This window comes from Sphaeramia orbicularis, chromosome 21, assembly GCF_902148855.1.
Source record: "Sphaeramia orbicularis chromosome 21, fSphaOr1.1, whole genome shotgun sequence".
In the NCBI taxonomy this organism is placed as follows: domain Eukaryota; kingdom Metazoa; phylum Chordata; class Actinopteri; order Kurtiformes; family Apogonidae; genus Sphaeramia; species Sphaeramia orbicularis.
The window spans coordinates 23,067,421-23,138,364 of record NC_043977.1 but is presented as its reverse complement, the minus strand read 5'-3'; the positions used below and the strand labels follow the sequence as shown (position 1 = coordinate 23,138,364).

Here is a 70,944-nt window from a genome sequence, read left to right as displayed (position 1 = left end):
GATGTGTTATTCACTTGTATTTATTACAACAGTAAACTCTATTTCATTACTGTCATATTATGAGCATAATGACTTAATGACATAATAACATTTACTTCAATGAGTCCTATTTGTGAACAAGCCAACAGTAGAGTTGAACCTAACAAGTCATGTAGTTTTCTCATGAATCCAAGTGAATAACAAGTTTTATTGCAGTGCCATATATTAGCTAATGTACTACTATAATAAACCACAGTAACGTTGTCCAGCGGTCCAGGTCCACGTTAAAGGGATCAGCTCTGTGAGTCACACTCATTACTGAGAGCTTCATTCAGTCACCGTTAGAACAGACCAGTAATGGATTTTAGAGGTAGTTTCTAAGCTAAGAGTTGACAGATTAATTTGCTGATATTACCATTGCACCAAAAATAAATAAATAAATAAACCAGCCCTGTTGGAAATGTACCATTTTTGACTTTATTAGAATCTAGACAACTGTTGAATTGAACATCTAAGCCAAAGTAATAAATACCTACACAATACATTAGACTTGAACATTAAAATGGATTTGATTACAAGTGCAAATTTAATCTTTTCGGCTATTATTTTCCTTAAAAGTCAGCAATTCCAGTTGACATACATGATATTTACAATTAGCCACTATCAGAGCCAACTTCTACTGAGACGATATATTGTAAAATGTCCTATTAATCAGCAAAACCGATTGATTGGTCTGTATTTGCTGTTGTATAGTACTGACTTTGACTTTTTTATGTGACAAAAATAACACTGTGTGATCAAATACATAAAAAAAAAAAAACCTCATTTCCACTCCTGAACCGACTATGAATGAAAAAGCTGCTAAGACACTAAATGGGTTTGTAATTGGGTGCTTCTATGAAACTGGTCCCTAAAAACAGGACATAGGGGCTAAAAATTCAAACAAGATGTAGACTAATGTTATGAAGCAAGTTTGGAAGCACTTTAGGTCTATTTAAAAAATAAATAATTACTGAGATAAAAGAGAAACTATTTTTCAGATAAAACACATTTTTATAATATTTTAATGCAAACATCTGCATGTAACACGGTAAAAAAGACACAAAAATTATGCGCTACTATTTTTCCGAATTTCTCATTATTCTCTCACAGATACATTTTGGTAATTGAGCTAATTATGCAAGGCAGAGTGTTTCACAAAAATGGCCACTGTTGCAAAATCATTCACAATTTATATGTGTTTAAATGGGCAGGTTCCGCATGTAACGTGAGTGGACACGATGAGTTACACACGAAACCTGGAATGAGACTGCCGATTCATGAAAAACCCACATGTCTGGATTAGAAAAACCACTAGGATCATTAAATTTAACACAGTGTCTTTATTTATAGCAATATATCAGACCATTTCAAGCCATGTTTTCCAGATCAAATGCACTGACACCTATAGGTAGCTTTTCCTGTCCCAGTTTTGGTCCTATTTTTGGCCCCAATATGTTATTAAAAATTCACTAATTTTGGGACGTCTCAGTGCAGGGGTATAATTTTTTTTTGCATTTATCTGAGGTCATCATTAAGTACATGCTGGGGGGAAATATGTCTAAATTTCTCTTTTATTATTGGGTCTAAAAAGCTGCCAGGTACCAAAATGAACCCAGTTCCATAGAAGCACTCAATTGTGAAAACAGAAATTCACACTCAAGTCCAAGTATATATTATGATGTTTATTAAAAGGCAAAATTACACTGGGACTAACTCAAGCAAAATGTAATAGACAATGGAACATATGAGAGCTGCACTCACATTCATTATGTATGAGTGGGTAAAATAAGGTGATACCACACCCCTGCCCCAGTGAACGGAAATAAAAGGAACCAGTAGAATGAACACAGTCACATCAAATAAACAACACAGGCAAGATGAAATGATAAATACATCCAAAGACTCATTCTAGGATAACATACCCATCTTAATAATCATCATCTATTAGTAGTATTTAACCGACTGTTCCAGTTGAAGAGGACGCATTTTCATGAGCAGGATTGTTGGTTATTTTTACTCTATCCTCTTGTCACACTGCAGCAGCGTTCGTGCCGCTGTTTCTAAAACTGTCAGGCATTTTCATGAGCCGAGCCCAGGATATTTTCAGGGATGATTAGGTCTGCAGGTTACCTCTCCCCAGTGTTGCAGAGCTTCATCCTGCTGAAGATTAAGCCCTTTCAGATACGATTACATGTGATTTTGTGCTCTCAGTGGTGCCACTTAGTCTCTCCACCTAGCATTATTTACAAGCGTATGACACTGTTTCTCTCTCCAGAAGTGTTTGCTCTGCTGCTCAGTGTGCAATATGTTGTCGCTGCAGCATAGTAAACCGCACTAATCATACTGTTCATACATCAGCTCCTCTAAAATATCTATTAACATTGTCTCCTCATGGGACCAGTCAGCTAATTTGAGCTGCTCAGACAATCAGCAGTGTATAAAGGAAGTCCACCGGCTCAGAAACATTGTTCTCCAGGGAAGCTCGACTCTAAACAGATGCTGTTCCTCTAAAGCGACTGAAACATGATAAAGCACAATATGGTCAGCGCTCCACAGGTTTGTGTCCTTTTCAGCCAGAGCAGACGCTGAGCATATTACAGATCAGAAAGACAGGCCCTGCTGGCGGTGTGAGTCCAGACCACCTGCCCCGAAACACTGGAAAACAGAGCTGTAGGAGCAGAGTGTCACGAGTAGCATGCACAGTAATGCACTGAAACAACAGTTTTCACAAAGAAAAAGGTTTGAGAGCAGGAAAGTGTCAGTGCTCAAAGAACCTCAGAGGTCCAAAACAATAAAAAACACTCAGAGTATTGTGCATTTCCATAACCTTGACCATGACTTTATGCAATAGCACAAAGATGTAAGATTTAATAGAAGGATTCAGACGCTTAAAAGTAAAAGTCCTATGGGATTAAGTAAAAATACTGAATTATAGGCAGACTTGAAAAAAATCATACTTCAGTTTTAGCAGCAAAATGACACAATAAAGCATTTTTTAGTAAAAGTCCTGGTTTATTTTATTTGATTAGTTAGTTAGTAATAGAGACCATGTAGACAAATGTACAATTTTGCCCATAAAGTTAAAATATTTTTACCTTTTCTCATGAAACGATTGTGACATTGTGATTTATTTTTTGTAGATAAAGTGTAACTGGGACTCAGTATGTAATCATTGCACCTGGTAAATTAAATTACTGATGTGTATAAATAGGAATAAAAAGCAAAATGTGTCTGGAAACACAATTATTCCATCTTCATGGGAGACAGAAAGACAAGATGTGTTGCACCACATTTAGCTACAACCTTATTTCCCAAGGCAAGGATGAATACAAAACATTCACATATCCGAAGTACCAAATCAAATTTGTCTGAGGCAGATATTACTTCTCACTTCCAGACATTTTCCTAACAGTTCTAATTCTGTAGTCTTAATTCCCCTCATGTCCTGTGAAAATCATGTACACTCGTGGCCAAAGATTTTAGGAGTGCCTCAAGTTTTGCTTTGGCAAAATATTCCGCCTGAATGTGTTTGTTTTTTTTCATTTCCACATGCCTCTGAGATACATTGAAAAACAATTAAAAGTATGATATAGAGTTCAAAGAAATGTAATACCAGACAAGTGGTGCCAGACACAACAAACCCCATATGTATTGTATTGTAGCTTATTTTGGCATCAGTCCAGCTAACATCATCATGTCTATGCGTGTGCTGATGTCAGCATAGACATAGACAGCATAGACAAATTTCGGCCATTATGAGTAAATGGGGGAAAAAAAGAAAGATTTTAAAAATTCATAAAAAAATTTTTTAGCTTTGACTTACTTTTCCCAAAATTTAATCACATCTATTCTGGGTCACTGGCAATCTATAAACCCAATTTGGTATGAATTCAACCTACAATTTTGCTGCTAAAGTGTTAACTAGAAAAGCACTCGGAGAGCGCAGACCTCTGCCAAGGCAGATAAGTGCCCCCCCTGATCACCACCAAAATTTAATCATTTGTTCCTTGTGCCAGTATCAGCATTTCCTGAAATTTTCATCCAAATCCGTCCATAACTTTTTGAGTTATCTTGCACACAGACAGAAAGACAGACAGACAGACAGCCCAACGCCGGCAAAAACATAACCTCCTTGTGGAGGTAACAAAAAAACAATGAAACAAACTAAATCAAAAACAATACCCATTGCCTCCCCTTTCCAGGGGCGGGGTAATAAATCACATTAAAGCAAAGAGTCCTATTGTGTTATTCCCAAAACCTTTGGCCATGAGTGTATTTCCATATTTGTTGCATTTGATAAACTTTAGGATTTGATGTTCCATTGTGACTACAGAAACATCTCCCACTCGTACTACAACTATACTCCCTGTATGTAGTTATTAAAATGAGCTCAGTGTTCTACATCTGCAGCAGTGAAATTAATCCAAAAATATCATAATTAAAAGTAAAACACAGTCCAACGACATTTTACCAAATAATGATACTGTAAATTTGTGTCTATTCATATTTTGTCAATTTTTTTTTTCTACTTGGCTCCATTCGTATGTTACTTTGTAAAATTGTGTGTGTGTATATATATATATATATATATATATATATATATATATATATATATATATATATATATATATATATATATATATATATATATATATATATATATATGTATACACAGGGTGGGGAAATAAAATTTACAATATTTTGAGGCAGGGATTGAAAGACAGTGTATGACCAATTAGTTTATTGAAAGTCATGAGAATTTATTTGCCACAAGAAAATTTACATAATAGAAAATGTTTTTATTCTATGTGTCCTCCTTCTTTCTCAATAACTGCCTTCACACGCTTCCTGAAACTTGCGCAAGTGTTCCTCAAATATTTGGGTGACAACTTCTCCCATTCTTCTTTAATAGTATCTTCCAGACTTTCTCCTAGTAGTTTTGCTCATAGTCATTCTCTTCTTTCCATTATAAACAGTCTTTATGGACACTCCAACTATTTTTGAAATCTCCTTTGGTGTGATGAGTGCATTCAGCAAATCACACACTCTTTGACGTTGGCTTTCCTGATTACTCATATGGGCAAAAGTTTCTGAAAAGGTATGGATAATAGTGTTAGGTATGATTATGACATCAATATATGTTTGGTTTCAAAACAATTGACGTAGTGCCTGCTGAGAAAAAACAACTAAATGTTAATTGTAAATTTTGCTTCCCCACCCTGTATATTCTATTTTCTTATGTCATTGTTAGTTTTTGTAACTTTATATTTACTCTATTATTATTTTCTGTAGCACTGGTGTTTTGTTCATATTGTTGCACTGACTGGAGTAGCACTCCTAGTTTGTTGTACACACAATGACAATAAAGGCTATTCTATTCTATTCTATTCTATTCTATTCTATTCTATTCTATTCTATTCTATTCTATTCTATTCTATTCTATTCTAGTCTAATCTAGTCTAATCTTTTCTATTCTATTCTATTCTATTCTATTCTATTCTATTCTATTCTATTCTATTCTATTCTCCTAATATTTGCACATTTTTTACATTTTTAAATACGTAACTTTCACTTGTACGTTGGTATTATCACAGTGTAGTATTAGTACTTTTACTTGGATAACAGACCTGAATACTTGCCCTGAATGCCGTTCCCGCTGCAGCTGAAGTGGACGTAACAGCGTCAGAGTCAGTGATGCTTTGTTCGTCACATCATTTCAGTTCAATGTGATGTGAAAGTCGATGGCCTTTGACCTTTGGCCTGTTGTGAATGGGACCAAATTTGATTATGTAAAAGTGAATTATGAAACCTCTCTGTCAAGTCATCAAAGCCTTTCCCTTTCTAGAGAAGCAGAGGAGTCTGTTAAGGTACAGTTATGTAAGGGTGAAAAAAACACTGTCGCTGTTTTATGATTAAAAGAACAGCATGTGATGTTCTGCATTTGACACAGGATGCTCACACAGGAAGATTTACATGCATTTACAGGCATTAGTGGCCTTTCACAGACATTTATAAATCAGTGTAATGCATAATACCTATGTTTGCATTTACTATATTTATATGGTTTCTTTCACTGGTTATGGTTATTAGTGCTGGTACTGACATTTCAATAATAGTATGGACTGATAAAAAGCTGGAGCAGGCACTATTATGTTAAAGAGAAATATGCCTTTTAGTATTTAAAGACTAGTATTAACCTTATGTATGTGTGTGAGAGGTAAAGGAATTTATTTGGCTTTGTTTGCAATTAAAACACTTCATCTTATGTTCATTTAATCAGCTGAAAACAGAAATAAAAGTGTTTCTTAATGGAAATAATATTAAAAAGTATGCTTATGTTTAAAAAATAAAACTTCAGAGATGTCAGTAGGATTATTTTATAATTCTGGAGATATAAACCTGACTATATGTCCATACCAATCACATCATGGGTCTACTCTTTTCACCCAGTTCTGTATATTTTGAACCTTTTATGTTTTGTTAATTCCGTCTCTAAGTACAATTCTTTGTCGCTGAAAGGCATTTAGCTGAATCCTGTTATTTTCTACATGCATTCCTCTTTTATTTTGTCAAAACATGTCAATACTGCTAAGTACTTCAAGCATTAACTGAATCATCCTGTCATCATCACCCTGTTGCCAAAATAGCCATTTGACAATGACTCATTCATCAGGCTCTAAAAGCTGGTATTCAGACTGTTGTTTGGTGAAACAGTGTTCTGAAGAGACACACAGAGATAAACTACCACTAAAGCCTTTTAATTACTTTCACATTCATTTGTCATTTGATGTAATACCCTGTCGTTACTTATAAAAGCAGGTGATTCCCAAAGAGACAACTTTGTAGTAAAGAAAAGACTAAATTAATGGCTGCTGCACAATATATATGTGATATATATATGGTGTGTGTGTGTGTGTGTGTCTATACAACTGCAGGAACATCATTAAGTATTATACAATGTAAACTTTAATATAAACTTTTATATTTATAGTTTGACTGCTGTGATAGTTTTTTTACTGCTGTAACATGGTATATTTCCCTGTGCAAGATTAATGATGGATTATCTTATCTTATCTTATACCCCTTTTGAAGTTTAATCACCTTTACAATGGTTTATTTTTCATTTCAATGTTATGCTATGATCTGGTTTGGTTATATCATAGCGTAACCTGTGTAATATTTGAGAAAACTTAATAACAATACCACTGCTCTACATCTGGTCTTGGTCTTGGTCTTATCCTGCCTTCCTGTGCTATGGTAATTATGGTGAATACTAGTTACAAACTCAAAAATGGCACATGAACTTATTTTCCACTAGCGAACTGGAAAATAAATGCTGTAAAAATGAAAATAAATACATTTTGTCAGCCATTTTTTATTTTGCTATGACACCAAAGGCACTTGAACACAATGCACTCATGATTTAAATTCACAAGTGGAAAGGATCATCTTCCCGATAGCATGTGAAGGCAGCATTAGGTTTGATCTTGATCTCGGTCTTAGGTTTCATCTTGGTCTTAGGTTTGATCTTAGTTTTGGTCTTAGGTTTCATGTTGGTCTTGGTCTTAAGGCGAAGACACACCAACCTGATTGCTGATCATCACCACAAAGGTAGCCCAACTGATCAGTCGGTTCCCGTCTCCCCAGCGCGGTCCAAAAAGTGTGAAGAACACACCAAATCTGACTTCAGCATACGTTCTGCGCTTGTGTGAGATGTAAAACCAGAAAATGACGGAACATCTCTCTAGACCAAAACACAGAGCTCCCTGTCATCAGTCTATGTTGTCAGCGGAGAGTGTTGAGTAGTCAAGAAAGGTTGTTGTTGTTGTACTTGTTGAACACATGGGTAGTAATAAGAAGATACTGGTGTTGTCAGCTCTCGAGCTTCTTCTTGTGGAAGAAGAAAGATGTCACAGGTGAAAACTAAGGAGAAGTCACACTATGCTAACAGCGGTCCCTTCATGGAATGAATGAATTCCATTGAAAACACTGACTGGCACTCATTCAGATACAATACAAACAGTTAATGGCCTATTATACAAGACAATGATAGTGTGAAGTACCTTGGCATAGCTGTATTCCTATGTAAACTTCTCGTTCACCGATTCACTAGTCAAGGACTATCCCTCCACCAATCAGATTGGTCCAGCTGAACAACGGGTAGTGGCCGATTATACACGTTGAATCGGACTGGCGATGGCATTAACAATGGCCGATCGCACAGAACACACCAACCAGACTAATGTCACCGACCTCACCAGACTGTCCGACAACGTAAGACCACCGAAAATCGGGTTGGTGTGTCTTCGTCTTTAGGTTTGATCTTGGTCTTAGGTTTGGTTTGATCTTGGTCTTGGTCTTAGGTTTGATCTTGGTCTTGGTCTTAGGTTTGGTTTGATCTTGGTCTTAGGTTTGATCTTGGTCTTAGGTTTGATCTTGGTCTTAGGTTTGGTCTTGGTCTTAGGTTTGATCTTAGTCTTAGGTTTGGTCTTGGTCTTAGGTTTGATCTTAGTCTTAGGTTTGGTCTTGGTCTTACCTCAGCCTCGCCCTGCTTTTGTCTTGATCTCAGTCATTCTGAGTCATTTCTCAGTTTCAATACTCTCTGGTTTCAGTCATGACTTGGTCTCAGTCTTGATATAACTGGTATTTCTACTTGGCTGCTGAAGCTTTGGGGGTAGTTTTGGTTGTGATGCCTTCATTGTTTTGTTTAAAGGTAAAAAATTGAAGCTATAATGAAATTATTTAAACTGTTTCAGGTCAACATGTGATCAGCTGATTTACTGACTTACTTCCATGGTGTATTGTTCCATCTGATATTGAATTTATATCATATTTCCTACATGTGTAGAATAATCTGTTACTTGTTTGTCAGTGTTGGTGAATAAATACAATGCATGTAATGAAAGTACAAACTAAATGGTGAGAAACAGTATGTAGTGGAATCTGAAGTATTGGTGAATACAAAGTGGACATATGAATATAATTTTTTTTAGAAAACAGTATATATGTACACTACACTTGTAGCTATACTTATTTGTGCTTTAAAACCAAAACATTCCCATCTTTAATTGAGTTATGTTGAGCAACTTTTGATAAGAGTTGAAATACATGATCTCCTCCTTATGTGTATCATGCTGTGCACATAAAGCTCAATAAATTATTAATCCATGTTTATTTATTTGATGTCATATTCATTTTATTTAATAAATAATTAGGTGAAAGTAATTTCTGGGATAAAGATATGGGATAGAAAGTAATTCACCCAACTTCCCTATATGAACTACATTATTCTGTTTAGATATATTTTATGATTTTGCACTTTGTTTGTACTTATCTAGTTTTATTTTCACAAGTGTTTGATTATTTGCTACTTTCCTTACATGGGCTCATATGTGAATGTCCACAGTTATTAAACTCAGCTCAATGAAAAGGAGCCTGAATGGGATACCAGGGCTGCAACTAATGATCAGTGATAGTGTTGATTAATCAGCTAATTATATTTTCAATTAACTGAGTAATTGGTTTGTCTATAAAATGTCAGAAAATGGTAAAAAAAAAAAAAAAAAAAAAAAAAAAAAGCATTTCCTGAGGCTTAATGTAATATATTTAAATGTCTTATGTGGTCACAACCCAAAAATATTCAGTTAAATGCCACAGAGGAGGAAAAAACCTAAAAAAAAAAAAAAAAAATCATATGTAAGTAGATGGAATCTGAGAATTTTTATATTTTATTCCTTTACAAATTACTCAAATATAAAATGAAAATAGTTATTGATTAGCAAGTAACTGATAATCGATTAACTGTTGCAGTTCTAGTACTAGGGTAAGTTATGCTTATTTCAATAAATTGCAAGAATATGAATAAACTCTACTGTTTATTCATATTGTTATAAATTGATGCTTTTGGTGCTAAAGTAGTCAAATCTAATAAGTGACATGACTTTGAAACAGTTTTTCAGTACTAACCTGTTATATTATTGAAAATAACCTTCTCCACTCTGGTTCTAATATCATTAATCAAACATGACTAGTTCACCGAGCAAATACTCCTCTGAAATGTATTTTTATATCAGTGTGACCCAGATTTGCCCATTGCAACATCTTTATGCAGATTTTGTTATTTTTCCAGACTGAGATCACAGGCAGAAATAAAGTCACAGTTCAGACTGTCTGCAGCTGCGGTTATAACATCACACCGTCTTGTGCCCATGCATTGTAAAGAGCATCTCCTACGTATGTTCTGACCTTCCTGTTTGAATAGCGAGCGGTGATAGCAGCCGCCCATACATCACTGTCACAGCACAGACTGTTCCAGCCACATCCAGGTAATCTATTTGTCCCGGTAAAATATGGTGTAATTTGCTGCAGGTTTCTTGCAAGCCCAGCAAAACAGCAGCAATTTGAGCTGCACCGTATGCTTATGTGGTGGCAGAGCTTCAGTACATTCAGTCTGTGTATCTGTGGTTCATTTTGTGCTTGAATATCCACCGTATAGTCCTTCCTGATGTAATAATCAAAATTGAAGGTTTTTCAGGTGCTGTTTGCCTCATTTTAACCCTGTAAAGCCTGAACCATTAAATCATTGACAGAAAATTCCAGTTCTGTAAAACTGGACCTTTATTACTCCTCAGATCAGCTGAAACACTCAGTTTATTTAAATCCAGGTTAAAGACCCACCTGTTCTCAGCTGCATTTGAATAGAGTTTTTATTCATCAGTTCAGATCGGCACTGTTCCTTTTAAGCTAAAAGTTTTTATCTGTTTTATCTGTTTGTCTGTTCTATTTGTTTATCTATTTATCTGATATTTTTGTTTGTTTGTTTTTCTCATGCCTATATGTTTTATTGCTTCTGCTGTAGTACTTTTAATGTTTTATGTAAAGCACTTTGAATTGTCTTGTACATGAAATGTGCTATAAAAATAAACCTGCCTTGCCTTGCCTTCTAAACAACCCCCAATTTTTTTTTTTTTTTTTCAAATATCAATTTCCATGTGTGGGTTTCAATTTTGGGTCATATTTGATGCATCGGGTCTCAATGCTCAAATATTATTATTTTTGAATAAACAAAAACATAATATAACACAAACATGTCTCACAAATTGGTAATTCCTTTTCAAAACTGGCAAAATTCCGCCTTCTTCCTCATTAATGACAATCATGTAGTGTCACTGGAAAGGCCTCTGGTGAACAAATTCCTCTGCCCTGGTGGATTATCTGTGTATTGCATGTACCTAATTGTATACATCAGGTTTTTCAAGAAAAAAAATATCACACTCATCATGTAGAGGGCTTCAAAACTCACGTATCAAATATGATACATTTGGTGTTATAGGGTTAAACAGCTCCATCATACAGAAGCAACTCCAAAAATCCATGTCAGGATAAAATTTTCTTGTAATTTTACACATTTAATGCCATATACAAGTCTACGATACCTAGCTACAACTTTAGAATACTAGTTCTCACCCTGTCACCATTCTGTGATTATATAACATTATATAACTTCATGATTTGCAGCTTTTCTCAAGGATGAAGTACAGCCTTTAACATTAATGTAGTGCATTCGTGTGATAAGGTAGTGATAAGTGCCTTTTTTTAGCCATTCATCTTAGATAAAAAGTTTAATCTGACTTAACAGCCCTCAGAGTTTTCAGTCAGATCATGGGAGCCAACACTGCCATCCACATAATGGGTCTTTTTATTGGTTGCGGTGGGTCAGCAGTGCATTAGCAAAGCATTTCCTTATGTAACATCCTCTGTAAGCCACAGAAATACTCAGCATATCTTCAGCTTAATGGCTTAAAAAGAGTGTGAGAGAGTGAAGAAATGGTTTGAATAAACACAAGTAAGTTTTGAGGCTCTGCTATAGTTTCCAGACCAAATCAATATCTCATTGTTTATGTTGTCTGATCCAAACAAAGTGATAAGCTCGGATACAAAGGCTGGACTCAGGCGCTGTAAAACATACTGTATAAACAGCCAGACATACGTCCGTCCTCAGGAGCCCCATCTCTGGACATGTTTGGGAAACAAGCAAATCAATCAGTGTCAATTAGAGCTGTGTTCAAAGTAAACCACATCCTGGGAGTCAGCTACTCCTTATGCACTTAACAGCAGGCAATGCAATTATGCTGCAAAACCATCTGAAGTGCCCAGGGTCAGAGTGGATGTACTGGTGCATATGAAAGGCCCTTACAGCCTCTTATCTATACCGCTCTCAGGTATCCTCCTGAGCAGAGACTTCCACTGAGCACAAGAGAGGAGCGCTGCTTTCAAAGACCACTGTTCTATGTCTTTTATGTTATGATTCAGTCGCAGTCGGACACCAAAGTTTAGGACGCCACGCTACATAACTGCACTGATCCTCCTGCCTCCCTCTGTGGTTCATACTCTCATTGTGCTGAGGTGGGGGCAGCAAAAGCTATAACAGTCTTTATTGATTTCTGAAGGACAGTCAGTACTCTGCCCAGTCACTTCCTCCCCACTGTTACAGCAGCCACCTCCTCTAAAGCTGCACTTTAACAGCCTGAGCCGTGGGAGCATAATCACATTTGACGTGCAGTGTGAATTACAGAAGCAGGCTGCAGAGATTTTCTCCCACACTGCCATCAAGATGCTATATTTGATTCTTGGTTTGCATACGCACGGCACACACTTGCATCAGAGGGAATGTCAAGAATATTCATGTTCAAAACAAGAAATAAAAAAAAGAAAAGGAGGGGAAAAAAAGAAAGGGAAAGCTCCCAGCTCCCAGATCATGTCTGGTACAAACATAAGGCAGGCCATTGAATACTTAACTGTATATATTATCATAATATAATGAGATGAAACATAAAAACCTTTGTCTAGTGTGTAGTTGTGTCGTTCCTGTCTGCTGATTTTTGCTTCTTGTTGTCAGGTCCCTATAGTAAAAGGGATAAATAAGAAAACACAGTCATAAATAAACAACTTTGAAAGGGATTTTTTAGCAGAAATATATAATCTGGCTGTTATATTAAACTTAAAGTGTATTATTGAATTGTGTTATTATAATATCACCACCTTCCTAAAACAAAACAAACAAAAATGTCTTATTTACCTAAATCACCAAATACTCAATATCTGGTAAAGTTTGTTTGTTAGTTTGTTTCCTGGAAAATCTGAAAAAATGACTGGAAGGTGACGACATACAGGAATGTTTAATCAGTTCTTTTCTCTATACATTAAAATAGAAATGATATTTTTCACAGTTTCTCTTCATCATTCTTTCTTTTCGTGATATTTAGTTGAGTTAGTTTTTTTTTGGCACAGCATTACAGAGTGTTACATCCTGCGTAAACATCAATGATCTCATATTTTGCGTGCATGCTGGGATGCTTTTGTGCATCTGCTCTTTGTGATCCCCGCCGGTTTCTGTGGTAACGTGATTTTGAAAATAGCTCCCCTCTCCAACGGCCCACTGCTGTCGCAACTTCTCCAGGCAGCAGTAGCAGTAACAGCAGCAGCAGTAGCCCACTCTTGATGCATGACTCATTCATTGCTCATTATCATCCCACTCTCATTTCATCCTTGCCAGGCTCCCCCTGCTTGGATATCTGATGGAGATGGCTGTGGGAGTGGGGGCGGGGTGGTGGCTACTATAAAGCCTGCGTCTTCATGCTGTGATTGGCTGGTGGGATCTATTTAATCTGCTGTGACTACTACAGGGTCCGCCCCCGTTCTCCTCCCCCTCAGTCAGCATCCACACACACAGTACTGTGTCTGTGTTCCAGAGAGAATATCAGCTCTGCGCCGGGAGGAGAGGATTAGCGCCAACACTCAGCTCATCTGCATACACGTTTTCTGAGAACCACATGAGCATCCACCTCTTTTGTATAAAAACTGGCACTCCTATCACAGAGGCTGCACTCCATCTACTGTCACTCCTGTGAGAGGATTTACTAAGGACTACTGTTACATCCTTTTTCATCATACTCAGTGATTTTCAGACTCTTCTTATAGTGTGAATTTTTTTAAAATTTCAATTGTGACGTCTCTAATACTGGCACAATGCAAGTGACAGTATCTGAAGTGGACTTGCCCTGAGCATCAAGGAGTTTTTCTTTAATCGTTTTGGACTTTTCAGTTGGGTTTGTGTCTTCATCTGGCTTTGGGAGACTGCAGCAGAAGCAGCAGCAGAAGCAGAATGCCATCTAGAGAGTCCTACGAGGTTTGCAAGGAAGAGAAGTCCCTGGTGCAAAAGGCCAAGCGTGAGGCCAATCAGGAGGATATTTTGGCGGCGGCTCTGGGGATGAGGATGGGGCCACAGAAACCTCCAGCCACTTTCTGGCAACCGCTGAAACTATTTGCCTATTCACAGCTCACCTCACTGGTCCGCAGAGCCACACTGAAAGAAAGCGACCGGACATCAAAATCTGAGAAAGTCCACAACTTTAAGGTGAGTTTTGCCTGAAGGACTGGTGCTAAGTGTTGTGATCTGTACAATGTTGTTTAATTTCATCATGTGTGGCCGGGGGGGGGGGGGGGGGGGGGGGGTTTCCTCTGTGAGTGATGGGAGAAGAGAGAGTGTTCCTGAGGGGGAGAAGGGGATAAAACACAGAGCTGTTTTGGTCTGGCCAGTGAGCCTTTATCAAAAGAAAATCTGTTGGGTGGTCTGTGGACCTCTGTGGTTAGTTTGAGCACCAGATGGACAGATTAGGCTGATGGAGAGGGGAAACAGTGGAGGAGTGTTTCCCTGTTTGGCTCAGCCTCACTCTCCTAGTTTGTCTAGTTAATGGGATGGGGAGCAGGAAGAAAATAATTACCTTCAAAGGATCTCAAACTGCTGATGCTCACCATCTCTTTTTGGCGGCTTTGTTCTCAAAAATTGCTGAATATTGCATATCGACATTTTAAAGGTGCAGTTTCTGTTTTAAAGCCATTTTATCCATTTTATTTGGATTCGTGATTAAAACAGTATAAATACATGTCCAAATATTACTCATAAGGCAGTGTAACAACATCCTGGAATGCGTTGAATTTGTTAATGCAAACTGATCAGATGTTGACACTTTAATTACTGTTTTTACCATCTGATAACTTTCTGGAAGACATTAGTAGTGATTTTACAACATCACCGTTTATGCAGAGCGATACTCTTCAGAAAATTACAGTTCTTTTTTAACCTAACAGCCTCTTCTATCAGGAAACATGGGGAGCTGTGGCTGGCTCTCATTCCCAGAGGCCTCCCTGATTGGCTGGGCTGTTGTTACCTGGTGCAGCATGGGGTTTTCCTTTCTGCACAAGCAAAGGCGACTCTGTAGTGTTTCTACAGTAAATTTCCCTGACAACTCACAAGTGTGAAGTGAAGTGTCAAAACCTAGTGTGCGATGATGGCAAAGCCTCAGCAGGTCGTAGTCACAGCTGCATCCACCTCAGTGGTGTCAGTTTGAAGGTGTGTTAAAACAACAATCCACCTCCACACACATAATCCTCCCCTTCTGCCTCATTTAAGATGGCAACACCTATGGGTGTCCGGGCCAACGAAAGAGGAGGATGAGGCGTCTCTGGAGTAAATACCTGCAGCTTCCCACTGCTCTGTCTTTTCCTTGTCACTGCACTTCATGGCTAATATCTGTCACTGTCCTCTTCTGTGTTTTAGGTTCATACCTTTCGGGGGCCTCACTGGTGTGAACACTGCGCCAGCTTCATGTGGGGACTCATGGCCCAGGGGGTCAAATGTGCAGGTACACCTTAACTCTTACATAAACTGCCTGATCATTTCACAGCATTTTCCATTTATAATCACTGGGTACAAAGTGAGCATTACAGTTTATAGGTTAGTTGGTTTTCAGTGCATCTGGTGATGGATTATTGAGTATTAGTGTGAATGAAATCCCTCCAACGGTTTGTGTGCCAGCTTAGTTGTATAATAAAATGAAACGAGGGCCCTGTTATCGTGATGTAACACATACTTAAGGTGATGTTACAACACTTTGCTCTACTTTTCTCCGGAAAAATTGGTTCAAACAAGCAGAAAAATAATATATGCCCTTATTTCAGTAACATGGTTATGGGTTCTAAACGAATGAAGAGTAATGAGTATCTATATTTTCATGCATCTGACAAAGAAGGCTGTTCTTTCTCTATGATTTTGTAAATTAATTCAGTCATTATGTCCTATATTTAAAGTTTTAATAATTTTAGTCTCTGTTGTATTCCTTAATTAAACATACCCACATCAAATCAGACCTATTGTTGCAATCTCCCAACAATAACAGCATGATAATTTTTATTTTCTCTTCAGATTACTGTTTAACTGTAGCTTTTATGAGAATTTGTTTCACATCACCTAACAGTGTTATGATATATTGTGATGTGTGTCTTTGATATTTTATAGATGAAACAAAGTGTGCCACACAGCTTTGCTATTAAATATTAATGTGCTGGTTTTAAAAGCTGACAACAATAGAAGAAGCCACATATGTTCACAGCCATTCCTTTTAGATTTTTTTTTTTTTTTTTTTTTTTTTGCCATTCCTTCACATTCGACCACAGCTACTAGAATCTAGGGCAGTAAAGTCTCACAAGATGATCAAATTTGCATACGAAAAAATGTTCTCCCACCCCCTTTTTTATTGTATGTGTGAACTGTTTTTGGCCGAGTGCCAGAAAGCCAGCCTCTGCTAGTGCTTGTTGTGCCACATTTCCTCATCAGAGTACGCCCCCCAGCCTCATCCCATCATGCCCATGAAGGAAAACAAAGCTGGCATGTCTCTTTAATGAGGAGCAGAGCTCGGAGCGTGGGGAAAGAGCTCTGTTTCCACACACATTAAAATTCAGCGGCTTCAACCAAAGAGCTAGGTCATGCAGCTCAACCCCTATTTAACTTAAATGCTCGGCAGAAAACCTAAAACCATTTTACAAATAAGACTGGTCCTATATTTTTCAAGTTCCAGTCGGTTTCAGGTGAGCTGGTTTCAGATGGTGTCCAGAGTAGTGGAGTTAGACGTGGTGCTAATGTGCTGATTAGAAACCACCATTAAACCTCTCCTCAGAGCCCTTTAGCCAAAACTGAGTAAAGCCCATCCGCGGTGAAATCTCTTCACCATAGCAACAGAGACAGGGTTGACGGTGCAGTAAAGCAGCATCCTCAGTCTCCTGGCTCCTTGGGTCCCATGGGGGCCACTGCTTCACCCTCACCCGCCCCACCTGGGACCCAGGGCCATGAATGTGCACACATAAAGACAACAGCAGCCCAGCAAACCTGCATGTGATGACAGAGCCTGTTCTATTACAGCGCCTGTCTCATATCCTTAAGAGAATCATCTCTTAAAGTAATTACATTTCTGCATCAATGCATATAAATGCAGGTTGCCTGAATTTCTCCAGGGACCCATATTAATCAAAATATTGTCTGCAGCCCTTCAGAAGCATAGGGCTTTTCCTTTCAAGTTGTTTTTTTTTTTGTTTAAAATTGAAAATTGGCAATTATTCCAAGGGACCAAAACGTTCTTTATAATTTTTTTATGACTTGAGAATCAAAACCACGCGTCATTTGTCAAAAGAGAACCTCTCAGAACTTGGAAAATGCTGAAAAGATCTGAGCGCTTGAAGAGCTGCCCCATTTTAGGCTGGGAAACTAGGTCTAGTGTAGCCTACAGCGCCTGAATTGCTGCTTCCACAGCCTTTGTGTATGAGCTCGGATTTGGAAAAGAATGGAGCGCGCAGCAGCGTTGACTGTCCCTCCTGCAGGCCACAGTGTTTTCAGTGCTCTTCCAGTTCCTTTCAGGCATCTCTGTTACAAAGCAGGGCTGGGGTCTCTCTCTTTCCCTGCATCTGCTCTTCACGGGCTCCTCTGTTCCCGACAAGGTGAATCCTGCCCTCGAACAGCTGTGCCTCAGGCCTCATCCACTGTGACTAAAGACAAAGTGCAATGGGGGATACTTACACCGACTAATGTGCTGCTTGAACACCCAGCGAGCTACATCCTAAAGCAGAAAATATCATTAAAAATAGAGCAAATCAGTCTTTCTTTTGAACAGCAAGAAATCATTGATGGATGAATGTAATTTCCTATGCTTTATTACTGTTTTCTTATGCTATTTTGATGAATAAATGGTTGCATCCAGAGGTGACTTTGGTTTTATCCAGTGCTCAAGGACACTCCAATGCCACAACTGGCAGAAAGAGAAGGGCTCTCCAGTGGTTTTGTGACATTGAAGGGGCCAAATATTGATCAAGGGGATTAATGCTGTTCTGCAAGCCAAAACACATGACAGTCCAACCAAACACTATTAACATAGTGATGTGAAAATGATTAATAGCCTTCAGTTCAGATATACAATGCTAGTACTTCAGGAAATCCCTGTTTATTTGGTTGGAAAAGCTCATATCAGACATCACTATCACTATTATTCTGTTTTCAAGCTACATGAATATGTGGATTAAACCTGCTGTGCTTCTCTCTACAGACTGCGGCTTGAATGTCCACAAACAATGCTCAAATCTGGTTCCCAACGACTGTAAACCCGACCTGAGACACATCCGTAGAGTGTACAGCTGCGACCTCACGACCCTGGTGAAAGCTTATAATACAGCCCGACCCATGGTGGTGGACATGTGCATACGAGAAATCGAGTCAAGAGGTCAGTGTGTGACTCAAACGACCTGCAGGTTAAAAAGATAATATTCCCTGAGACATGATAAATGCAAATTTGATGTGCTGTAAAGCTATAAAACTGGGTGGCAACAATTCCAATTAGCTAAGTGGATATTTTTCTCTAAAGGACATGAGCTGAAATCATGCAACTGGGACATTAAAAGGAAAATAAGTCAGTCAAGCCTATGTCTGGTCAGTTAATCAGTATCAGATGTTTTGCTTTTATTAACAGAAAAGCTAAATTCTCAACCCTTTGAGAATTTCCGGTTTTCTTCCATTATATAGAGCATCATCTATACACTGCAGAAAAAGACAGCAAAAAGAAGACAAAAATGAGCAAAACTCTATATCAAAATCTATTAAATTTTACTTATCAATGTTTCTTAAAATCTGAATAAAATGCACCAATTGTGAAATTCTTGGACAATACCAACAGTGAAAATAAAACTGATACCAAAACCAGTATTCATTGCTTGGCTAATCCCAAAATCTTTGTTAGTTTCTTTGTGTTTATTTAGCTTTTGCTGCCATTTTCCCCACTTTTGCACAAGAAAAACAAAGAAATCTTCATTAAAAAACAGCTTTCAGCACAATACCTCTGAATAAAATCATACAAATTTATGAAACAACTATTAATACAACAAAACCGGTAAAATAATCCTGTGCCACTGGTGAAATGTTGTCTTATTTGTCAATAGCTGACCAGTGATGGCTGATACAGTTTAGCTTATTAGATTATTTATTACAAGCAATGAAAACACAGCTATGTTACAGTGACTTAATGCTGATGAATTGAAATGCTCATTCATAAATATGCAAAACATTGTTTTAGTTTGTTACTGCTATAACTCAATATTAACCAGAACATCTGATTAAAACAACATTAGATATATGTTCTTAAAATAAGATGATGATGATGATGATGATGATAAAATGGGAAACATGGCTGATAAGACTATTTTTCCTCTCTCACTTCCCAAATTCAAGCCTGTTTGTTGAACTTTTAGACCACAAGTCAGTCAGATTTTATTACTGAGTTAATGTTCTTCGGGTGCAGTTGTGATTGAGACAGCTGATGAGAGTCTGGTAATTGTAAAAGCGTAATGAGAAATACATTACTCTGTTTCCTGCTGCCTTAGCTGATTGAATTTCAGTTAAATCATTCAGCTATGTAGGAAACTCATTGTCTGCCTTCTAATACACATCTGTAGCTAAGTTTGATTTATGTCTTTATTATTTTGCCCAGTGATGCAGAAAACTATTTGCATCTACCCATGTTATTCCATTGTGTCACATTGTGGCTATTCTATCCTTAATTTTTTTTATGCATATTTAAGAGTTTTAATGGCATTTCCTAAATTACCCAAGGCGATACATGCAGGTGAATTTTTCTACATTACCGCTGACAGCCTTGACAGTGTCTGAAAGATTGTTTATTTCATGTATTTTTTTTTTGTTTGTTTGTTTTTTTCCAAGGACTCAAGTCTGAAGGCCTCTACAGAATATCTGGATTCAGTGATTCGGTCGAAGAAGTCAAGACAGCATTTGACAAAGGTTTGTGTGTCTTTCATAGATTAATGTCAGCTTACAACACGACGACTGACATTGCGTGCTTACATATGCTTACATAACACACACAGAACATTTGAGATTAATGGGAAACTGACACATTTTTTGAAGGGATTACTGTCCATCTGGTTGTGTAGATTCTATCCTGACATGTCCATCTTATGCAGGGTTTCACAGTATGGACAGGGGCAGTCTCAGGGGATACAATCCATGAATGTAGTCTGAGCCTTATCTGTAGAAAAAAAAAAAAACTCTTCTGCTGTGTTGGGATTCAGTAGCGGACTTAGTGAGAATGAGCCTGTCTTGGCCCTGACCAGTGTGAATTTTAACTGTAAGAAAAACCCTGCAGCAGTGGGCTAAACTCTTAGCCAGATCCGCATGTGGGAGATCATCCATGACAGAGTGTCATTCCAGCTCACAGCACTGTGATGTTCAGTCTGCCAGCACAAGTAGGCCATGGCCTGCTCTGGAAAGCATGCATAACTCAGGAAAAGTCAGAATAAAAGAGGCGAGGCGAATGATAGCAACCACTTTGCAAGATACAGAGCAAGAGTAGATTTTTTTTTCTACCCGCGGTTACAGGATCTCTTTATTCCTGAGTTCACAGTGTGATGTGAAAGTGCTGATGTTACCCTCTTTTGTGTAAAAGCTCCTCTTTTCTCCTCTTACTTATTTTACAGATGGTGAGAAGACAGACATCTCAGTGAACGCCTATGAAGACATCAATATCATCACAGGAGCTCTGAAAATGTACCTCAGGGAGCTGCCTGTTCCCGTCATCTCATATGACGCATACCCCAGATTTATCGAGGCTGCAAGTAAGTCACAATTCGACAAATTATTTAGATTTTACTGCCCCAATGGGGGGTAGGAGGCCAAACAGTGATTGTTTAGCTTTGCAGTCTTTGCTTCATTGAGTCATAAAACAAATCACTTTATAGGCATTAATGCATTAGCATGTTTTTTGCAGAAGTTGCTTTTCTGGATAAAGTCAAACAAGAGTCAAAGAAAAATAGTAAATCCTTGTAGAATATTGACAAATATTGAATAATCATCAGAAATTAATCATGTTTGGTTTTTGAGATTTTGATATTTGACATTTCTGGTTAAAATTATAGTAAATTTGCTTTTGAAGTGAAATTGAGGTGTTATTTAATTATAGGTTTTCAAGGTGTAATTATCTCACTGCAGAACACAATCCTTTGTTGTTAGTGTAGTAAAAGCTTTTTTATGAGCAGAACTGTTAAAATGCAGCCTTATACAGCTGACTCCACCAGATTTCCTCTCAGAGACTAATGGTTTTTATTACCTCACAGGAAATAACCACAGTTTTTTAGTCCCTGATTTTATTCGCCGGTGTCAGCGAATATATTCTGCCCACCTGAACAGTATGCTGTTTTCTGTTTCCAGAACTCACAGACCCAGAAAAGAAGCTTGAAGCCTTCCGTGAGGCTCTCGCTCTGCTGCCTCAGTCACACAGTGAGACTCTGAAGTACCTCATGGCGCACTTGAAAAGGTCAGCCTCCAGTTAAACTAAAGAAACTGATTTGTTTCTGGGATCAGTGCGTTTTTCTAACCTGATGTGTATTTCCAGGGTGACACAAAATGAAAACTTCAACCTGATGAATGCTGAGAACCTCGCCATCGTTTTCGGGCCCACCCTCATGCGTGCACCGAACCTGGACGCCATAACTGCACTCAACGACATCCGCTACCAGAGGCAGGTGGTGGAGGTGCTCATTAAAAATCAAGATGTGCTCTTCTAAACACACAATGGGACTTTTATAGATCAGCTGACTAATCATTCTCTTGTGTAAATACTTGAATGACTGTTTGTATTACATTGATAAATTTTTTAATGCCCTGTGTATGGACTATTTCTGACCAGACATCTACCCCCCCACCCCACCCTCTACTGGGTGTGGACGTTGAACCTTACACTTGTACTTATTCTTTGTTTCCCCATTTTTGTCGGGGATTTCTATAAACTGACAGACCAGCATGCATGGTGCGAGGTCTTTGTTTTCCGTTCCTTTGTAGTCGTAACCCAGCATGTGTTCAAAATCATGTAGCGTTGTGACTTAAGTTTCGTCTGTTCTGTAGTAGTTATAGTTCACGGCTGCCTACTGAGCAGTTATTTCTGTGAAACTCAATGTAAAAATAAGCTACTGATTTTTATGATGCTGTATTTTTTTATCTTCTCAACTGTTTTTATGTAACCTGCAGTTTCTAGATACATGGGCTTTTGAGCCTTTCTCTTACCGTGTTCACATTGGTGCATATGCCTGACCTTAACATTTATATTATGTTATAAACAGCATTATTTGTGAATTTAAGTTTTACTGTAATGTTTTGTACACAACATGTGCATGATCACTTTAATTTATTAAACCTTCCTGGGGGAAATGAAGAGTTACATGAGTCATGTGACCTGTCATGATGAACATCAACATTAAATCTGTGTCAAATTAAGCTTTTGAGTGTTTTGTTGCAACCAATAGTACTTATACAGCAACAGAAAATGTAACTCAAATACTCTATTAACTTATGTTTGAATAATTTTACAGTACCCAGATTGTTGTGGAAATTATATTGAAAAATCTAATTAAACCCATAAGGATGTAATACAGTATTTTTATGTTTTCCCATGAAATGACTGCGACAATGTGATTTATTCTGGACATATAAAGTGTAACTAGGACTCAGTATGTAATCATTGAACCTGGTCAAAGGTGATTACTGGTGTGTATAAACAGGAATAAAAAGAGGAATGTATCTGAAAATGCAATTATTCCAACTTTATGGACAACAGTGTATATACAGTCGTGGAAAAAATGATTAGGCCATCAAAAGCTGTCAAAAGCAATGGTTATGCAATCAAGTACTAACTCCTGTGGGTATCATGTGACTAAAACGGAAAAGAAAACATAGAATGCCTAAAAGCACTGTTTTTGGCAGTACAATGACATAGCTATTGATGTAAGAACTGAAGTGATTTTGGTTATTATCAAGAAAACCAAATCACCTCTTAAATTAAACTCCTATGTGCTGTTTTTGTTGTTATCATTGTATTTGTCCAAACAAATGTACCTTTAGTTGTACTAGGCATTAAAATGAACAAGAAACTAAAGAAAACAACGGTGGTCTAATAATTTATTCCACGACTGTATGTGTGATATGTTTGCAAATTAGCATTGTTTTTGTCTCTTTGGGAAAACAAAAAAAGAATATCATCACTTATTTTCTTTCTGTTTAATGCCACCTAAAAATAACAGTTCATATTTGTGGCTGCAAGATGACATCCCTAATGAATGACTGTTTGTCCTTCCTTTCCATATTTACAGTGACATGTTTTGCCTAGAAGTCACGCAACACATGACGTGTATAAACCCTTCCAACCACACGTCACTCACACTGATTTGCTGTGAGATTAAAACCAAACATACAACACCTAAGGCAACACCACTTGGGAGCTGGTTAATTACTGGGTGTATGTGCAAACAATGTCATACAAAATCCATGCATTTTCACATTAATTACCCACAGGTTATGACTTTCCAAGCAATTTTCCACAACCAGCCATTGGTGGATCGTTAAATCACAGGTTAAACCTTGTAAAAAAATAAATAAATAAAAATAAAATGTAATTGCGCATCAACATTTGGTATAAATCCTATTTTTGCAGTAGGGCTGTAGACACGTATAGACAGGTTGCATGTCATATTGTCTGGAGCTTTTTATTCAGCCGTACAATGCATGTTTGTGCTTCAGATTTCCCCACAAAGCACCTGAGAAGCAATCCCTTCTTGACATATAATCACTCGGGTTTTGTGACCACATCACGTTGAGTTAATGTAAGCCACATTCAGACTTGTCTCTGGTGATTGTCTGGCAAAATTGGATTTTCATCCAACCGTTTAGCCTCCCCCACTATTATCATCCATTTTAAATATATCATACCTTCATCTACATTAAGCATTGACTGTGAAAGGAGGTAAACCACACCAATAAAGCAATCGGGCTCTCTATCTGTCGGGTAAAATGCTGTGATAACACCATCCTGGAGTAATGTCTTCTAAATGTATTGTGCGGTGGATGCGCCATATTCACAGTAATGAGCCTAAATTTGAAAGTCTGTGATCCATGAGATAACTGACCTTTCTCTGTTGACTGGATGATAATGCTTTTTTTCCTGCAGAAGCCTGACCTGAATACATTAGAAAGACTGAGATATAGAGAAATGATGGGAGACTCACTTCATACTGTTTAATTCATACGTTCTCTGCTTTTGTTTCACTGTTGTGCATTAATACTGCCCTGCTTTGAACCAAAAGGGGAAATTATTTTAAAATTATATTAAACAACTGGTAAAACTGAAAAAAAAAGAGGTCATTTGATTTTTTATATAAGAACATTATATAAAATAGAGGATATATAGCACACACAATGCGCATCCTAATCTTCTCTATGAGTACTCTAATCCCTCTTTACTGAAGCATGAACATCCTGTACCTTGTCCAGTTTTCATCCATCCCCTGCAGATGTAACACAGACACTTCCATTCAGATTCAATGAACATTTTAATCGCTTGTAGAGCAAATATAAAACACAGTTCATGGTTCCTCTTGAGGCTGAAATCACAGTGTGGAGCTTCAGAGATTTAACACTGGACTAAAAAAAAACAAAAAACAAAAACTGGTTGACCGGGCACCATAAGCTGTGGTTCATGGTATAAATTCAGGTGGTCTGACTTATTGGAAAAAGGGGGTGGGTTGAGACAAATCTCTCTTAATTCAGACATTGCCAAAATGGTCATTTGTCTCTAAGTGAGATGAATGAGGATAGCGGTTGAGTGACTGGCTGATTGAACGGACCGGGGATGTGAGGAAATTGAGTTGCCTGACCCATCACAGGCCTCGTAGGGTGGGGTGGGCAAAGAGGGGAGAGACGGGTGTAACACCTGCCCTCTGATAAGAACAATGCAGTTTAGAAGTCTGAATATTCTGTGTATTTTAATTTAACAAAGCCACAGAAACACTGCTAGAAATGTTTTATAAGTAAGTAGAATAACACATCCTAGGATATTACAATGGAAATCGGCTAAAATTTGCTTAGAGGTCTTATTTATGTCTTTGTGCATAAGAAATCAACATAAGTGAATCCCCAAAAGGAACTTTGTGTTGGTAAATGCAAGTTATGCAAATTTACAGGATTTCAGTTCTGTTGCACCATGTTGATGGTCATATGAACTATGTTTTCAGGTCAAAAATGTCCAGTTTCATCACAATTAATGCTATATTTTCATGTAACAAATGGCAAAGTTATATTTTAATTGAATTTACCTGAAAAACAAATATTCTATTCTTTTATATTCCCCAATTTTTCTTACCACATTATATACTACATATCACGTTTTATTTTTACAGGTTGCAATATGGAGTACGGTGCTGATCCATCCTGCTTATGTTACGCCAATACATTAAGAATGTGACACGTCACTTTTTAAATCAACAGTTTTATAATAATAAGCATTTTTATAAAGAAATAACAATTCTATATCAGTATTTACTCTTTAGTATGATGATAAACTATACAATAAATAATTCTGATACTAGTTTTTGCACAGGGATCATTTGTGGAAACGGTGACATGGCTGCTGAGCATCAGTATGATGGGATCCGTAACAACCATGTCACATCTGTCCACTGCCACATTTTGTGTTTTTGTGTCAGCTGGTATTGTTTTAGATCCACAATACTAACACTTATGAATAAGAGGAGAATTAGCAATAGTAAGTATATAAGTTTATTCCTAATAAAGTACTGGTACTGACCAGATCATCATGGGTAATGTCACGTCCGTCCACCAGCAAAAGTTTTCACATACACGTGCTATTCAAAATCCAATATTTCTGAAAATAGAGCTTCCACTGTCAAATAATATCAGTAGTCTGTGCACAAATGTATTAGCATTATTTCAACACAGTTCTATGCATTTCGGACAATTTTTTTTAATTTTTTTTGACAAAAATGGCCACTCATTTAACCCCCTAAGTAAATTTTAGCCGAAATGTATTTTGGACACATACAAAAGAAGAAAACCTACAAATGAGTGGAGATGGTTAAGAATAAAACATATTCTATATTCTCTGAAAAAGAAACTGTCAATCCCATGGGGCCTGAATTCGCAGCTGAAAAGGAGGTTGTTTAGAACTTTTTCATTCCCACTCTCTCTCCATAAGTTAATAATTATTTATCCATTCCAAAGTGATTTCTATTTTTGATCAGTATTCTAATTGAACTAATTTTGCTTTGTTTCCTTAGATATTATTATCATTGATATTTAAAAATATTATAATTTATTGACATTCATGTGAGTTTCTCCGTTTAAAATACATTCCTAACTTTCAATATTATTATAACTACTTTGTTTATGTGTTGCAGCATTGCTTGAAAAGACAGAGCTTTAGGGAAAAAACAAAACAAAAAAACAAAACAAAACTCAATATACAGCATAAAACAACCTAAATGAGGATTTTTTTTTTTTTTGCATGAGCACACAATATGAAGGCACTGAAATATGAAAAAAACAAAACAAAACCTTTGCATCTCCCCCTCATGGTTTCAATTCAGTTTTAACCCTTAAAGACCTGGACTTATTTCTAACCTTTTACCTTTTAGTATTATATTATCCTCTGTATTTTGCTTTTGTCATTGAAAATCAGGCATTTCTTCCATATTTCATTTACTAATTTTGTAGATTTTATGGTAAATTCAAAGGTTATTATATCCAATGAGAAGACACTGAAGACAAAGTGGCTTTTTCAGCTAAATATTTCTTTAATTTATTATAAAAACAAGCATCTACAACTACTGTCATTTGTTAAACTACATGGATTTTATTAGTGATTTAATGGTGCAGAACATGATGGTGTTTCCACATTCACTACAGAGTCTGTTGATGTCCAAATGGATCATAGCTGATGATGCAGAAAAAATGAGAAACTGCATTTTATCTAAATTATTTACACGTATTTATAGGATTAGTGGATCAAAAGTTATTAAACATTTTAGATCAGTAGAAGTGTTTGGTTGCCTGTAGTTGTTCAGGACTTTGAGGGTTAAACTGTTAAAAACTGTGTTCCCCAGAGCTCCTTAAACTCTCTGAACAAATTTGCATCTGAATGATTCATTTAAGTCTGTTAAGTTGTTCTTTTTTCAACCCAGTATGTTCTTTTTTCCTTTTCCATTTGCTCTATTCATCTTTTTCTTATTCTTTTGGGAGTTTGTGGAATTTTCCATGTCATGTTTTAGTCTGCAAATGTTACATCATGTGTCAGCTGTCCTTTCTTTATCTTCTAAAAACAGAACTTAAATAGATAAAACAGAATCTGTGTAAAATCTGCAAGATAAATAAATTACAGATATACTGTATACCTAAATAAATGTGTCTATTTGTGATGATTAACCCATAAAGACCCAGTGCTACTTTTGTGGCAGTTCCCAAATGAATTTTTCTCTATATTTTTCTTTATATTTAACCTTTCTTAAGTGATTTATCTCCATTTATTACAATATTATCCTCTGTATTTTGTTTTGTTTTGTTTTTTTCAGTAAAAATCATGTATTTTCCTATACTTAATTTACTCATCATGTAGATGGTCATAAAAGCAGATTAAATTTGATGGCTATTTTATCAGAAACAGAGAAAAGTGAAGAAAAAGTGATTTTTGTCAGCAAATGTATCATTGGAAAAAATCAAAATCTCATCAAGTGTATTTTTTTTAAATTTCTAGTCACAATATTCCATCACACTTAAACTAAGACATAATCACCTAAAGAGTAACTTTTCAGTGAGATATAAAGAACTTATTTTTAGACAATAGGTCTTAAAAAACTTATTTCAAGAAATCTTACCAAGATAATTTTCACTTGTTCCATTGGATGATTTTTTAAAAATCTTGAATTAAGCAAAAAACAAACAAACAAACAAACAAATCTTGAATTAAGTGAAAATAATCTGCCAATGGAACAAGTGAAAATTATCTTGATAAGATTTCTTGAAATAAGATTTTCAAGATCTATTGTCTAAAAATAAGTTCTTATATCTCACTGAAAAGTTATTCTTTAGGTGATTATGTCTTATTTGAAGTGTGATGAGATATTTTGACTTGAAATGAGAAAAATACACTTGGTAAGATTTAGATTTTCGCAGTGCAAATGGGTCATATCTGATGGCTATGAAAAGATGACAACCTGCATTTTACACCGATTATTTACATGAATTGATAGAATTAATGGGTCAAGAGCAATTAAACAGTTTATATCAGTAGATGGTTTGGTTTGATTTTGGATGTTTGGGTCTTATCTGTGCATTTTGGTCATGTTCTGTCATCAGTTTATCAGGTCATATGAGGTAAAGCTGCTATATGGACCTGGAGGTGAGACTAAGACTGGTCATTAATGTCTAGAATAGATTTTAATCAAGAGCCAACACATGAAAAGTCTTGTATTTATCACGTACTGTATACAGATTCATTATTAAATTGGGAAACATGAGCGATACAAGACAAACTGAGGCCACAGAGCATGTGTTGTGTCTTTGCACCTCGAGGTTGTGTGTGGCCAAGTTCACGATGGGATATTTCAGTGCAGGATTACTCTGGTATGTTGATCTTATAACAGATGACAAACTATGTGGCCCTCTCAGATGACACGCATTGGCAGTCAGTCACTCACATCCGCTGTCAGACAATAACAACACGTCTGCCAGTGCACAGCTTGGAGGTGGTACAGTAAGTCATTTGCCAGCGCTGAAAGAATGTTTTAGGTGGGTCAAACCTTCTTAATTGTGCGGTGGTCAACGCTCAACGTGTTGAAGTCGGATATTGGTTTTGGATGCCTGGGTTTATTGGCAATGACTACTTTACTTTTCATTTTTCATCTATTAATTCTAGCAGGTAAGAACTTATTTTCAACCAAACAAATGTGTGTGTTTTTAATAAGATGTAGTTTTTTTAAAGCATAGCAGCATGAAAAAACTTAGGATTTTAAGGAATAAAACCACTAAATCCTCTTTTTTTAAAAAACAATATTTAATCAAACTCATCTCATATCAGTGTGGGATGATGATTTCACCAATAACAAGCTTTTTTTTTGCAACTTACAATTTTGTGCAAACCAGATTTGATTGACAAGGACATGTGCGCTCTTTGCATTTTGCTCTCACCACATTTAATCACCTGCACAGCCGCTTCTCTCAGTTTTACTGGGCTGAATGTCTGCAGGTTTACTGGACCGCACAAACAACATGTTGCTGCAAAATGACTTTCTTCTCAAGGTCAGACAAAAAATGAAAGGGGATCCTGCTCTGGCTTGTGTCAGATGTGTAAGGGGAAATAGCGTAAAAATATCTCTATTAACAACCGTTACAAGGGGGGGGGGGGGGGGGCTATCACATGTTGAAATAAACCATTGCCAAATTTAGACCTCAAATCAACACAGTGAGTTTATCTGCAAAGACACATGCATGCTGATTTTTCCCTGAAGGCTTTATAGGTTTGAGAACGCAGTTGTTTTGTGGTGTTTTACCAACCTGGAAACTAGTCCATAACATGTTTTCATTCAAAAACACACTCATAATCACAAAAATTCAATCACTGCTTCTAAATACATGAGTTAAACCTTAGAAATGACCCAAAAAAGCATCTTATCAGCAGCACGTACAAAGGTTTAAGTAAGGTGGTCAAATTACACATGTATGTTCACACTGCTATATATTCTTACACCTGTAGTATCTGACACTTGTCACATCTATTTTCAACTCATGTTAAACAAACTAAAATCAAGTATCAGGTGTTCTTAAAGCAACAACCGCACTGGCCCACCGTTTCTATTTTCCAAAACAGTCAAAGAAAGTCAGTTGAGGTCATAAGAATCATGTCACTGTAAATCCTGAGAGGAGAACTCATTGGTAGACGAACAAAACGCTGCATGACACATGATGTATGTTCGCTTTAGGCGCCGCCACGGCCTCCACAGATGAAACACGACTGGTCAAAACCCTTTTCACCGGCTACAATAAGGTTGTCCGTCCCGTCACTCACTTCAAGGACCCGGTGGTTGTAACTGTGGGCCTTCAGCTCATCCAGCTCATCAGTGTGGTGAGGTCTCATGTTAAATTATATCACACCATCTGGACGAAGATTCACTGTCATCAAGTGTCTAAACGCATCTACATTTACAGGATGAGGTCAACCAGATCGTCAGCAGCAACGTACGACTGAAGCAGGTTGATGCATTCATTAATATGTACAGATATAGATGGATGTTTATGCAGTTTTGTTTGTTTTTGCAAAGAAACATCATATTGTGAAGAGCTTTAATGGACATACATAGAAAGAAAAGCAGAAGTGCCTCATTGTAAACATCCCAGATATGAAAAATTAAGTCCACTGAAGTAAATAAACATGTTCAACATTATATGTTCTATGATTAGAAACAATACCGATTATGGGAATGTTGGGCACAGTACTTATATGTGTACTATTTTTCTCTGTCATCATACTTTAGCTCTGAATCTAGATGCATTTTTGAAGATTATCTGTTAGGTTCTATAATACTTTAATGATTTCTTCTTTGTTTTACACCAATCCACACCTCTTTAGGGAAATTAATTAAACCCATTTCAAGTGAAGTTATTAAAGTGACTGTAAATAGAGTGAAGCCTTTTACTCTTCTGTGGTATTGAGATGATGTAAAGCAAACAAAGACCATTTTACAGTGAGGTTCTCTTAGGAGGAACTGTGCTTTGAGGAATATATTATCTTTACAAAACATGCCAGCATGTTTAATGAGTACCATTATTGTCTGGTGGGTTCTACTCTACATTATTTGTGATATGAACAGACATTGCTCTCTATTTTGTATTGTTCTGAGTGTCCGTGTCTGTTTTTTCAGCAATGGAAAGATGTGAACTTGCAGTGGAACCCAGAGGATTACGGTGGAATCAAAAAGATCAGAATTCCCTCCACTGACATTTGGCGACCTGATCTGGTTCTCTACAACAAGTATGTTATCAAACTGTAACTCAACCATGTCATCTCCTTGTTTTTCTTCCTAAAACCCTTTTGTTAAATGCTTCATGTGATTTAAAGCATCCATATATCCAGAAACAAATCACATAGCACCTGTCAGTGATGTATTGAATCACACTTTCCTATACTCCAGTATGCGGTGTGTGAAAGCTCACATTTCATCAGGCTAAATCTGGCCTCAGTATTGCGGGTGCCCCCCTCGCACCATATGCTGTGTCTGACACACTGCTGTTTTTTCCCTGACAACCAGCTCAGCTGCCACAACAACTTGTGCCAAGCTGAGCTCTGGTTGGCTGCGCTCATGACTGCAGCGCCGATGCATCCTCAGGCACTGATGATGTCCCCCTGTGTTAACATTTAACTTATCATCTCCCTGTTGATGCTTCCTGTGTTTGTCTGTGCCCACAGCGCTGATGGTGACTTCGCCATTGTTCATGAGACCAAAGTGCTGCTGGAGCACACGGGGATGATCACATGGAACCCACCCGCCATCTTTAAGAGCTACTGTGAAATTATTGTGCTGCATTTCCCCTTTGACCTCCAGAACTGCAGTATGAAGCTTGGAACCTGGACGTACGATGGAAACTTGGTCGTCGTCAACCCAGTAATAACCTGATGAAACTGAAAGAAATGATATAGCTACAGCATCATATGGAACACATTATATATTCAAATGCATGAAAAATAAGTTCATCTCAAAGCACCGCAGTATGAAATGAGCCAAACTATAAAGGAAGACCAAGACAAACTAAAAAAACCCCATACTTTAAAGTAGAGCTTGAAAACATTATCACATAAAAGATTTCTATATCTGTCATCACTGATGATTATCACAATCAATCAAATCATTATTTCTTAAAATTGCAGAAATTAGTCAGTTTTTAAAAAAAATGGATTTAAAGTATGTATGAGAAGCAGATCAAGTGCAAAAAATGAAATAAAAAACATAATGAAATGAAAATGACCTTAAAGAAAAGAAGCAAGGCAAGTCAAAAGAAAGCCCATACAGTCCCTGATGTCATTTAGTGTTTATTTTGGTTCATTTTTATTCAAACAGATTTAAAAAAAAATATGGTTATTACTGATTTTAAAGTCTTCTTTATGGTTATAACATGACAAACATTGGCCAAATGACAAAATATTTCAGAAATCTAGAGGTAGGAAAGTCAGAACAGTTAGAATGATATAGAATATGCAAGTAGAATTTAGTAAAATTACATTGCAGAATTGCATTATTGAAACATTTTGTACATTGAGGCTGAAATGTAAACATAAATCATCCAAAGACAATAGGAAAATGTGTATCACAATAATGATAATAAGCACAATGTAGAAATATATCACAATTATCAGTGATTGAATCACCTTCCATAAAGGTTCAGTGTGGAGGATTCACACATGCTTCTTTATGTACATGAAGCTGTGTTAGAGTCTGTCATTTGTTGACATTTAGTTGACACTTTAAAGCCAACACCTGTCTACTTTTCTTACATCCACATACTGTTTTCTATGTAGAGGATTCAGGTTGTTTTTTTTCCACAATAATCCTTACGCTCAATCCTGAATCCTTCATTGCTTCTTGTCTGTTCCTCTACATCTGCACCAGTGCGCAAAACTACAGCTGTCAAAAAAATGCAGTCACATACTGTAAAAAAAAACCCAATAACACAGACTCCATGTAGGCACGTCCATGGAACCTTTAAAACAGTGGTTTCCAACCTTTTTTGGCTCGTGACCCCATTTTAACATCACAAATTTCTGGCGACCCCAGATATTCAAAACTGAGATTTTTTTTTGTTACTAAATTTAATTTGTTTTTGATCATGTCATAGTTTGCTATATTATTTTGCAAATAAATGTTAATTTTAGACACCATTTAGGGTATATATTATTATGGACAGAGGCAGAAAAGCCAGGTGTAGATTACTGCACAAAGTGAGAATTTTATTTTCCTTGGTCAGGATATGTACAGTCAGTCCAGCTTGGATTTACAAGGCTGACAATTAATGCTGAACAAACAAGAACTCAAACTGTGAATTATCAAAGAGCTGCAGCATCTGAAACCGACCACAATGAACATTTGAAAGATAAACAGTACCACAGTGCTTCAGTTTCAGCTTCACAGTTTGTCATGTCTTTTAGGTATTGTGATTGTTTCTCGCAACTCACCATATATTTTTTATTTGTAATTTTTTTTTTTTTTTTTTTTTTTTTATCAATTTCTAGAAATTTCAGACGAACCAATTTGAATTCCAGGCATCCCCACGTGGGGTCCTGACCTCAAGGTTGAAAAACACTGCTTTAAACTGTTGTACAGTTTAGTGTGCAGTACAAGTATTAAAAATAGGAGACAGTTATAAATTAAAACATGAACTATAACAAAGAATAATAAAAAAAAAATATAGAGATAAATACAGCAGATATGAATGGAAAATCATAACTTAATCCCTTTTATTTCACTTCCTCTCACAGGACAGTGACCGTCCAGACTTAAGTCACTTCATGGAAAGTGGGGAGTGGGTGATGAAGGATTTCCGCAGCTGGAAGCACTGGGTCTACTATGCCTGCTGCCCAGAAACCCCTTACCTGGACATCACCTACCACTTCCTCATGCTGCGCCTTCCCCTCTACTTCATCGTCAACGTGATCATTCCCTGTATGCTCTTCTCCTTCCTCACTGGACTTGTTTTCTATCTTCCTACAGACTCTGGTATGTAAATAATTCCTACACATTTATTAATTTCAAAGAGACTTATGAGCAGGGGCATAGATGTCGACAGTGCAGACAGTGCAGCTGCACCGGGGCCCTTGGGGTGGAGACATGGAGACACTAGACAGGGACGGCGACTGGGGGACACACCTGTGTTAAAGAACATCCTACTACACATTTTTAAAGCTACAGTGCTTGATAGTTTTTTTTGCAGTTACCAGGAAAAAAATCTTTACATTATTAATTTTTACATTAATTCTTTTGATTTGGACATATAGGAAAGAGATGCTTTTGCAAAGGTGTTCATTTTTGATTTTAGTGATTTTCCCATTATTTTAGGTCTAACTGTTAAATATCTATTTTTGTGGAAACTTCTAAATTTTTCCTCTACATTTAACTTTCTATAAGTCATTTATCAACATCAGGTGTTTTCATTTACTTTCTTTAGTGATTATCTTGATGTTCACAAAAGCAAGTAAATTCAAAGGTTATATCAAGACAGAGAAAAGTGAAGAAACAATGACTTTTTTTAAACAAAATATAACATTTACTCAACATAAAAACAAGTTTCTACAACCACTGTTAATTCTCAAACTAGATTGGTTTTATTGGTGAATCAACGCAGCAGAACATGTTGTTTTCACATTCTACAGACCCCCAGAATGTCCAAATGATGCCACTGAAAAGCTAAAAAAACTGCATTTTGTCAGAATTATTCCAATGTATTGATAGGATTAGGGGTTCAAAAGTTATTTAAAATTTTATTTCAGTAGATGTTGCATTTGCTATTGATCTCCATGAAAAGAACAATCTACCATGTTTTTTTTTCATGAATTTGTTGTGAAATCCTCTCAACCTATAAAGAATATTATATCCTTGTTTTGCATAAAGAACAAAAACGACATAAAACCTATTAAGTAAATCAAATCAATTAATACTCATTAATAATATAATACTCATTTTGTTATACAGAGATAAGCACAGTTGCTTACCTAATATGTTGATTTATAACATGCAGTGAGATCATAACTACATAACTAGGCTAGACAAAAAAGACAAAGGGTTTCACTCTTTGGATTCACTGCTTAGTAGTTCAATTTCATGGTTCTGCTTTTTTTAATAAGCAACAAAAATGACACATTTTACATACAGTATGTAAAGTACTAAATAAAAACACAACTCATTCTGTGTTGATTATATACAGTATGTCTCTGTGCCTAAAGTTAATTTTGTGCTATGTATTAACTGGATGCTTCATTACTGTCCATGTGCATTTCAAAACACTTACATTTCCCGTTGCCATCCTTTTTCCACACCATTAAGACTGCCAGACGTACTGCCAGAAATGCAAATGTACTGAATTTCTCTCATTATTTTCCTTTACGTTCTGTGGTTTACAAACTAGACATGTTGTTGGACTTAAGGATCCAGCTCAGTTCAGTTCAGTTCATTTCAGTTCAAGTCCCACTGTGAAATTTTATTTACAAAAGAGACATGTCCAAAACAGTGAGATAAAAAGCAAGTTTACTAGTGTGGCATTTCAGTCAGCATAGATGATGTTAAATGTCATCCATGTTTAATCCATAATCGACTGTATCTGGAGAGGCACAGTATAATTATGCAGCAGAAGGCACACGTAAAAAAAAAAAAAAACAACAGAAGTGCTTTACTGCAAATGATCGAACAGACCTTATTCCGACTTTCTGTTTATTATCATAATTTTAGCTGACAGCATGTTGGACAAATCTGCCTCTTTAAGTGTGAGCTGTCCTTTTTTGGCGGCTTCAGGAGCTCCACCACAACTGTGCACATCTGGCAACATTCCCAGTGTGTAGGTCTGCCTCATTACCCAGGGTCCCTCTGTGCTGTCATGTCTGAAAGCAGGCCTTTGCTTTAATGTATTATACATCACTTGATCTCTGATTCTGATATGACTGCTGACAGGATTCTGAGGAGGAGAAGCTGGTGCCAAAAGATGCTCTCTCTGGGATAACTGTTCTTACTGAGCAACAGAAACAACATGTCTTGCATTCTGTTTGTGTGGAACCGTGTCAGACACTGTTTACTTCCTCTATTGTTTGTGTTACGGATACAAAAAGTTCCCACTCTTTTTTGAATGCGACTTTGGTTGTTTGAGTGAACAATGGCTTTCAACTCTAAAAGCCGATTCCTGATGGAAAGCCAAGAGAAGGGAATGGACTCGAAGATAAGACGTTCATAGAAATAGCTCTCCCTTGTGGCAGTATAATAAGATTGCGTGTTGTTTTCATGTCTGAACCAGCAGACTGTTTAATGAGGCAACTCTGTTTACCCAGGATCACAACAATTATACCCATTTAACACATCTGATATATGTATATGTGTGTAAATAGCACACTACTTTTTATTTTATAGTATTGAGCACATTTAACATTCTAATTTCCTTTAAATAAAATGTACTTCTTGCAACATCACTATTATAATTTCACATTTTTACAGATTTCTCCAATATTTAACTGGCTTTACAAAATACATCACAAAACAGACATTTAGATTTTATATTCACTAAAGTTTCAGGCTAAATTTCAGCAGAAGAAATTACAATGTATTGAAGTAAATGTCTTTTTGTTGTAAGTGGATTTATTGCCACTCTATTTCATCACATCTGTTAATGGACACAAAATGCATGTAATTGGTATAAATAGCAAACGCCACAGTTGGAAATGTTTAACCCTTCATAGGGCACTCATAGAAATACTCTGAAAGTAAAAATTTCAACCTTAGTGTGTTATTGGAGGACATAACAAGACAGTTATTTTTGTGAAATGTTTCAAAATCTTTTATTGTTATGTAAAAAATCAAGGTCAGTGAAGTTACTATATTTGGTTCCTTACTCGTAAGCTGCAAAACAAAACAAACAAACAAACAAACAAAAAAAGTCCAAGAGTCAATATAAAAAAATGCAAGAAGAACACATGTAAGGTTAAAGGGGCATGTATTTTATAACATCCGAACATCACTTTTAGAACATTAGACCAACATAAGTGCTGATCCAGACACGTGTCCATTATTACACATTCTCCCTTTGAACATCATTCCTTACATCAGTACCATTACTTCATGGTACCTAACAAAGCAGGTACACTCACTGTTCATGCAGAGGTGGACCTTACAGACCCTGTAGACCACATTGGATCTGAGACTGTTGCCTCACTGTCCTCACTGTAACTGTTGCTGTCACTGTTTTGTAATGCATGTGGAAACTACCAAAAATAGTCACTTGCCCGATAAAGGGTTAAACAAAGGTGGAAATTGAAATAAACTGAAATCTTTTACTTTAACAAGTGTAAAATACTCTACACAACATCATATAGTTTGATTTTAATTGTCACAAAACTGGTTGACAATTAATCAGCAAGTGATTTTAATGCATTTAATTTAATGTAATGTCTGTTCAAATGACCTCGAGTATATGTTATTCAAGGGAATATTGCCGGTATTTATTCCTTTGTCTCTGTGTTAAAGTCTGACATGCTGTTTGTTAATCGTTTTGACATAAATTACTTTGTTTTGATGCTCCTGTATGCTGCACATGCGCAGCCAAACAACATTTTCTCTTATTACATTTTGGTGTTTGATTGATAGCATTTTGGATCTCACCTGAAATCACTGAACTCTGAAGAAAAAAGATATAATTTGGTGAATCCTACATCTACGTTTTATGGCTATCCTACTCTGGTGCTGAACCCCTAATGATTTATTATCACCCCAGACTGACGAGCATCAGCCTGGTGTTGATGGATCATTTTTTATATTACACTGCGTCTGTACCTCCTGCTGTTTTTGTGAATAACTAAACACTGCATGTTGTGTGTCTCAGGAGAGAAGATGACTCTGAGCATCTCCGTCTTGTTGTCCCTGACTGTGTTCCTCCTGGTCATTGTGGAGCTGATCCCCTCCACTTCCAGCGCTGTACCCCTCATTGGGAAGTACATGCTCTTCACCATGGTCTTCGTCATTGCCTCCATCATCATTACTGTCATTGTCATCAACACCCACCATCGCTCCCCAAGTACCCATACAATGCCTGACTGGGTCCGCAAGGTGAGCACATAGCAACAGAGACTCCATTTCATCATTTTTATTGAAAAGCAGAATGACTACAGCTGAACCATGCTCACTCTCTCTCTCTGGGTAAACCTCTGAGACAGCCTCATGTGTTTTATCCTTTGCTGTATACTGTCATCTAGTGGTAGCAGAGAGACTTTCCTTTCTGTTTATTACTCTGCCCACAGAAGGGGAGGCAAAGGGTGTTGTTTTTGGTTCGGTTTTATTTGTTTGTTAACACTCTTGCAGCAAAACTATTGATTGAATTCATACCAAATTTGGCTTATATATTGCCAGTGACCCAGAATTACATTACAATTTGGGAACAGTAGGTTAAAGTTCACATTTTTTATAAATGTTTCAAATCTTTTTTTCCCCCATTTACTTATAATGGGCGAAATTTCAAATGTCTATAGCAGCAAAACTGTGGGTTGAATTCATACTAAATTTGGTATAAGGATTGCCAGTGACCAGAATGAATGCCATTATATTTTGGGAAAAATAGGTCAAAGTTTAAATTTTTTATGAATTTTTAAATTCTTTTTTTTTGGCCATGTACTTACAATGGATGAAATTTCAAATGTTTGTTGCAGCAAAACTATCAGTTGAATTCATACCAAATTTGGTTTATGTATTGCCAGTGACCCAGAATAGATGTGATTACATTTTGGGAAAAGTAAGTCAAAGTTAAAATTTTGTATGAATTTTTTACATCTTTTTTTTCTCCCATCTACTTATAAAAGGCAAAATTTCACATGTCAATAAAAACATCAATTTTGTTTCAATTTACTTCAGACTTGGCACATATATAGAGGCAGCTGATATGCTGACATCAGCACATGCATAGACATGATGACATCAGCTGGATCCATGCCAAAATAAGCTACAACATGGTCGAGGGCCGGGGTTTGTGGTGCCTGGTACCACTTGTTACTTTGGTTATTGCTGTTGTCATGACCCTGTGCATATTTTCTGTCTCTTATGGCAGGTTTTTATTGAAACTATCCCCAACATCATGTTCTTCTCAACAATGAAGCGTCCAGGGAAGGAAAAGCAGAATAAAAGTATCTATGGTGGTGATTTTGAGATCTCAGACATCTCAGGGAACCAGGTCTCCTCTGTCCCCTACCAGTCACCTATCACCAAGAATCCTGATGTCCGCAGTGCTATAGAGGGAGTCAAATACATTGCAGAGACCATGAAGTCAGACGAGGAGTCCAACAATGTAATCCTTCACATGTCAAAATATAATTAATGAGTCTAAGCATTAATCTGAAATGAGTCCTGATCATCATGAGTCATATCCTCTATCAATTCTCTCTTTTTTTCAGGCTGCTGAGGAGTGGAAATTCGTAGCCATGGTGCTGGACCACATCCTGCTGTGTGTCTTCATGGCTGTGTGTCTCATTGGTACATTAGGCGTGTTCGCAGGTCGCCTCATTGAGCTGAGCATGCTCTGAAGTCCTGTAGTTCTTTTACTGGTTTGACTTGTTGCTTGTTAATCATTGTGAAATGTATTACCTTTTGTTTTAAAGCTACTGTATAATACAAACACTGCCATTTGACATTTTCTGTAACGCCTGTTTTACCTGTCACTTGTTTTTCCTGTTTGGGTGCTTTTTGTTGTTTGATTATTCATATGTGTCTATGTGCAAAATTATGTTTAATATTTTAACATTTGTTCGTTTGGCTGATTACTTGGGAAGAATCATACTGGAATATTGTACTCTTTTCCTTGACTTGTTTATTGGGAACAACTGAATAAAACAGATTTTCAGTTTTCAGGTTGGATAATTTAGCAGCGTACCAGAATTAAGCTTAATGGATACTATTTTATTTTATTTCTCTTACCCTATTGAACAGAACCAGTAGCAATATCATCCTTCCAGCCAGTGAAGTGATGGATTTACATAGAAAATGTTTACGTGCATGTATTCCTGACACTTATCAATTTCATATTCAAATACAGCACATATCACATGCAAATTATTTGCATTTGCATGCTTGGAGACAAAGCCAAACAAAAATATTATTTTTAAGTAATCCAATGATTTCAGTCCGGTGCACTTATATTGTTTATTTTTGGTGGGAGCCTGGCTCTACAAGCTGGAAATATTTGTACAGGATATAAACTTCATAACTGCTTTTTAAAAGTAGGTCTACCTCTGTCTATGTCTACTATAATAACAGTAATAACAATGAGAGACTTATCTAATCAAAGAATAAATAAACTGACCCTGATGGTGTGATGGGCACAGATTAGACAATGTTTTGAAGAGTGGCATTGTTGCTTTTTTTATAATTAGATTATATGATTTTATTAGTCTAATATAAGGTTTAGGTAGCTGTTGCTCTACCAATAGAACAAGAACAGATGACTCCGTGTTCAACACTTTTGCCACCCTCAAAAACTGTTGGAATTTATGAAGGAAAACATTAACACACTAACTTATCTTATTTTTTAATTTATATTAAATATCATCACTCAACTAATGTAAATAATCCCTACTAGGTCCTGCTTTAAATATAGTTCCTTCATCCACAGACATAAAAAAATCCAAAATAAATAACTAATAGCTTTTTACATCTATAATGCAAGTGATTCTTTCTTTTCAGACAAATTAAATGCTTGAAAATTCACTCATTCCACACAATTCATTCTGATCACATGAGTCATTTCAGAATTGGGGGGTATGTTTCGCGTCTCCCAGATTCACCCTTTGTTTTTTCTCCCCAGACAAATCTTTATTGAATCAGTTTTTAATAATACTACTAATTGAATCAAACTTTAACAAATATTAATGCTTTTTGTTTATTTTTGACAAAGTGTATACAGAAAATATTAGCCTAAGAGGTCCCACCCCATCCACAATTGACTGTCTTCGACTCAGGATTCATACATTGAACTTGAATTACAATGAATTTAATATAATTTTCTTTTTTTTTGTGCTCACTCTAATGACATCAATAAAATCAAAATGCACAGAATATCTATTTTCTGTATTATATGAAATTTCAGTATCAAATAAATGTTTTTTTGTGTGTTTATACGTTCTGGTCAACTCTGTTATCTCTGTTCTAAAACTCCATAAAAATCTCTAAAGCATTCATATAAAAACATGAGACCTGCATGTTGTGATGTCACTTCCTCTGGCAGAAAACATGTTGAAGGCAGTAAGGTATATCATTTTTCTTCTCCCATTATTTTGTACAAAATGTTTAGGATACACCAATAGTAGATTAATTACTTGTCAACTCCGTTATTGTTAAATCGTGGTGAATCACTCATGAAACCTTTAAAAACCAATGATATGATACAATCTATAAAAATTCTATTTTTAGACATGCCATGTGGTATCTCATTTTCATCTAGCACATGGAGTTAAGGTCAAAAATGGAAGAAAATGTCAACTCTGTTATGTCAACTCTGTTAATGGTTTAATGATAACAGACATTTGGCAGTGACTTACAGAGTCAAATGCTCCTAATCTTATTTGAGTATTTTGAGGTATTTTACTTTTTTAATATACACACATATATTCACATTTATTATGGTTGCCGACTCATATACTATAAAGGGAACATCAGTACTATAACTTTCCAGTTTAAGGAAATTGAATCATATGTTGTAGGTAGATGAAGATGAAGCTGTCAGCAGCAGAAAGGCAACGGCAATACAGGGAAAGGGAGACACCGACCCCGTAAGGAGAGCAGAAAATGCACAAAAAGACAGAGATAGATGGAACAAAAGAAGAAGTACAGGGCAGACAAGCAGAGTGGAAGATCTGAGTCAAAGGGAGCAAAGACAAAACACAGGTATTGGAGAGCGGTTCAGCAGAGGTGCAGAGAAAGAAAGCAGACAATTTCAGAGATGACACCACTACCAAGTCCAGAACCAGACCCTGAACCACCACCAAGTCCAGAACCAGACCCTGAACCACAGCTATCCAGGTTAGATTAGTACATGTTTAGATGGCTACATAGGTCCATGAGTTTATAATTATATTCTATAAAGTAACTGCACAGTAAGTTACAGATAGATCGAGATTCATGTTTTTTTTATTAGGGTTGTCAGTGTGATAGTATGCAACTGAACTGTCCAGTGTGTTGTGTCTTAAAGGCACATTCTGTAATTTAAGCATGGCTTTAAATAAAGGTGCACTTTTTAGCAACAGATTTTGGTAAAAATTTTGGACTTCTAGATGGGCAATGTTCTCTTTTTGTTCTCACCATAATTGATATGATGCCCACCATAACTCTAAAGACAAGCCTGTTTTGCTATTCCTTCTATCAAAACCTCTATCTTCTTTGTTTGATAATATGATTTCAAAGTAGTTGTACAGTGCACCTTTAATAATAAATACTTATTTCTTGAAAAATATAACTCATGGATGAAGTAGTGGGACTTTAGGCTAGTTAGGCCATGTTCTCATAAGTTAGGCTAAGTCTTAACTTAAACTAAAGAAGAGTGAATGCGTCATATGATATCACAAATTGTGTCAGGAAATATATTAAAAATCGTTTCTACATTTTGAAACGTTTTTAAAGGTTTTAGAGTCTGGCAGAAATATTATTGTTGTTGTTGTTTTTAACTATGGGTGATCAACTCCGTTATTCATGTCAACTCTGTCAACAATAATGTCACCTCTGTTTGTTTAAGGTTTTGCTTTAAAGAATAATTATCAGGTATGTTTTATCGTTAACAAACTTACTAGAAGCTGTGTCCTAACTACCATTCTTCCTAAATGAAATTTCAAAGTATTTTATTCATTTTTACAGGTATGTTTACAGAAAATGCACACCCTTGTGGCAACATGTCAATTAAATGTGTTGATATTTTTACTCCAAACCAAAAAGGTTTTATCTAATCAGACCAAAAAATTACTTAATGGATTTAGAGACACAATATCTCTAAGGAAAAACTGTTTTAAATTGTGTGACATTTGTTAATTTTATGTACTGTACCCAATTTGTCTGCAACAGAGTTGACAAATTTTTCTGCAACTACATTGTTTTTCATATTAAAAGTTTCAAATGTTACAGGTTTAAGCTCAGCAAATACTAGAAAAGTTAAATTTAAAGTGTGTTCTATGAAATAAAAAAGTTCAAAGAAAAAAGAAACACTCCCAATTTTTGTTTTCTTTCTCCATGTGAAATGTACCCACAATTCTGAAATGAGTCACATGTTAAAGCCACAAGTCTCCTTCACTCAGATTACACTTTGTGAAACAAAATGAACATTAGATCACCAAGAAATAAATATATAAAAAAAAAGGAGCACAAAAACCAAAAAATAACAAAAGATGAAGAAAATTAGCACAAAATCACAATATTTTCCATCTGATATCAGAAAGGGCCTTTAAATGTATGTTTTTGGACTTTAACAGGTTAGAAAATTGATCAAACTATAACCACATGTAACCAGGTACATTATGTTGATGAAGCAAGTTACATTCAGTTTTATCAGAGTAACTAGTAAGTAGTAATCTGTTGTATTAGAACAGTATTGGATGGACAAAGGCCTGAAAAAAATATCTCTCCATAAAAAGCTCTTGAAGTGGGACACCTGACTGCTGTGTTTCGCAATGAATGCCACCTGTCTCCAAGCCTTATCCCCAGGTGATTTCACCTTTGCCTGAATAATGGGGCAGTGGGTAGTATTATTATTACATTAGGTAGTATTGCAGTGGGTATTATTATTATTACAGTGGGTAGTATTATTATTACATTGGGTAGTATTACAGTGGGTGGTATTATTATTACAGTGGGTAATATTATTATTATTATTACATTTTTAACAGAATAGGTTAACATTAGTGCCACATTAATCTGTAACCTGTTGCATATCAATACGATTTGTCTTCACTGTGCCATTAATATAAACACAACTGTAGTAGATCTAAGGAAGGATTTTCTTTTACAGATTTTCTAAAAAAAAAAAAAAAAATGTAGTAAAAGAAACTCTATTGAATCTCTATGGCAAGCAGTCGGCTTGCCATAGATCTCTATCACTGTGCCCTAAACTGTTCCCCGGACAGTTTCAGTTTCCCCTCTCTACCTGAACGCTGTTTACTCCCGGGGGCTTTTATTCATAAGCCTGAATCCAGGTCAGTCAAGAAATCCCCGCCCACCTCGCCCCGGGACGAGACGTGATTGGTGGATTCGCTATTCCACACAAATCGGTGATTATAAAAAACGGCACCATGTCGACAGAAGACACAAGCAGCTACTTCAGAGTTACGTAAATATGTTAATATAGGTAGACAGCGTGTCAAAGTTTAGCCCCAACCAACTTTTATTCAAAACGACACTTAAAGTAGCGTTCTATGTTTTTAAGTTTAGCTCGTCGGCTGCTTAGTATGGCTACCGAAACTTAGCCTACAGATAACATGAGGGGACGTTCACAGAGGTGAGTTATGCTAAACTACCGATAATTAGCTAGCTAATTTGACAGTTTGAATATTATCAGCGTGTTATTTTATTTTACTTTACTTATTAGCGGTTACTTTAACTTGTAAGAGCTCTCTAGTTACCTTTTCACCTCGGAGCTGTTTGTAGCTCGTAACTCCACTTTTGACAGCAGTGTTATTTCTGTGTGCCTGGCAGTGTCAAACCAAACCGCGGCCACATTAGCATGGTCACAACCCAGGCATGACAGCTGACACCCGTGGGAGGATCTAGACGATGGAGACACGGGGCAGAATCAGCAGCTTTTCATATGAGGAGGAAGACCCGGACTCCTCTGCTCTCTCCACCACCATGTCCATCGACAAGCTGCTCCCGGCTCTCCTGGAGTGTTTTGGGATCATTCTCTGTGGGTACATCGCAGGGAGGGCAAACATCATCACCCCCACTCAGGCCAAAGGGTTGGGGAACTTTGTCTCCAAATTTGCCCTCCCGGCGTTGCTGTTTAAGAATATGGTGCTGCTGGACTTTGCTAATGTCATCTGGCCTTTCCTGTGGAGCATCCTCATCGCCAAAGTGTCTGTGTTTTTCCTTGTGTGCATCCTCACACTGATTGTTGCCAGTCCTGACAGTCGGTTCAGTAAGGCTGGGCTCTTCTCAATATTTGCCACACAAAGCAATGACTTTGCTTTGGGATATCCTATTGGTGAGCATAAAGCTTCTAAGCCTACCACCCACGTTTTCTTCCGTCAGATGTAAACATATGGTCTAGATGATGTCTACTTAACACATGAGAAGTGTAATTATCTATTTGTCACACAGTTAACTCCCTTAGCAAACAGTAGCTACTGTTTTCTTGCTTCTGCTTTAGAAACATTGTTGAAAAAGCAAGAACAGATCGTTCTGCATTTCTAGAGGCAGATTGCAAAGCATAATCATCTTGTTCCTAATCCTTATTTGCACATTTAATGTTTGCTCTTGTGACTTTATTTCAACACATTAAGCCTTTGAATTGTTGTTTCAGTTTCTGCTTCAGGTTCTTTTTTTTTTTTCTTTTTTTTTTTCAAACATATTGTTCATGTTTAAATACAAAACTGTCTATATATTTTATTCATAAACTTATATTTGGCATATTTATGTACAAAAGATCGGAAATTGCAGTTTATCAATGCAAATGTGTGCACAGGTATATTGAACTACTCACTCCACAAATCATATCTATAAAATATACCTGCATAATTTCTGCTCCAATATCTTGATTTGTCTTGCTCTTCTTCCACAGTTGAAGCCCTTTATCAGAGTACGTATCCAGAGTACCTCCAGTACATCTATCTGGTTGCACCTGTGTCCCTAATGATCCTAAATCCCATTGGGTTTGCATTCTGCGAGGTGCAGAAATGGAAGAATCAGGGAAATCACCAGCAGAGCAAGCTTCTAATTGTGGGACTTGTAATTTTACAGGTCCTAAAGAACCCCATAGTATTTATGGTTGTCATTGGCATTATTGCTCACTTTCTGCTGCACCAGAGAATTCCTGTGTTCATGGCTGAGTTCGTGAATGGCTTGGCAAACTCTTTTGGGGGAACAGCTCTGTTCTACTTAGGTCTGACGATGGTTGGCCAGCTGAGGAGGTTAACCAGGTCCACTGTTGTGACACTGATATTACTCACCACAGCCAAACTGTGAGTACAAAAGTCTGATGCAACGTTTTTCCTGTTAGAATTAGGATGCATCCACATCTATCAAATTTTTTTGGCATTTTTGAGACTCAATTTCAGAGCTTTTTCTAATACAAATATTACTTTACTGGCAGAAGAAGTATGTTTCTGAACTTAAATCTGGGATGTAAAACGGATAGTAGTAACTTAATTTGATGTATTTTTTGCTTAGGGCCTCAAACCAGTGTGTAAAATGTACAAAGTTATCCAGTAAATCTATGATCACAGTAACTTTGTCTCATATTTTTTTCTTAGTGAAGTGTTTCGAACGGTAAAAACCTGTTACCATACTGTTTTAATATGAAAGGTGTGTTTGTTTTTTCATCATACAGTTATTACTACCTGTCTACAGTGTTTGAGTCAGTTGAAGGTACCACTTCCACCTTATTTTCAACCAGGAAATCCCCTGTAATGCCTTTATTACTAATCTATTTGTCATTTCATACAAGAGGTTATCACTTGACGTATTTTTTTCCTATAATGAGACATGTCCTAGAAGTGTAGAGAGTCAGCACCTTTGAGCTTTGTGAAGTCCTCCCAACATGTTGTTTTGTACTGATGGTTTGTATGACTCAGACCTTTCTCAGACCACATGTTTTACCAAAAGCATGACATGTTAAGAGTCTTCAGAAGTGTGAAGCGGAATAATAGGTAGCCTATTAAATACTGTAGTAACACTGCATCTTAAAGCACTAACCACTAAAATAAAAGTCACCTGACAGCAGTCTTTTTATTGGACTTTTCAGGTTGTTAATGCCACTGATTTGTAAAGACATGGTGGATCTATTGGACAATAGCAACACCAGTGCCCTGAACCACTCAAGCCTCTCCAATTATGCATTCCTCTATGGAGTATTTCCCACTGCACCGAGTGTGGCCATCTACGCTGTCTATTATAATGCTGAGCTAGAAGTTGTGAGTTAACACCTTCTGCTGTACCTCATACTTGCTATTCAGATTTTCATGTTTTTCCTTTTGTTGATTTGCCAGTAAGTGTATTATAAGTCATCTTTTATTTTTATTTTTTTCCTCCAGGTAACCTCAGGGATGGTGATTAGCACTTTTCTCTCAGCTCCAATAATGTATGTTTCTGCGTGGTTACTTACAATCCGGTGGATGGATGCTGACCTTCTGATGAATTCACTGCAGAATGTCAGCTTTAACATAAGCATAGTGAGCTTAGTTGCACTGGTGAGTTGCAACAACAATTTATTTTATAACTGTATTATTATTATTGCTCTATTACTTTATTTATTCATATATAAAAACCCAAGTGAGGACAGTGTTATTTTATGACACATTTGTAATAGTGGGTTCCACATATGAACACTTAAGTCTGCATATAATTCAAGTCTGTTTCTCTACCTTACCTTACAATCACATCAGTATTATTATTATTGCTCAACTATAAACCATGTGATGAAGTATTTCTTGTGACAAGTAAATGGAAAAATACAAACGAATTGTGAGCAGGCTCAGTCATCAGGAGGATGTTTCACTGATACTTGACTGACTTACAGACCTGTTTCCTCATTTAGCTCACTTTTATCTTTTTAAGGAACCTGAAACACACTGCTATTAAAAATGCATCTAATCTTTGCATGTTGCTTTTTCTTTATATCTTCTATTTTTAAGGTTCTACCTTCCTTTTTCAATGTATGGTGGATGCCTTTGCTTTTAGTCTGTTCAGAATTGTATGAATGAAGTTATTTTTTGTTTTTTCACATTATTTTAAGGTATTATCTGGGAAGCCATAGGGACATGGTTGAGGTTTTTGGAGCTGTCTCACTTTGGACTTTTATTATCATGTTTATATACAAATGTGGAGAAATTACAGTAGATAATAATTAAACAGTATCAAAAAGTAAGACAACTTTGTGAAGAAATTTTGTGTCCAAGTACAACCATCAGATCTTTAGAAAGTCCTATTAGCTATTTTTAATGCTCTACACATTGATTTTACTTGAGATTTGTGACAGAAGTAGGTTATAATGGTAAACCCTGCAGTCATGGTTAGTATCTATGATTGCTTGGTATTGATATATCGTATAGAAAAATTAACAGTGAAACCTCTGTGCTTTCTTTGACAGGTTTGGACAATAGGTGTGATGTTTCTGAGTAAGAAATTCAAGAGACTACCTCACATGTTTGCCGTCAACCTTTTCTTAGCGCAGGTCTACACACTGGTTCATGCCGTCCAGATTAATCCCAAAATTAAAGATCGAGGAAATCTGTCTTTAAATTCACATTTCTGAATTCTTTTGTCTTGTCTTGGTTTGGTCTCTAGTCTCTAACCTGCATTGGGATGATTCTGTGGAAATTTGTTATAAGGGAAGACAACTTCATTGGACAGGTCCTAACATTTACATTATTATGTACCTCACTCTACAGTACTTATGTGTGGCCAGGTATGTTGTGTATGCACACACTCATGTAACAGCATGCCTTAATGTTGTTGTGACATCTGAAGTTAAATTGCTAATTTTGAAATGAATGTTTTGTTCCAGGTTTAATAGCACTCTCTCTTGTGGTGCTGAGAAGATTTGAGGATGTGAAAGTTTCACCAGGCTTGTTTGTTATTGCAGGCTGGGGGTGAGTCACTTCAAAGAACAAAGAAATGAAACTGAGCAGGTTTTACTGCATGGACCTCTGTCCAATAAGAGCCACAAAGGAAATACCAAAGACAGAACTGATAGTGGATGTCAGATATGTATTAAATATGTACAACTCAAAGTTCAGCTCAGATTACTGGCACTTGAACATAAAGTGAGTGGCCAGTGATACTTAATAAAAAGTCAGCAGTGATAGAATCTAAGGAAGATGGTGAGCGATAGTGATGGATTAAATATTCCTATATGGTTTGACAAAATCCAGTTAAGATAAACCCTTAGAAACCCTCTTGGGATAGCTGAGAAACTCACCCAGATGAAAACAGGGCTGTTTTTCTGACTTGTGATAGGATGCTATAAACATGGAGTCGTATATGATGCGCTATTGTAGATTAAGCTTCTGAGGTAGTTAAAATGAGCCCAACATCATCATTTAATGTAGTTAATTGTAACATTCATATTAATGGAGCAATATTATTAATACAGAACCATCATGTATAATAATAATAATAATAAAACACTGACCAAGACTTTTCTCTGCTCAGTGACTAGTTTTACTTACTTGTACATTTTGCTGAAGAAGCTTTAGTTGTTGTGGAGTGTTTTCAGTGATTTTGTTGTAAATGGTCTTTTCATTAACAGGTTTCCAGCCCTAGTAACTGCTATGTTGCTCATTACTGGGGAAAAAATGTCTGACACAATAGACTCATCATTCTTTTATGGCAAAAATCAAGTAAGTAAATAAATACACAACTCTCCTGTCCGTTGTAAATTTTTTTTATCATTACCTAAAAGTCTGCAAAATGTTTGTATGTTTTCTGCCAGATAATCTGCACCACAGTTGTAGTTGCTGTCAGCATGCTGCTGGGAGGGGGCTCTCTTGTGTGCCTCAGTAGAGGAATTTGGGCCAAAAGTGACCAAATGTCAGAGGGAAGCTCTACAGTTGATACTGGAGACGATCTTGTGACTGAAGTTGAACCAGAAACCCAAACTCTGGTTGAGCCAGTCCACTTATCAGCAAGTAACAGCACAGGTACTGCAAAGGTTATTTTACTCCAGTCTAAATTAAGTCAAAATTATTTATTTAGAATAGTCATTTTCATCTGAATCAATAATCTAAACTGACCTACAAATCATTTACAGTTTATATGACCATGACCAGTGCATTTTCTGACAGAGCTTCCACCAAAGACTATTATTTGAAAAATGGTCAAAAACATTACAGCTGCTGAAATACGAAGTAAACACCAACAAGTTAAAGGCGATGAACATTTCTTGAGGAAGTATGAGCAGTTTGAGATAAGGCTGGTTCCTTATTTGCAGTAAAAAAAAAAAAAAAACCTACATCAAAAACACCATCTTCTGTAACCTATACAGTAGAAAATGCATCATGACTTAGACTTGTTAACAATTCACCTTAAAAGTGTAACTGAATATACTTTTGTTGCCTGCATGTTTCTCATGAAGCTTAATGATTAACCACAGATGCCATTTCTTGAAATGTGAAGTAATAATAATGTGCGACCTTGGTATATCATGAGTCCAACACACCATACAATTCCTTCAGGTCCAATAAATGTGTAGATACAAGTAAATGTCAAGTATAATTTATCTAAAAAATATAAATCACAATGAATGTCAATTTTTAACTCAATTACACACTGCTCTCAGCTCTATTGTACTACTGGATTTAGTGTATTAACCTAATGTATTCCCTCTTTGCTTCCAGTGTAAATTGAGGTAATATTTTATCCTCTTTTGTCAGAGTCACCTTCACATTTGTCACTTTGTTATCAGCTTGCCTCATATGTGACTGTGCACCACCCCAGTCCATGCCTGACATGATCATCAGCACGAATATGAGCAACACACCAGCCTCATGCATAGGTATCGTCATGCATTTTCATCTTTAAGCTTTAAAGGGGTCATATTTTGCTAAACCCACTTTTACTAGTCTTTGGTACATTTATTTGTGTCTTTGTGGAACCTAACAGTTCATAAAGTTTGAATTTGAACCCTCCAGGTGCTATAAAGCTATCTTTATATTCATTTTAGCAAAAATCGAATGGATTTCTACAACCTGTTTTAATTTCTTCTTAATTTGTTGCATCTGTAACTAGTTACATCACAACATTTGCACGTATAAGGTCAAGACTTGAGCCGATTACCTAAAATGTTCAGTTGTTGGTTGTATTAACAAACACAAGTGGCTGAACTGGACAGAGCAGCACAGCCAACAGCCTGGAGGGGGTGAGGCGTGAAGTGGCTCATGTGCATTTAAAGGGCCAGCGCTCAAAATGACCTTTCTGGTGTCATTACACAGAAATAGGGTTGAAGATGGACTTTTGGAGTTTAATTAATGAAGAAGTCAGACCCAAGCATAGCATTTACAGTTTATGTAGACCACAGGGAAATGTTTTAAAATGCATAATTTCATTTAAAAAAGCTTAATATCACTCCTTTAAAATGCATTAAGCTGCACAATAACCACAGTCAAGTTACAATCAAACCCCATCTTGTCCCCATAATTGAAGATATTCAGTGTTTTTGAGCTGTTTTGTGCTGCCCCCATCAGGTCAGTGTGAGAATAGCTGCGAGTCTTCAGACTGCCTGCTTGTCCAAGTGGAGGAGCTTCAACAGGTCACAGATCGACAAGTGGCCCGTCATGTGCTCCTATGTCTGCTTCTGACCGTCAGCTCACTCGCCGTGAGTTAACCACCACCTTTCACTTCTACAACGACAAAACAACAGCCATGAACTTTAGACTGCCTCAGTTATTACATATCCATTTTATCACAATTATGCTAGTTAGGTGTGATTATTTTCACAGAATTGTGATAATAGTCTCCACTCAATTCTAGAAAACCACATTTCCACATTGTTTTTCACTGTTTGATTGAGATTGTTGAAATCTTGTTGGATTATTTCTTCTACTGAGTTCAGTTGAGAGCTATACACTAGTACACACTAATATACTCTATAGTATAATTGAACTATATTTAGACTTGTATAACAGCAACATAAAGTGTGTTGAATCAAAATAAAAGAGAAAAACTTCTCCATGAGAGCAAGACTTGAAAGATTAGATTAGACTTTATTGATCCTACAATGGGGAAATACAACGGTCAAGGCAGCAACAGAATAAAGTGCAAGAAAAAGTGTGCAAAAAACAATATAAATGAATAATGATAATAAAAACTATACAGACTATATACATATTCACAACAGACTCTACCAGACTACCACATACTAGAATTTTACCAGACTAATGAAATCCTGCCAACTGCTACAATATCATTAATCGCAAATATTTGCACATTGATGAACTATCAACTCAATTTTCAGTACCATGACAGATCTATATGGTATATAGTGCATTACAAACCGTGTCAGGTATACTGTAAACACCTGAGCTCTGTACTCTTCCAAGTATCCATGTCAGTCCTTAAGATACTATTGAAAAACTCTTGAAAATTTGGTTAATTTATTGATAATAAATACATAATTTTAATAAATACATACAGAAACTTTTGGCGGCACATAACTTTTCAGCACGTTTGAGAAGAGACATGAATCTAAAACAACACTCAGAGAGAACAGACCTCAACCAGTAATCCACTGGTTTTTGTCTTCCACAATGTTATTAAACCACCAACAAACGACAAATTATGACCTATGTTTTCTTCCTTGTTATCACTCAGTGGCACTACATAGTGTAACTATGGTAACAAAGTTGTAATTGTGTAGCTGGAATTCAGCAGTCAGTGGTTAGTTTATTCATGCTTCATTCTAAGTTTGAAGTTAGCCTCAGCTGCGCCAGTGAAAACAGTGATTCAACAATTCCAGCCTCTACACATTTCTATGAATCTACTTCAAAATTCAAATATACTGTAAGTGCTTTACCCTCAGCCCATGCCCTACCCTTCCACCCTGTTTCATGAAACTTGGTGTAGCTACTGACAGAAACAAACTCCTATTTGGGGGCAAAAAGTGGACAGTGGTGTGTTTTAGACTTTAACTATCTGCAACTTATTAAGGCAGTTCAGTAAACACATCGTTCTTTCACTGACAGTCATCTGTCCTTATGCAGCAAAGTTGCTTTTAGCTGGTTGCATCAAACTATAGTGCGTGTCAAATATTAAACCCCTTTAATTCCTGTTTTGACAGAACTTGTCCAGCTGCCTGTGGTTAATTTTTAACCCTGTTCCTGGCAGACTCTATTTGGAGCTGCAGTTCTTCTGTGCTGTGGCCAACTATGGACAGGTAGGTGCCCCAAGTTCTGGGATGCTGTGATTGTAAACATTTTCTGTCACACAGTATCACTGTAATGACTCATGTTTTCTGCTTCCAGGGTCTCGTCTCATTTGCGTTGTTTGGCTTGGACAAGCATTTCATTATATTGCCATTTAAAAGGAGGTACTTATTTCGACAATTTAAAACGCATCCAAAGAATATTTGCTAGCTACATTACAGTAAATGATGTTTGTCTTTTAGGTTATACCGTCTGTGGTTTGGAAAGCAGCAAGAGCAGCCACAGGTGGATCAACCTGAGGAAGTCAGGATGACCTGTACCCAGTTCACCAAATACCACAAGGATCAGTGCACTCATGATATTGTCAAAAAGAGACGGTGAGAGCTTAAAGTCTTACTCACTGATGCTCTGGTTAGTTTACTAAGAAAATATCCTGTATAAATATGTTCTCTTTCTAAACAATCATTTCCTAGTGGTCTACCATGCACTACAATACTAAAAAATGTATGTATAATTATTAACCTGCTGTAGTTGAGGGTTCTATCTGCTTCTTTTCTGCTTTTTTTCTTTTTTTTTTTTTTTTTACATATTCCTTATCTAACCAGGTGAAAGTATTACTGAAATTCCAATATATTGTTCAGAAGTGGCCTGGGCTACCCTTCAAATGAATAGATGTTGGGGTAAATGCTTCTCTTGACTCCTAGGTGTGGGAAGAGGACTATGGTGAACTGTTTTCTTGGTTGTGAGCTTGTGGAGTGGCTCCAGCAGGTGGGTTTGGCTCAGGACCGTGGTGAGGCCGTGCTCTATGGGATGCGGTTACAACAAGGCGGCATTCTCCAGCACATCAAGCAGGAATACGACTTCCAAGACAGTCACTTTTATTACCGCTTTATCAAATAAGACATGAGGAATAGCTCAAATGAATGCAAATCATCATTTCAGTTCATAGAAAATCACCAAATGTTCAAGTAGGTATTTAGGTTGAGCAATGTTTCAAGAGAAGCTACAAAGACTGAAAATCCTGTTGGACTGCTGTCAAGGTACTTGGTGCATTTCACAATCTGTGTATTTCAACTCTTCACAGTGTGGTGCTCTGCAAAAAAGTGTTGACACAAGTCACACTCTATGGTGTTGGGTGTGTTCAACCGTTCACAAACGATAATCTCTGGAATGCTTTCACACCCCGAGTCTTATTTTTGCAGGTTCATTTTAAGCTTCACAAACAAAAACACTGAAGAGAGAGTTGATAAATACACCTGTGACAATTTCTGTGTAAAGAAATTCAAAACTAATAATATCAGTAAAATTGGTAGAATCACAAAAATGATTTACCAGGAGACTTTCAATCTGTATTCCTATGTAATAACTCCCAACAGTGAAGGAAAACCACACAAATATGGTTAACTTTCTGTACCTGAACTGTCACTTTAAGTCACAGTATTTACAAATCAAACTGCAAAAATAAGGCCTAGGAAGTGTGAGAATGACTGAACAGATATTACATATTTCAAGGGAATAGAACAAGCTTATACTGTTATAGTGTTTTTAGAACCTTTTTGTTTTTTAAGCCAACGTGCACTTTTCTGGTCTTTTGTTGTGCCATTGTATGACTGACACTGCTTTACTGGAACCCTTAAAGTGGCTTATTGCTTTCCCACCAAAGGAAAAGAAGGGAAGATATGGTTAATTTTTTTTTTTTAACTTGTTGATTAAGTTAGGTTTACAAGATTCTTAGCCATTTCTAAGTTATTTTGTGTTTATCCGTTACCAGATGGTTCTGATCCACCATTTCAACAGAAAAATAAAAATCATTTTGTATTGATTTTTCAATTGTGATGATGTTGCTGTTAAACCAAAAATTCCAGTTAAAAAAGTAAAAATCAAAGTGGTGATACATGCTCTAGAATAACCTCAGGGAATGTTAATACTTAGTTTTACTTGAAAATATTTGACCTCGACTTTGATTTTATTCCCCTCCTAAACATGAACATATAAAATCCTTTTTTTTCCAGGTATGAAATAACATAAGGGAAATTAAGGCAATTTGTGGCCTTTAAAGTGCAAAGATGTTTATTCTTTTAAGCTGTCAATGTTGAGAAAACACTGGAGGAGCAACTGTATCACGTAATTTCTGTTAAAGGCTTCTTATTTATGGCTGTGTTTTGTTTTTAAATAAATTTTATTATGGAACCCACAAATTATGATTCACATCATTTTTTTATGGAAGACATTTTGACATATCACAGTAGGAAACAGTGGAAATCATAAAATTAATGATGCCTGAATTCCATTAAGCTGCTTCAGTTTCAGGGTCATAGACTTTTTCATGATGACTTACAGCTGAACTGTCATTACCTGGTAAATTACAACCTGGTAAACTAAAATAGAAGGAAGTAATCATATCTGTTATAACTGTTTTACCAACTATGACAAGCAAAAATATCTGCTGTGTGAAAGTATGATAGAATTAAGCATTTGTGAGTGTCCTGCTTATTTGTTTACATATTTATGTTTGTTAATCCTCTATTTGTCTGTTTACTTCAAACTAACTATTACACAACCGCAACACCGGTCGATATATTTCTAAAGAGGTGCGTGAGAGATAATGCAGTCACACTGAAGCCATATTTTATGTTTCCAATATGTTTCAATCCTCAGTTTTTGCTGTATGTGTCCATCTCCTCCTGAACAGACTTTGGGAACAGATCCACCCACAAATCAGGATCCTCAACTCCTTCAGAAAGAACCATCTCCATCTGTGTCATTTTCTCCTTTTCTACCTGCCTCATACTTTGTGTGATCTTTTTTCCTCTCTCCTGCAGACAAAATAAAACATACAGTAATTAGGACATTTTCTGCAGACTGACAAATGACCAGGCCAAATACAGACTTGAATTCAATCATTTAACCTTGTGGGTTTCGATGACAGCGGACACAACTTCATGTTTGACAAATAAGTTGTGTTTTCGGTCAGGTTTGCTCTGGAAGCGGGGTTTCTTTTTCACAGGATCATCTGCACCGTAGTTTGGAGAACTGGTTTCCTTCAACTGTCCAATGTTTGCTACAAAGATGAAGGGTTTAAATACAGACCTGTGGTTGAAACAAATCACTGTCAATTAACCTCAAACCAGACAAAGTAACTGTGGGTGCAAGTTCAAGTGCTTCACCTTTCAGGGTCTGGAGTCGCTGTAAAGTAGTGAACAGCTGGTAGAGCAGCATCGACAGGAATCACAGACACCATACTTCCTGTTGTCATGAACATACCCTCCATATTGATGCCGCTGTCTTTATCCCTGAGTATATCCATCATTGTCTCCGCAGTAATGCGACCTTTGGAAAATAAAAACATCACATGCACATTGAACTCATGACACCTTTTTGTCCTTATGCCGTTCCAGTTCTCCACACTGGAGACTTACTCACCATTGCTCTTTTCCAATAACATCTTCCCTTCACAGAATCGACTCCCAGAGGCTTCAATTCTGGCTGTAGTCATGTGAGAGTAGACTGTGGTAAAGTTGAACTGAGACTTTCCATTCCACCAGCCTTTGCTTCGTGCATACTCCCTCATCCCAGGATGCTCCTTGTCTATCTTAGTTGTTATACTGTACTGATTTGATATGTTGCGATATCCACCTAAAGGACAGAACATGATTACAAAAAAACATACTGCCAAGATGACACCACTACTACTTTTTTTAGATAATTCCACTAACCCCAGATTCTACATATGTACCGCTACTCTACTCCTCTGACTTATTTCAACTATGACTGCACTTAAATATGAGGAAGAAAATTGGCTTGCACCATGAAAATAAAAGAAGTTACACACTGAAAGTTTCTATGTTGTCTGACAGACACTAGATAGATGGATACATATATTAGTCAAATCATCTTTAAGTCAAATCTGGTGTTGATTTGTTTGTGGCAACAAGTAGGACTTCAACTGAAAAAAAAAAAAAAAAAAAAAGTTAGTGGCGCCCTCTAGTGGACAAACAGCGTAATGCTGACGCTACCGCAAATGCACTATGACATTAGTATTTGAGTTTTTTGGTTTGTTCGCAATATATGAATATATATAAAGATAGAAACACATAGAATCATGATGAATTAAAGACTATGGATAATTATAATGGACTTTAGCACTTAAAGAGGTGCAAATTTCTTGATTTATCAACGATGTAAGCATATTATATACAGTTCTAATGTTTCCACAGTACTGTCAGCATTATATTTCTTGTTTCAGCAAGTGGAAATCTCAGCCTAGTTTTTAAAAAAAAAAAAAAAAAGCCAAAACAACAGATTGGTAATTATTATTAAACAGTGTAGAAAGATCACTGGTGTCAATCTTAGTGACCTTAGCCAAATTATAGTTATCATTAGTTGTAATCAATCTGATTATTCCATAGATCAAGTGCCACCTTCTATGAAACTCATAGTGTTAAAAATTTGTAATTATGATCTTTCAGGGCCACACAGTGTATAGAGTGCAATTTATTTTTTATTATTTTCTGAAAAACATTATTTATTTTGTAGAATATAAACAGCATAATGTATGGAGCTGGGACTCTTTTTGGAAACCTGCATTTCAGGTGAGTTTCAACAAATACAGACAGAACCTTTTTTTTTATTCCTCAGGACAAATTAAGTTTCCATCAGTGCAATAAAAAAAGCAAAATAAAAATTTAATCAAACAAGTAATCATCAGTTTTGTAGCTTAAATTTAGTACATATTTAGTATCTGCTTACCTTCTACTCGCTCTGCTGCCCAGTGCTTTGCAGATGTTTCCAGCACCCATGCCTCCTTCCTGTCTGAGATAAGGAAGCTGTTGTGGTAAGTAAAACCACACTCATCCTCCATGCATGATCCACCCTGGCCATATTTTTGAAGCAGCTCTGCAATAACATCCACAGCTTTCTCTGCTGTATCTGCTCTCTCCAGTCCAAGCCTGCAAAAAGGTATCACAGATTTTAACATTACATTACATTTACATTATGCTACAATAATAACACACAGAATCATTCATATTAAATAGCTCCTAGCTGGTGTTCAGTCATTTTATCTGTCCATGAGATGCATATGTAAAGAAGTAAATCTGAATTAAACCATTTCTTTCTACAGTATATTTTTGAACACATTTCATTACAAATAAATGTAGGATTAGGATGATTTTGCCAGTAAAAGAATGCAAGCATACAAAATGATTTCTCTAACCAAAAGGTTTACCTGACAAGATCCATGCCGAGAAGAGCCTCCTCATCATCAGCACTTTCTCTGCCCCAAACTGCCTCATTTCCAATGCAGACTTGATGCTCATTTGCACCCATTTCTGCTCCCCACAGCCAGGCTGGTCTGCTCAACACGACTGCATAAGTGTGGGCAACCTGCTCAATCTCTATGTATGTGCACTTTGAGCAAGAGGAACAAAACACAATGGAAAAGGCTGATAATGGTCATTTAATGGCAGGTTCAGCAAGGACCAGTCACAATGTGAGAAACTGAAGGTTGGAGGGCAATAACAAGCTGTCTGTGGTACCAACCTCAACCTTTTCTCCTTCGCTGTAGTCCCTGGCAGGAAAATATACCACCTCCTGGACTTCATCACAAGGCCTGTCAGAGTTTTTCCCAAAGATTATGCGTTGCCCTTCAGTAGAAGGGGGCAGAGCCACAAATGTGTCACAAGAAGATGGGTGCATTTTCACTCACAAAACTGAGAATAAAGAAAGAACATTTCATCAGTATGGTATAAGGAATGACTGAATGTAAATAGGCAGTTACCTTTATAATAAACAGAAACTGCATGAACACTCACATAGGCTATGATTACTGTATTCAAATGAGCTATTTTCAGACAGTCCGTGTAATAATATGACTTAACTTATAAACGCAAGGCCCCTTACCGTAAAAAGGCATGGAGTTTGTGGTGCGAGACAGGTTATGTTTTCCCAACTTATAGATCTCTATTAGTTTCTATTCTCGTTTCTGGCTCAACGGGGTCAAAGTTCACCTTCCTCGACACGGAAACAGTAAAGTCACGTGACAAACAGGGCGCTACCTTTAGCCTGAAGATAGTTTGATATTCGTAGCTAAACGGCTTGTGGTTTTAATGCAAGGTGTAAACACTTGTAGAATGTTGCACCAGCTGACGTTTTTATATTGTAATTTGATAATTATTGGTAGAAAATAAATAATTAAACTGGTAGAAATATAATCCAAAAGTTTGATTTACTGCATAAGTTTCACTTCATTAACTCGGAACCAGGGTTTGCCACTCCAGTACAACTTTATCTGTGCATTATATTAACTGGCTATTTCTGTTTGTCTGCAGGTGTTTATTTTTTCTGAGTTCATATCAGGTATGAAACTTAGCTATGTTAGATGTCTAACGCAGGACGGGACTTCTTCGACCTTACGATTCCCAGTGTAAAACGTACTTCGCCGAGGCTCGGTTTGTTTACGTGCGGAGCAAGCTACACTTCTAGCTCAACTAGAATATACCCTTCGAATGGTCTAATTCAGATAAACATATTCGTCAGCCATGGGGAAGTCATTTGCAAATTTTATGTGCAAGAAGGATTTTCATCCTGCGTCGAAGTCGAATATTAAAAAGGTGAGAGGTGGCTAAAGGTCTGTTTGTCTTTAAAGCTACATAAAATGGAGATAGCCGGGTAGCTAATGAGCTAAGCCTAATATGTATTGCGTGTAGTAGCCCCCTAGCCTTACTTACTACTTAGCCTAGTCTGATACTTACAAAGAATATAAATACTGACTTCACATAAGAAATTGTAGTGTATCTGAGTTACACAGGGGATAAATGTTGTTCGTATAACTACCAAGCTAACGTAAGCTCTCTAGGCTAATTCAAAGCTACCGGTAAAAACTGAGCAAAGGTATAACAAATAAAAATAAATATCAGTCCTTTTTTGTGACAAAAAACTGGGTGTTCTACTGTTAGTAGATAGTATATCTAAACGGGAATTATTAGGTTAAGCACTTGAATGACAATATAAGTGTATTTGTAGTTGACTCTCCAGCAACCTCTGGTTTCATTAGTGGTTCATTTTTAAACAGTATTGCTCATGTACGTATTGGTCATTGTGATTATGGTAAAAGTAGACATTTAATGTTTCGAGCCATCTCTGTCAACTACAATGTTAATTTAAACAAGTTAGTTAAGTTATGTAATTAATAGTCTAGGTAGACAAAAACTTGACTAGAACTTCATATTGTGTGTGTGTATGTGTGTGTGTATATATATATATATATATATATATATATATATATATATATATATATATATATATACACACACACACACACACACACACATATATATATATATATATATATATATATATATATATATATATATATATATGTATATGTACACACACACAAAATTTCACATAGTGTCACTGAAATAATCATATTTTACATCACATTATACTTAGTTAACCTGCTGATGCTGCAGTTAAGTGATTTGCTTCATGCAGTCTTTAGTTTTTGTATTTTATTAATTGTGCGGTGGTCATAATCATGTGAATCTCTTTCCAGTTTTATATCTTTATCTTATTAGTAAATCAAATTTGAATATTTGTGTGCTTTGTTTACTAATTTGCCTAAGAACTGCAACTTGAATATGTTGTCAGCTAATCGTCTCAGGTGTAATACACTTTCCGCAAGAGGGAATAGAAAACTATTGTATGTTGAAGCGTACAGAAATATGACTATTTATTATTACTATTAGTAGTTGTAGTAGTAGTATTTGTTGCAGGCAAATAAACTGATCCAAAAAGTTGTCTTTGTTTTACAGGTATGGATAGCAGAACAAAAATTAACTTTCGAAAAGAAGAAACAAGAAGAACTTATGCAGGCGTATGTGAAAGAGCAGGACACGTACAACAACAGGTTGGATAGCACCCCTCACTGTTATCTATATAAATTGAATAATGTGAGATTGTCATCGATCTTCTACATACTTTGTCATAAAGGGGTAAATGCCTTCTTTCCTTTGACACATGACTCTCAGAATTTCAACATAATAACTGTTTATCTCCAGGTTACTGATGGGGGATGATCGTGTTAAAAATGGCCTCAATTTTATGTACGAGGCTCCACCTGGAGCATCCAAAGGTAAAGGATTTGGATACTGTCACCTAATGTTATTTCTAATTTTAAGCATTTGATATTTTCTTAAAATAATGGTTAACAAATGAATATACCTTTTCTTTTTTTCAAACTACGTTCTGTCCTGAAGAGGAAAAGAAAGAGGTATGAGAAAGAAGAGTATTTTATTTTATATTTGAAATACAATTCAGTTTAGAAGTGACTGAAGTCAAACTTCTAATGTTGCCTCTTTTATTATTTATTTTAGGAGGGTGAAGAAGAGTATAAGTTTGAGTGGCAGAAAGTGGCTCCTCGAGAGAAGTAAATGGCTCATGTCCTGACAATCGAAAATTTTTTTAACATATTGTTCACTGCTGTGTCAGAATAATCTTTTTTCTTTGATTTCATTACATAGGTATGCAAAGGATGATATGAATATTAGAGACCAGCCATTTGGAATCCAGGTGAGTGGTTTTTATTTGTAATAAGCAAGTCAAAAATCCGAGATTTAACACATTGCTGAGATTAGTGTTGGCCACTACACTGAACCTATTTGTGGGTTTTTACTATATTATATTGTTTGCCATGCAGATTGGATTAGCTGTGTGTACTCTTTCTAATAATTAGAATTTTATAACACATCAGTTAATTATCCACAACTGAACTGTCATTGTAACATTATGGACAAAGTCACACTAAACATATGCAAGGTAAGAAAGCCAAGAAAGACAAGTTCAGAGAAATTGTTAATCTGTGATTTCAGGTTTGTCCTATACCTCTTACACTAAGTATTTAGATGAGTTTTACGGAACAATATTAAAATACTTTGTTTTGAAAACAAAGGTTAAAATTGTCTGTTTTTGAGTGTTCAGTGTATATTATATTTAAGGACATTTGGCAGTGAAAATGTAGATTTGCAACCAACTCGACACCTCATTGCCTCCTGTGTAGTTGCTGCAAAAAACATGTTTGTTGTTAGAGCTTTTCAGTTAAGAGGATATTAAGTCTGGTTACACTCATACTATGCAACTGCAATACACTGTAACACTGGACAAAATCTATTATAAAATAGAAAAGAGAAGAATTAATCAATTCAGAGTGACTGTACAGATATGGCGGCACAATATGGCATGCCACTTCCTCTCTACATATAAATAAGTCATGGTAAGGTAACAAAAATACAACAACTTTAATTTCATGTGATTATATTTGTAATATTATCTTCCATTTTTGCAATTAGATCCCCTGAATCCCCAATAAGTCTTAAATGTTGTATCTTTAGGTTTTAATGACTTTATACTGTATATTGTGTCATTTTGTTGACATAGATTGATCAAATCCTCTTTTATATATACAACATTCGATTAACTTTTATTTATAGAGCCCAATATCACAACAAAGTTGCCTCACAGGGCTTTACAGAAATTGTTGAATTGATTAAAAAAACCCATACACAATGAAAATAAGCAAACAGTCAAGTAGTCAGTTAATAAACAGCTGATGAAGTGTGAAGCAAATGGATCAATATCCCGGGCATCCCCCGTCCTTAGGCCCTCCTTCTCAGCAAGGAAAAACTCCACAAAACTCAGTGGGAAAAATAGAAACCACGTGGAGAACCACAGTGAAGGAGAGATCCACTCCCATGGATGGACAGGGTGTAGATGTGACCAGGACTGACAGACATCCATATGATGATGTAATTCCAGTCTGTAGCGATGCACTCGGGTGGGGGTACATGCAGACAGCTGAGGGGGTACGTCCAGTTAGATGAGGGTGAGGAAGTCCATCCAGACATGATGTGATATACTTTCTTTTATATAATCTGTCCTTCTAAGAGTAGAGTAAGCCACATTTCTATATAAATGTAATGCAGGGAAAAAAAGTACTGGGACATAGTGCTGCTAAATACAATTTCATGGTCACACCACCCAGGACTGACTGTGATGAATCCTTTCAGCATGAAGAATATGATTGTATTTTAATTACAATGCACTTATAAACCTCCACTATTCTGTTGAATTTCCAGGTGCGCAATGTGAGATGCATCAAATGTCACAAATGGGGTCATGTGAACACAGACAGAGAGTGTCCTCTCTACGGGCTGTCGGGTATCAATGCCAGCTCTGTGGCTTCAGAGGAAGCAGCAGGTACATATGATCATTTTAGTGTTTGACCTTTCCCGCTGGTTTTATGTAAATAAACACTGCTCTTTTGTAAATGGGTTTTATTCTAATTCTGTTCAATTAGAGCTGGTGAAAAAAATCATTGTGTACTTATTGTGGACAAGTCTGTGATTGTGATTTGAATTTACTGGCTTGGTTTATGAAGGAAAATGCACAGATTACTCATCAATTAAAAAAAAAAACCTAGCGTAAAAGAATCTGCTCACCCACCAGACACACACTGGACCTTTAAACAAAATATCCTTTTGCAACTTTCAGCTAAATGTAGTTATTTAATGAGTAAAATGTAGATAAGGATGCTAATGTTTTCATATAACAGTAGCTTTATCAACTATATATATATATATATATATATATATACATATATATGTATATGTGTATATATATACATATATATGTATATGTGTATATATATACATATATATGTATATGTGTGTATATATATATATATATATATATATATATATATATATACATATACATATATATGTATCAGAATTAAACAAAAAAGCTAAATTTGCTTATTTCCTACGGACTTGTGTTACTAAAAAGTACAGGACTGATTGATTTTAGAGTGAAAAAGTTAAATATTAGTATGTATTGGCAAAGGAAAAAGGAGCTGTGATTTCCGATTTGTGTTTGACATTCGTGACCGTTTAGCTTTTGTCCGTCACAGATGCAGCAGGTACAGCTCCGATACTGTATCTTTTCCTTCAGGTTTCAGCTAGAGCTCCCAGTCTTGAGCTGATTCTGAGTTCTGCAATCAGCAAGTTGAGTAGTAAAGTAATAATGTTTACCCTGGGAGAGTCCAGTCAGTGCATGGTGTTGATGGTGGAGTGCTGTAATGGTCCCCCTCCTGTGCTGGGAGAAAAAATGTAATTATTGTGTATTCTGCTTCCCCTAACTGCTGCTTTGGCAGAGAATGATATTGTATGATTTCCTCAGCCGGAAGTAGAGTGAGTTGATTTGATGTCCCATTCTGTTAACAAAGCCGCCCCTGAAATTCCCACTGTGGAGATAGTGGTTGGCATGGGTTTGACATCAATGGGACTCTAAGGCTGTGATTTGTGCTAACAGGTCCGTCAATGCACCCCTCGGAGTTAATGGCGGAGATGCGAAACAGTGGGTTTGCCCTGAAAAAATGTGTCCTTGGTAGAAACGCTACTGTTTGTGATCCAGTGCAGGTAATTGTCAGCCTCACACTCCCAATATACAAACATACACATATACTCTTACCCTTGAAAGAGAAAAGTCGGACTATGTCCCTGGTAGGTCCTTAGCTGGTAATACATTTACAGAAAAGTGTCTGGTTACAAATGAAACACTATTTGTATTCAAAACAAATCTTTAAATGCTTTGAACTGGCTCAAATATAAATCTGCTGTCATATCATAAGATGTTTGTCATTGAGTGTTTTACTTTTGATTTTTTATTTGTAGGAATATGTGGCCAGTGAGGAAGAGGAAGACCCAGAGGTGGAATTTCTGAAATCCTTAACAACGAAGCAAAAACAGAAGCTCCTCAGGTAAAACCGCAGCACAATTGATAAGACTCAAATACAGGTGTCAGTAAAAAACATTTGAATATTTTAATTCTTTGGTCGATGTGAAGGACTTAAGGGCAATGCATATCAATAGATTTTGTTATCCTGCTGCTTTTCTTGATTGTTGGTAATTGTTTGATCTGTAAAATGTCAGAAAATGCTGACAAATGCTGAACGCTGGAGTCTTCTATAATAAATTTATGCAGTTAACTGTTGTAGAAAAGTGGAGAAACTAGAAAATATTCAAATTTAAGACGCTGGAATGAGTGACTTTTGACCTTTTTTTGACATCAAAATATGTAGCGAGTAATTTAACACTCAACAGCTCTGTTTGCATCCTTTATTTTTTAATTCACATGATTGTTTCATTGATATGTTACAGAAATATTAAAATAGACATTATCTGCTGCCTGGTTAGACACTGTTAAGTAATGTTCTGTTTTGCAGAAAACTCGATCGCCTTGAAAAGAAGAAGGCCAAGAAAAAGAAGAGTAAGAAAGAGAAGAAGAAGAGCAAGAAAAAACACAAGAAAAAGCATGACAGTGACAGTTCGAGTGACTCCTCTGAGAGCAGTAGTAGTGATAGTGAGTCAGATTCAAGCAGTCATGAGAAGTTAAAGAGCCAAAAGAGGAGGAAGAGCAAGAAAAAAGAATCCCGTCGGGATAACAGCTCCGAGAGTGAAAGACGAGCCAAGAGTCAGAAAAAGGCCTCTTCTCACAGGAGCAGGTCACCGAGCCCACACTCCGGACGCCGGCGGTCTGAAGAGGAGTCAGGAGATTACAGGCAAACAAGGGCCGAGAGAGGCAGGAGCAGGAGTAGGAGTAGAAAGCGCAGCCCGGAGAGCAAGATCAAGCTGGAGGGAGGTCAGGAGAGGAAGAGAAACAACAGCAGGGACAGACAGAGACCTGGCAGCTCCAAGTCCAATGTGGACAGAGGCAGGGAGGACAGAGGTAAACACAGGCATCACAGCGGAGACAGGGAGAGGAACAGAAGTAGCACAGATGGAAGGACAGGCAGAACAGCGGAGGGGAGGAGTAGAAGCAGGGAAAGACGCAAAGAAAGGGAGGGCAGAGGTAGAAGTAGGAGTAGAGACAGACGAGAGGGCAGCCGAGACAGAGGGAGGAGAAAAGACTGACACTTTCTTTAACTGTTTGAACATGAAAATACTTTAACACGTCCTGCATAGACCCCACTGTGTCCCCTGTACATAAAACTGAAGTAAAGCTCCTTCTGTCGCTCTTCTTTTCCTCCAGTAGAGGGAAGCAGTCGACAGAAAATGTGCAGCTGCCGTTCCACTCTGGTTTTCTTGTACTGTGTGAACGGGTGTAAATTAATTGATTACCATTGGAGGCAATTTGCGGCTATGATCCGTTGATGGGAAAATGTTGGACTCATTTTCATGGTCAGTTGGTCATTAGATTTTATCTGTTGCTGCAGAATTTTCTCCCACTCCTGTCATGATTGCGTCTTTGTCTTTTTGCAAATATGACACTGTAAACTGTAACAGGACGGATGTTGATTTTTTTTGTTTGTTTTTGATTATTAAAACTTTTATTCCTTTCAATTTTTGCTCGTTAATTTTTACTTATGTAATGAAAACTGAAGGCGCCACGAATGGAATGAAAAATGTTTGCTGTCATGCATTCAACAGTACATTTTTTTAATACTATTTGTGATATCAACCAACCATATGCTTGCAGAAACTAACATATAAATTTAATTTCAATGATATTTTAGGCCACATTTTCGAGCTGAAAAATCTTATTTCGGTGGAATGATGTGCGTTAAACCTAAATACAGATATATGCTGCTGCTTTTATTTCCGATTGTCAACCTACGTTAATATTATTTTTTGCACAAATAGCGAGCTTAGAAAAAAAAAATACAATAAACCAAATCAGCAGGAAAATAACGCTTCAAGATGCATTTTTAAATTGTTGCAGTCAATGTTCATTTTACGCAAAGACGGCCTGAAATAACATTTTATAGTTTATTAAACCGGTCAAATGACACAGAAATGTTCCTCCTACTGTGTAAATTTGACGCCTGAATTAGCCTATTTGACACGTTAAATCTCTAAGAAAATAGATATATATTTTAAAAACAACAACAACATGTTTTAGCAATTAAAATTATCACATTTTACTTGGTGACAATTTTGGCATTTTTATTTAAGTGTTTCTCGTTTTTCTTTTTATATTTGGATGAAATTCAAATGACCAATCTAATTTGATAGTTTTCACTATGTGCTCGTTTCCTTGAAGCCGTTGTTGCACAAAAGGAAATGAAAATAATTTCCCTCTATTGCCTTCTGGTCAATTTAACATCCTCTTCAAAAAAAAAAAAAAAAAAGAAAGAAAGAGGGTGTGTGGATGAGACGTATTCCCAGTCCTGGACCCACGCTGTAATTATTCCCCGGCTTTTTCTTGAGTCGGACGCTGCACTGGGTAAGCACAAAGAAGTCAGAGAGCATCCTTGAACCCTTTCAATACGGGGCCACTGATATTCAAATAACATGCAGGCACCATTTGACTGCACTGAGCAAAGAGCATTTCACATTCAGCATTTGCATGTGACTCTTTGCCCCTTCTTTCTCTAAAGTTTAAAAAACTGTTCCCATAACATCTTTGTGGTTTCTGGCAAAGAGAGAAAAAAAAAGCCATATCCTTATTCTTGGTCCATCGATTGGTATGCAAATGAAAGCAGTTAATTTGGACAATTAGAATAAATATTCAGGGACCTTTGTCATCAAACCCCCCTGGAAACCCCCCGATAAACTGAAACTGAACAAAAGATGTCTCGGAGATTAATTAGATATTTGATAAGACACGAATCCCTAATCGCAAATACAAGACACATGGGGCTGCGATGTGCTCCAAGTCATAATTAATACCATTTAACAAGATTTTCATTTGGGCATGAAATGTCTTTTCCGGGGCATTAAACATTGATCTATTCCGTAGGGGAAATAGTGAAAGTCAAGGTATTGTACGTGAATTTAGGGAGAAAATAACATGAAGAGCACTGGAAATTTTAAATAAATTCCTAAATAATGCATACATATTTTTTATTAAAATTTAAGACAAATAATTAAACAAAAGTATAAAATCTACATCACACAATTAAAGCCTTTTTAAGATGTTTTAATTACGATAAAATGAAAGTATTATACGTGTGACTTTATACAGGTAAACATTTATATATAGATATTTTTTTTAGCAAAGAAATAAAATGGTTAACCGAAGTTGAAAAAGCTGTGTACATACATATCCACAAAGTGCGTCGAAAGTAAACTCCCTGATTTCCAGGATACCAACACGAATAAAACAATCATAGCCTAACATTTACATAAAAATAACACATAGTTAGTCGTCATATACAAGATGTAGCCTAACTCACATTGTCCAGCCAAGTTCAACAGGTTTCGCACATCCTCTGCAAACATCCATTTCATTTTCAAGTTGTCCCTAAAAAAATTCTCAGGCCTACAGTATTTTTCACTCTGGGCTTTTCAAATGGATTTACGAATGAAATACTGGTCACGCCTGCGGAGAATATATTTTTAGACTTTGCAATCGCTTCTTGGAATATTTTCTCCTTTTTATTGTCTGTCAAATAAGACCCGTTTTCAACGCTGTGCAGTTTTTTTTTTTTTTTTTTACTTTAATTTAATTTGGGCTGATCTCAGAGGCCCCCCATTAGGGCTCGTCGTGGGGAGACGGATCCTTAACCGTGATTCTGGGATTAACCCCCTCCAAAATAAGTTCTGGGGACTCGGACCTCGGGGTCTCCAGGTTACTGGTGTCGGTGTCACTGTCGCTCCCCTTTTTGCCTCCTCCACCGGCAGTGTGCGTTTTGATGTGCTTGCTCAAATGGTCACTCCGCATAAAGCGCTTGTTACACACCGGGCAGGCAAACCTTTTCTCGCCGGTGTGGGTGCGCAGGTGTCTCTGGAGTTCATCCGACCGAGTGAACCTTTTGCCACAGAAAAGCCAGTTGCAGACAAAAGGCCGCTCGCCGGTGTGCCAACGCAAATGCGCTTTGAGGTGAGAGGTCTTTCCATAGACTTTACCGCAGCCTGGAATGTGGCAGCTGTGGAGTCCCTTTCTCCGCAGACTGGCCCCGGCGGGTCCCAGCCGCTCGGCCTCCTGGCAGTTCGGACAGTCACATGTTGCTCTGCCGGAGTACCTCCTGGACGACCGAGAGGAGCTACTTATTCCTGAACTGCCCCCAGAAATCATGGCGTTAGCGGCTGAAGCGTCTGTGTAAGTGGGGATGACCGTTTTGAAGCCGTCCTGCGTTAACAGGTGCTGGCTGGTGGACAGTAGATGAGACGCGGACGGGCTGATTCCAGTGGAGCTAAACGCCGAGTGGGTCAGGGACGAGAAATCCGGGTTGTAGCCGCTGAGCTGGGAGTGGATGGCTTGGGGCGTCCCGGAGTGCAGGGAGGTCTGGAGGGAGCTTGCAGGATTCTGGACATCGAGCCACGACCCGGGATTAGTGTGGACATCCCACCACGAGGACGCCCCGTTGGCGACATCACCCGAGATGGTTGAGTGGAACCCGGACTTGTACCACGACTCGTACGGGTGCGCCATCCCGACCCGCGGGTAGAGAGTCTCTGCTGATGTGTGGACTTTGGAGATAAACGCCGACTGGCCGGACTCTTGAGATGTGACGCTGGCAGAGTTGGAAAACAGACCGCTGTACTCTGTGGAAAACGCAGACGACGTCGGGGAGGTGGAGGCTAAGCAAAAGGCGCTGTTGCCCGTGCCACTGGTCGGTGTTAGTCCTGTCGACGCGCGGCTTGTTGCTACTGTGAAACCGGGCAGACTGGATCCCAAGTTACAGCTGGAGGATGATCTTTTCCACGGATGAAATCCACCTTTTGAGAAAGCGCTCGAGTCAGGTAAAGTTGTCAAAGGACTGGTGTTGCCAATTTTGTTGCAAGTTGCAGCCAGCATAGCTAGAGGTGTAGTTCCAAACCGTGGCTCTTCCTGAAAAACACACAAAGTTGGACTTTTTAAGAGCCTGTATGATCAAAAGATGTTTCGCTTGTGTCGGACAATAAAGCATAAATTGTACACATTAACTTTAAATGTATGTTTAGCCAGAAAAGTGTGAGGAATATATTTAACATCAACAGAATAACCGCATCCACTATGGGCTACAGTGACTAAATACTGAAGCGCTACAAAGTTTGTTCAGTTGTTGTCTAACGTATCGCCCAGTTTTGTTACCGTGTCTGTACAGTTTTTTTTATACTAACAGCTGCAAGGTGAAGGAAAAATAACACAGTAGGAGAGACGTGAAAGCATGCACGGTAATTAAAGCACCAAACACTTTTTGCTGCAGAAGAAAATAAACTTTACGCATAACTTTTACGCACAAACGCAGCGTAAAACTTACCCCAAGTATAGACGTAGCCATATCCAGGGTGTGTGCTGTGGTGAGAGTGTTCGCGATTTCACTGCTGTACGGGTCCAATTTGATGCAGACACACCGTGTTTGACTCAGGTCACACGGTTTCTCTCTTGGCTTGCAGCTCCCAACACTACCTAGTTGTAGAGAGCGTGTTCTTTGAAGTACAGCTGGCGAGGACGCGCAGCCAATCTAATAGCTGCGTTCCAGGCTGAGGATGAAGTCAGCCAATGAGAAACCTAACCGCAGACAGAAACACCAAAAACCCCGCCGTCAATCATCTGTTGTGCAGCCTCTGCTCAGACTGTCATACAAGACACGATTTGGTATTTTTTAATGCATACAGTTATTTTTATGTATTCTCACACGAAGGCTCAATGTCTCCTTTCATTGCTGAATTGAGTGCACACGTCAGTTCACCAAGAGGTAAGCTTTTCACTAATTTTTGTGGTTTGTGATGACACACTCCTCAGTGTACTCCTAGGTTTCTCTTCTGATTTTCAATATTCAGATCATGCGCAACACGTCATTGAGAAATTGTAGGTATTTAAGCTCAGAGTATCCTGAACAATGTGGGAGACACTGTTATTGACGATGACTCTATCC

General features: G+C 37.0%; 6 protein-coding genes across 9 annotated transcripts; 4 read left to right on the top strand and 2 right to left on the bottom strand.

Moving 5' to 3' along the window:
* Positions 1-13,714: 13,714 nt before the first annotated feature.
* Positions 13,715-22,681, top strand: chn1 (chimerin 1). Its single transcript, XM_030124941.1, has 7 exons — positions 13,715-14,437; positions 15,641-15,725; positions 18,453-18,626; positions 20,117-20,194; positions 20,890-21,027; positions 21,620-21,725; positions 21,804-22,681. Exons 1-7 carry the CDS (start codon positions 14,186-14,188, stop codon positions 21,973-21,975), a joined length of 1,005 nt encoding a protein of 334 aa, XP_029980801.1. The 5' UTR covers positions 13,715-14,185; the 3' UTR covers positions 21,976-22,681.
* A 6,275-nt stretch (positions 22,682-28,956) lies between these two features.
* LOC115412428 (acetylcholine receptor subunit alpha-like) lies at positions 28,957-40,143 on the top strand. Its single transcript, XM_030124949.1, has 9 exons — positions 28,957-29,168; positions 30,229-30,371; positions 30,455-30,499; positions 31,168-31,277; positions 31,713-31,908; positions 33,777-34,014; positions 37,874-38,097; positions 39,089-39,325; positions 39,432-40,143. The coding sequence occupies exons 1-9, from the start codon at positions 29,126-29,128 to the stop codon at positions 39,558-39,560; spliced, it is 1,365 nt and encodes a 454-aa protein (XP_029980809.1). The 5' UTR covers positions 28,957-29,125; the 3' UTR covers positions 39,561-40,143.
* A 4,144-nt stretch (positions 40,144-44,287) lies between these two features.
* Positions 44,288-55,282, top strand: gpr155a (G protein-coupled receptor 155a). Of its 3 annotated transcripts, none has more exons than XM_030124242.1 (16): positions 44,288-44,509; positions 44,707-45,211; positions 45,788-46,187; positions 46,970-47,138; positions 47,259-47,414; positions 48,314-48,397; positions 48,511-48,631; positions 48,731-48,815; positions 49,475-49,565; positions 49,658-49,859; positions 50,627-50,719; positions 51,408-51,538; positions 53,000-53,095; positions 53,184-53,248; positions 53,327-53,461; positions 53,789-55,282. In XM_030124242.1, exons 2-16 carry the CDS (start codon positions 44,785-44,787, stop codon positions 53,982-53,984), a joined length of 2,451 nt encoding a protein of 816 aa, XP_029980102.1. In that variant the 5' UTR covers positions 44,288-44,509; positions 44,707-44,784; the 3' UTR covers positions 53,985-55,282. The 3 variants fall into 3 exon arrangements, with proteins under 3 accessions (XP_029980102.1, XP_029980100.1, XP_029980103.1); XM_030124240.1 differs by having other exon boundaries at positions 49,658-49,865; positions 50,630-50,719; XM_030124243.1 differs by lacking the exon at positions 50,627-50,719 and having other exon boundaries at positions 49,658-49,865.
* scrn3 (secernin 3) lies at positions 54,656-59,102 on the bottom strand. Of its 2 annotated transcripts, none has more exons than XM_030124246.1 (8): positions 58,986-59,102; positions 58,626-58,795; positions 58,312-58,493; positions 57,834-58,033; positions 56,508-56,720; positions 56,252-56,414; positions 55,994-56,174; positions 54,656-55,900 (listed from the first exon to the last, which is right to left on the bottom strand). In XM_030124246.1, exons 2-8 carry the CDS (start codon positions 58,779-58,781, stop codon positions 55,739-55,741), a joined length of 1,257 nt encoding a protein of 418 aa, XP_029980106.1. In that variant the 5' UTR covers positions 58,782-58,795; positions 58,986-59,102; the 3' UTR covers positions 54,656-55,738. The 2 variants fall into 2 exon arrangements, with proteins under 2 accessions (XP_029980106.1, XP_029980107.1); XM_030124247.1 differs by having other exon boundaries at positions 58,626-58,808; positions 58,996-59,090.
* Positions 59,103-59,220: 118 nt separating this feature from the next.
* Positions 59,221-66,481, top strand: cirsr (corepressor of RBPJ and splicing regulator). The gene is made up of 10 exons (XM_030124244.1): positions 59,221-59,695; positions 60,899-60,993; positions 61,145-61,218; positions 61,343-61,356; positions 61,460-61,512; positions 61,607-61,655; positions 63,218-63,338; positions 64,452-64,558; positions 64,814-64,899; positions 65,365-66,481. Exons 1-10 carry the CDS (start codon positions 59,624-59,626, stop codon positions 66,050-66,052), a joined length of 1,359 nt encoding a protein of 452 aa, XP_029980104.1. The 5' UTR covers positions 59,221-59,623; the 3' UTR covers positions 66,053-66,481.
* Positions 66,482-68,051: 1,570 nt separating this feature from the next.
* Positions 68,052-70,507, bottom strand: sp9 (sp9 transcription factor). The gene is made up of 2 exons (XM_030124245.1): positions 70,327-70,507; positions 68,052-69,914 (listed from the first exon to the last, which is right to left on the bottom strand). The coding sequence occupies exons 1-2, from the start codon at positions 70,345-70,347 to the stop codon at positions 68,616-68,618; spliced, it is 1,320 nt and encodes a 439-aa protein (XP_029980105.1). The 5' UTR covers positions 70,348-70,507; the 3' UTR covers positions 68,052-68,615.
* Between the last annotated feature and the right edge of the window lie 437 nt (positions 70,508-70,944).

Bases quoted from the DNA above. Each gene is read 5' to 3' on its own strand.
- chn1 (XM_030124941.1), top strand. From the start codon at position 14,186: ATGCCATCTAGAGAGTCCTACGAGGTTTGCAAGGAAGAGAAGTCCCTG. The intron at 14,438-15,640 runs GTGAGTTTTGCC...TCTGTGTTTTAG, and splicing joins AGAAAGTCCACAACTTTAAG to GTTCATACCTTTCGGGGGCC. The intron at 21,726-21,803 runs GTCAGCCTCCAG...GTGTATTTCCAG, and splicing joins CTCATGGCGCACTTGAAAAG to GGTGACACAAAATGAAAACT.
- LOC115412428 (XM_030124949.1), top strand. From the start codon at position 29,126: ATGACTACTTTACTTTTCATTTTTCATCTATTAATTCTAGCAG. The intron at 31,278-31,712 runs GTATGTTATCAA...CTGTGCCCACAG, and splicing joins GATCTGGTTCTCTACAACAA to CGCTGATGGTGACTTCGCCA. The intron at 38,098-39,088 runs GTGAGCACATAG...CTCTTATGGCAG, and splicing joins TGCCTGACTGGGTCCGCAAG to GTTTTTATTGAAACTATCCC.
- gpr155a (XM_030124240.1), top strand. From the start codon at position 44,785: ATGGAGACACGGGGCAGAATCAGCAGCTTTTCATATGAGGAGGAAGAC. The intron at 49,866-50,629 runs GTACTGCAAAGG...CTTTGTTATCAG, and splicing joins ATCAGCAAGTAACAGCACAG to CTTGCCTCATATGTGACTGT. The intron at 53,249-53,326 runs GTACTTATTTCG...TTTGTCTTTTAG, and splicing joins ATATTGCCATTTAAAAGGAG to GTTATACCGTCTGTGGTTTG.
- scrn3 (XM_030124246.1), bottom strand. From the start codon at position 58,781: ATGCACCCATCTTCTTGTGACACATTTGTGGCTCTGCCCCCTTCTACT. The intron at 58,494-58,625 runs GTTGGTACCACA...TCTTGCTCAAAG, and splicing joins GCGAAGGAGAAAAGGTTGAG to TGCACATACATAGAGATTGA. The intron at 58,034-58,311 runs GTAAACCTTTTG...ACCTTTTTGCAG, and splicing joins CTCGGCATGGATCTTGTCAG to GCTTGGACTGGAGAGAGCAG.
- cirsr (XM_030124244.1), top strand. From the start codon at position 59,624: ATGGGGAAGTCATTTGCAAATTTTATGTGCAAGAAGGATTTTCATCCT. The intron at 59,696-60,898 runs GTGAGAGGTGGC...TTTGTTTTACAG, and splicing joins CGAAGTCGAATATTAAAAAG to GTATGGATAGCAGAACAAAA. The intron at 64,900-65,364 runs GTAAAACCGCAG...TCTGTTTTGCAG, and splicing joins CAAAAACAGAAGCTCCTCAG to AAAACTCGATCGCCTTGAAA.
- sp9 (XM_030124245.1), bottom strand. From the start codon at position 70,347: ATGGCTACGTCTATACTTGGG. The intron at 69,915-70,326 runs GTAAGTTTTACG...TGTGTTTTTCAG, and splicing joins TGGCTACGTCTATACTTGGG to GAAGAGCCACGGTTTGGAAC.